This window comes from Heterodontus francisci, chromosome 28 (assembly GCF_036365525.1).
Source record: "Heterodontus francisci isolate sHetFra1 chromosome 28, sHetFra1.hap1, whole genome shotgun sequence".
Lineage (NCBI taxonomy): Eukaryota > Metazoa > Chordata > Chondrichthyes > Heterodontiformes > Heterodontidae > Heterodontus > Heterodontus francisci.
In genome coordinates, this window is record NC_090398.1 from 40,032,981 (window position 1) to 40,105,069 (window position 72,089).

Sequence of the window (72,089 nt, forward strand, 5' to 3'; positions counted from 1 at the left end):
CTGGAACATGGAGCGTGAGTGTGTGAGGGACACAGTGTGTACAGTTACTGGAACATGGAGAGTGCGTATGTGGAGGACACCGTGTATATAATTACTGGAACATGGAGAGTGACATTGTGAGGGACACAGTGTGTACTAAGACTGAGACATGGAGAGTGAGAGTGTGAGGGACACAGTGTGTACAATTACTGGAACATGGAGTGTGAGTGTGTGTGGGACACTGTGTGTACTAATTACTGGAACATGGAGCGTGAGAGTGTGAGGGACACAGTGTGTTCAATTACTGGAACAAGGAGCGTGAGAGTGTGCGGGACACAGTTTGTACTAATACTGAGACATGGAGACTGAGAGTGTGAGGGACACAGTGTTATACAATTACTGGAACGTGGAGAGTGAGTGTGTGAGGGACACAGTGTGTACAATTACTGGAATGTGGAGAGTGAGCGTGTGAGGGACACAGTATGTACAATTACTAGAACATGGAGAGTGATTGTGTTAGGGTTACAATGTGTACAATTACTGGAACATGAAGTGTGTGTTTGTGAGGGACACAGTGTGTACAATTACTGGAACATGGAGAGTGAGAGTGTGAGGGACACAGTGTGTACAATTACTCGAGCATGGCGAGCGAGAGTGTGGGGACACAGTGTGTACAATTACTGGAACATGGAGTGCGAGTGTGTGAGGGACACAGTGTGTACAATTACTAGAACATGGATTGAGAGTGACAATGTGAGGGACACAGTGTGTACTAATTACTGGAACATGGAGCGTGAGTGTGTGAGGGACACAGTGTGTACAGTTACTGGAACATGGACAGTGCGTGTGTGAGGGACACCGTGCATATAAATACTGGAACATGGAGAGTGACAGTGTGAGGGACACAGTGTGTATAATTACTGGAGCATGGAGAGGCCTGTGTGAGGGACACCGTTTATACAATTACTGGAACATGGAGACTGAGAGTGTGAGGGAGACAGAGTGTGCAATTACTGGAACATGCAGAATGGGTGTGTGAGGGCCACAGTGTGTACAATTACTGGAACATGGAGAGTGAGTGTGTGAGGGACACAGTGTGTATAATTACTGGAACATGCAGAGTGAGCATGTAAGGGCCACAGTGTGTACATTTACCAGAACATGGAGAGGGAGTGTGTGAGGGACACAGTGTGTATAATTACTGGAACATGCAGAGTGAGCGTGTGAGGGGCACAGTGTGTACATTTACTAGAACATGGAGAGTGAGTGTGTGAGGCGCAGTGTGTACACTTAGTGGAACATGGAGAGTGAGTGTGTGAGAGACACAGTGTGTACGAATACTGAGACATGGAGAGTGAGAGTGTGAGGGACACAGTGCGTACTAATACTGAGACAGGGAAACTGAGAGTGTGAGGGAGACAGTGTGTACAATTACTGGAACATGGAGAGTGAGTGTGTGAGGGACACAATGTGTATAATTACTGGAACATGGCGAGTGAGTGTGTGAGAGGCACAGTGTGTACAATTACTAGAACATGGAGAGTGAGTGTGTGAAGGTCACTGTGTGTACAATTACTGTAAGATGGAACGTGAGAGTGTGAGGGACACAGTGTGTACTAATACTGAGACATGGAAACTGAGAGTGTGAGGGAGACAGTGTGTAAAATTACTGGAACATTGAGAGTGCGTATGTGAGGCACACACTGTGTACAATTGCTGCAACATGAAGAGTGAGAGTGTGAGGGACACAGTGTGTACAATTACTGGAACATGGAGAGTGAGAGTTTGAGGGGCACAGTGTGTACAATTACTGGAACATCGAGTGTGAGTGTGTGAGGGACACAGTGTATACATAACTAGAACATGGAGAGTGACAGTTTGAGGGTCACAGTGTGCACAATTACTAGAACATAGCGAGTGAGAGTGTGGGGACTCAGTGTTTACAATTACTGGAACATGGAGTGTGAGTGTGTGAGGGACACAGTGTGCACAGTTACTGGAACATGGACAGTGCGTGTGTGAGGGACACCGTGTATATAATTACTGGTACATGGAGAGTGACAGTGTGAGGGACACAGTGTGTAATAATACTGAGACATGGAGAGTGAGAGTGTGAGGGACACAGTGTGTAGACTTACTGGAACATGGAGATTGAGATGGTGAGGGGCACAGTATGTACAATTACTGGAACATGGAAAGTGAGAGTGTGAGGGACACAGTGTGTACTAAGACTGAGACAGGGAAACTGAGAGTGTGAGGGAGACAGTGTGTATAATTACTGGAACATTGAGAGTGCGTATGTGAGGGACACACTGTGGACAATTGTTGGAACATGAAGAGTGAGAGTGTGAGGGACACAGTGTGTACAATTACTGGAACATGGAGAGTGAGAGTTTGAGGAGCACAGTGTGTACAATTACTGGAACATGGAGAGTGAGAGTGTGAGTGACACATTGTGGATTAATACTGCAACACGGAGACTGACAGTGTGACGGACACAGTGTGTACAATTACTGGAACATGGAGAGTGAGAGTTTGAGGGGCACAGTGCGTACAATTACTGGAACATGGCGAGTGAGTGTGTGAGGGACACATTGTGTACAATTACTGGAACATGGAGACTGAGAGTGTGAGGAACACAGTGTGTACTAATACTGCGACAGGGAAACTGAGAGTTTGAGGGAGACAGTGTGTACAATTACTGGAACATGGTGAGTGAGTGTGTGAGGGGCACAGTGTGTACAATTACTAGAACATGGAGAGTGAGTGTGTGAGGGTCACAGTGTGTACAATTAATGGAAGATGGAATGTGAGAGTGTGAGGGACACAACGTGCATTAATACTGTGACAGGGAAACTGAGAGTGTGAGGGACAAAGTGTGTGCTCAAACTGAGACAGGGAAACTGAAAGTGTGAGGGAGACAGTGTGTACAATTACTGGAACATGGATAGTGAGTGTGTTAGGGATACAGTGTGTACAGTTACTGGAACATGGATAGTGCCTGTGTGAGGGACACCGTGTATATAATGACTGGAACATGGATAGTGACAGTGTGAGGGACACAGTGTGTACACTTACTGGAACATGGAGATTGAGAGTGTGAGGGGCACAGTATGTACAATTACTGGAAAATGGAGAGTGAGAGTGTGAGGGACACCGTGTGTGCTGATACTGAGACAGGGAAACTGAGTGTGTGAGGAGACAGTGAGTCGAATTACTGGAACACGGAATGTGAGAGTGTGAGGGACACAGTGTGCACTAATACTGTGACAGGGAAACTGAGAGTGTGAGGGTCACAGTGTGTACAATTACTGGAACATGGAGACTGAGAGTTTGAGGGGCACAGTGTGCACTAATACTTCAACACGGAGACTGAGAGTGTGAGGGACACAGTGTGTACAATTACTGGAACATGGAGAGTGAGAGTGCGAGGGACACAGTGTGCACTAATACTTCAACACGGAAACTGAGAGTGTGTGGGAGACAGTGTGTAGAATTACTGGAACACGGTGAGTGAGTGTGTGAGGGACCCAATGTGTATAATTCCTGGAACATGGTGAGTGAGTGTGTGAGGGGCACACTGTGTACAATTACTAGAACATGGAGAGTGTGTGTGTGAGGGTCACAGTGTGTGCAATTACTGGAAGATGGAATGTGCGAGTGTGAGGGACACAGTGTGTACTAATACTGAGACAGGGAAACTGAGAGTGTGAGGGAGACAGTGTGTACAATTACTGGAACATGGAGAGTGAGAGTGTGAGGGGCACACTGTGTACAATTGCTGGAACATGAAGAGTGAGAGTGTGAGGGACACAGTGTGTACAATTACCGGAACATGGAGAGTGAGAGTGTGAGTTACACAGTGTGCACTAATACTGCAACGCGGAGACTGAGAGTGTGAGGGACACAATGTGTACAATTACTGGAACATGGAGAGTGAGAGTGTGAGGGGCACAGTCTGTACAATTACTGCAACATGGAGAGTGAGATTGCGAGGGACACAGTGTGCACTAATACTTCAACACGGAGACTGAGAGTGTGAGGGACACAGTGTGTACAATTACTGGAACATGGAGAGTGAGAGTGTGAGGGGGACATTGTGTACAATTACTGGAACATGGAGAGTGAGAGTGTGAGGGGCACACTGTGTACAATTGCTGGAACATGAAGAGTGAGAGTGTGAGGGACACAGTGTGTACAATTACCGGAACATGGAGAGTGAGAGTGTGAGTTACACAGTGTGCACTAATACTGCAACGCGGAGACTGAGAGTGTGAGGGACACAGTGTGTACAATTACTGGAACATGGAGAGTGAGAGTGTGAGGGGCACAGTCTGTACAATTACTGCAACATGGAGAGTGAGATTGCGAGGGACACAGTATGCACTAATACTTCAACACGGAGACTGAGAGTGTGAGGGACACAGTGTGTACAATTACTGGAACATGGAGAGTGAGAGTGTGAGGGGCACAGTATGTACAATTACTGGATGTTGGAATGTGAGAGTGAAAGGGACACAGTGTGTGCTCAAACTGAGACAGGGAATCTGAGAGTGTGAGGGAGACAGTGTGTACAATTACTGCAACATGGATAGTGAGTGTGTTAGGGATACAGTGTGTACAGTTACTGGAACATGGATAGTGCGTGCGTGAGGGACACCGTGTATATAATGACTGGAACATGGATAGTGACAGTGTGAGGGACACAGTGTGTACTAATACTGAGACATGGAGAGTGAGAGTGTGAGGGACACAGTGTGTCCACTTACTGGAACATGGAGATTGAGAGTGTGAGGGGCACAGTATGTACAATTACTGGAACATGGAAAGTGAGAGTGTGAGGGACACCGTGTGTGCTAATACTGAGACAGGGAAACTGAGTGTGTGAGGGAGACAGTGTGTAGAATTACTGGAACACGGTGAGTGAGTGTGTGAGGGACCCAGTGTGCATAATTCCTGGAACATGGTGAGTGAGTGTGTGAGGGGCACAGTGTGTACAATTACTAGAACATGGAGAGTGAGTGTGTGAGAGTCACAGTGTGTGCAATTAATGGAAGATGGAATGTGAGAGTGTGAGGGACACAGTGTGTACTAATACTGTGACAGGGAAACTGAGAGTCTGAGGGACACAGTGTGTACAATTCTTGGAACATGCAGACTGAGAGTGCGAGGGACACAGTGTGCACTAATACTTCAACACGGAGACTGAGAGTGTGAGGGACACAGTGTGTACAATTACTGGAACATGGAGAGTGAGAGTGTGAGGGGCACAGTATGTACAATTACTGGATGTTGGAATGTGAGAGTGTGAGGGACACAGTGTGTGCTCAAACTGAGACAGGGAAACTGAGAGCGTGAGGGAGACAGTGTGTACAATTACTGGAACATGGAGAGTGAGAGTGTGAGTTACACAGTGTGCACTTATACTGCAACGCAGAGACTGAGAGTGTGAGGGACACAGTGTGTACAATTACTGGAACATGGAGAGTGAGAGTGTGAGGGGCACAGTCTGTACAATTACTGGAACATGGAGAGTGTGAGTGTGAGGGTCACATTGTGTACTAATACTGGGATATGGAGACTGAGAGTGTGAGGGACACAGTGTCTACTAATACTGAGACAGGGAAACTGAGAGTGTGAGGGAGACAGTGTGTATAATTACTGGAACATGGAGAGTGAGTGTGTGAGGGACATAATGTGTATAATTACTGGAACATGGTGAGTGAGTGTTTGAGGGGCACAGTGTGTACAATTACTGGAAGATGGAATGTGAGAGTGTGAGGGACACAGTGTGTACTAATACTGAGACAGGGAAAATGAGAGTGTGAGGGAGACAGTGTGCACAATTACTGGAACATGGAGAGTAAGAGTATGAGGGACACATTGTGTACAATTACTTGAACATGGAGAGTGAGAGTGTGAGGGACACAGTGTGTGCTGATACTGGGACAAGGAGACAGAGAATGTGAGGGACACAGTGTGTACAATCACTGGAACATGGAGAGAGAGAGTGTAAGGGGCACAGTATGTACAATCACTGGAACATGAGGAGGCAGGGTCTTTCTGACACCTTCTGTAGAATTGCCGAATTGATGTTTCCACGAAGTTGTGACATTTTTGTCAGTGTCATTCCTGCTATGTTTCCTTTCAGCATTCGGTGTTTGCGCAATTAGTGGCGGAGTTAGCTGCCACTTGCCCCGCGGCTGACCAGCAGCGGTTATAATTTGCTGAGTTATCAGGAAGGATGTTACACTGTGCATATCAACTTAATCCGAGAGTTAGAAAACCATCCAGTGATATCACTGCTGCTGATCACATTAAAATCTCAGAACATCGACAACATCGCAGTCAGGATGAACAAGATTATCCTGCATGAAATGATACAATTCGTTGGCGAAGCAAAGGTTACCTGACATTGGTTCTGCGCTCTTCTCCCTGAAAGTGGAAGGCAAACACTGGGTCGCTTACCCAGCAAAAACTACACCAGAGACTTCACAGTTCATGGTGCAGGAGATCATGCAAATTTTGGTGAATTGGATAAAAAAATTCAATCATTGCACCTGGTGAAGGAAAATTTACAAAACCCAGAGATCAATTTATACAAAGACATCAATTGTCAAGCTGTCAGCCGTAGCCATCACATCACTGAAACCATTAGCGATCTGAGTGTTATTGAGTTCAATAATCAGTCCTCATCCCATGTGGTGAAATGTGGTCTGCGGGTTCTGTACCAGGAGGTGAATTTTAATGAGGCGCGCAAGCTCCTCTTTCAGGGTGAAAACTGGCCTGATTACAGCATTTTTGGAGGAGGATAATAAGCTGTCTTGTGTCAGAGACTTACAGAACAGTGATCACAAAGTGTGAAAATTCAGCTGGAGAAGAGTTTGAACTGGTCGATGTCCAGGCTGATCCACTCTGAATGCTTCGTGCCCTCTGCTGATAGACTGCCCCGAGACATTGTCTCACAAGACTGGTCTCATAAAACTGATTCTGCTTCAAAATTTGAGTAGGCTTCAGTGCTGCAGTCTGTAAAATTATAATCAAACTACCTCCAACAGATCCGAGTAGAGGGCAGAAAGGAAGACTGTTTCCACAAGAGCACAGGAAGCTGAGAGGTGATTTAATACAACTTTTTAAAACAGCAAGGCCATTGTTCAATGAAGAGGGAAAGATTGGGTTCGTGAGTTCCTGATAAGGGGTCATCAATATAACATTTTCTTCCTGAATGAAGAGGGATATTGGGAGCATTATCCACACCACCTTCACTAATTTATTATTTTTATTCATGGGATGTGGGCATCACTGGCAAGGCCAGCATTTGTTACCCAACCCGAATTACTCTTGATAACTGTCACAGTGCGGCACAGTGGCGCAGTGGTTAGCACCATAGCCTCACAGCTCCAGCGACCCGGGTTCAATTCTGGGTACTGCCTGTGTGGAGTTTGCAAGTTCTCCCTGTGTCTGCGTGGGTTTCCTCCAGGTGCTCCGGTTTCCTCCCACATGCCAAAGACTTGCAGGTTGATAGGTAAATTGGCCATTAGCAATTGCCCCCAGTATAGGTAGGTCGTAGGGAAATATAGGGACAGGTGGGGATGTGGTAGGAATATGGAATTAGTGTAGGATTAGTATGAATGGGTGGTTGATGGTCGGCACAGACTCGGTGGGCCGAAGGGCCTGTTTCAGTGCTGTATCTCTAAAAAAAACTGAGTGGACATTTCAAATGTCATTTAACAATCAACCACTTTGCTGTGGGTCTGGAGTCACATGTAAACCAGACCAGATAATGACGGCAGATTTCCTTTCGTAAAGGAAGCAGAGTGAAGCAGATGCGGGTTTTACAACAGTCAGTGATAGTTTCATAACACCATTACTGAGACTAGCTTTCAATTCCAGATTTTTATGAATTAATTGAATTGATATTCCACCAGCTGCCGTGGTAGGAAATGAACCCGTGTCCCCAGGCTATCAGCCTGGACCTCTGGATTAGTAATTCAGTGACATTACCACACTACCACCGTCTCACCTCCAACAGTAAGTGTGAGGAGCTCATGAACTTCCTCACTAAGATTCAGACCATGTGATCAGCTGCCTCTGCTGCTTCCCTCCCTTCCCCTCTCCCACCGGGGTAAGCTACTTCTAAGACACCCCACCCACCTCCCCGACCTGGATCTGAACGTGTATCCTTCTCTAGCTTCTCTCCTATCTCCCCCTGTGCCCTTTCTCAGCTCATCTTGTACATAAGACCGACCTCCTGCTCTCTCACCCACTATTCCCACTAAACTGCTCACCACCCAACTTCCCCAAGTGGTCGCCATGTGAGCAGGGGTCGGCAAAGCGTCCGTACACGGACACCAGTATCGGTGGTAAAAGTGTTGCGGTCTTAGACTGTTAATCTCAGAAATGAGAAATTTCCCATTGTCTTCTGCTTTCCCACCAGAGCGGCTTTGAAAAAAAAATGCACCTGTCCGTTTTACAGCTGAATTGGAATTTCTAAGCTCAGATCTTTATCTACTGTTCATTAACAATCCTTTCCAAATTCACAGCTGAGAGCAGGAACAGCAGCTTCCAAACTCCTGGCGGATTTAGGGCTTTCTGGCAGGTTCTGATTTTTTTTTAAAGCCGTCTGGAAAAACATGAATCTATCTGAAGTTCAGAAACTGCTGCTCCTGCTCTCAGCAACAGCCAGAGAGAGAAGAGGGGATGGTGAAGAGAGAGAGAGAGGCCAGAGAGTGAGGAAAGAATGGGGGGGGGGGGAGGGTGGGGGTTTGTGTTGGGGTGAGTGAGGGAGAGACAGAGAGAGAGAGGCTGCAACTAGAAAAGAGGGGACAGTGAGAGTGTCAGGGAGGGGAACAGAAAGATAGGGACTGAGAGAGGAGGGAAAGGGAGAGAGAGGAAACAGTGAAAAAGAGGGACAGAGAGAGAGAGTAGCCGAGACAGCGGGTGGCAGAGGGAGAGTTGTCAGATTGGAAGGGCGAAAGAAGCAGACACAGAGAAAGAGAGGGGGACACAGCCAGCGAGGGGCAGAGAGAGGGGAGGGAAACAGAGAGAATGGGTAAAGAGAAATATGGAGCAGGGTGATAGAGAGGTGCTGAGTGATAGAGGTGCAGAGTGAGAGGGGGATAGAGACGGAGGTGACAGAGAGGGGGAATGATATGGGGGATGACACAGAGTGAGGAACAACACAGAGAGGTGGTGCAACAGAGAAGGGTGAACAGAGAGAGGGTTAACAGCTTGGGAGCGGGAGATAGACAGACAGAGAGGAAGAGAGGGGGACACCAGAAGATGGGGATGGTGAGAGCAGGGCAGTAACTGCAGTTTGACAGGGACACCTACAGAGGGAGATACTGAGCCATTGCTGATGGAAGATTCTGTGTCATGAAGAGTTTGAAATTTTCCACAAGTTTGAGGAATTTCCTTTACATAAACTTGAGATGTGTAATCAGACAATTTCAATACAATTTGTGTTAAAAGCTATTTTCCTGCAATGTAAACACTTGTAGCATTAAACTGTTTCCTGTTTGGATAATGATTCTGAGTGATTAAAGGCAATGCATAAATAAAACAACTGCCTCAAATAAAACTCAAAGCAATCATTTACAAATAAAAACTCTCCGAATACGTTGTGTTGAGTTCTTCATCACAAAAGTTATGACATATCTCTCTTGCACTTCTCTTTCTGTGCTGATATCCAATTGTCTTTTGAAAATTAATATTGAATCTGCTCTCAGAAACCTGTTAGAGTGAATTCCAGATCATAACAACTCCCTGCCTATCTGTTTCTCTCCTCTGCTAGTGTAAACAGTCTCTCCTCATGTAACCAATCTGAGGGGAAGATTTTGAATGCAATTTATTTCTCCAGGACAGCAGCTGCAGAGGAACTGGAACCTCCTGAATGTGGACAAGCGATAAACAAAACTCTCTCTCTCTGAATCCCACGAGAGCCGAGGAAAGATACAGTCAGGAAGCAAAGGAAAGCAAGTGACTGTTCATTGCAGCAGCAACAACTCTTTGTCAGAATGTGGAGGTCTTTATCGCTAAGCTTTATATAAACTGGAGATGAAAAGTGGAAGATCTTGAATACAATTTGTGTTAAATGGCCTTTTTCCAGCTTTATAAACCCTTGTAATATTAAAGTGGTCAATGTTAAGAAAGTTTTTTTCCCGATGATTACACTGACCAACGCAAGCAAATGGACCGCTGGGTGCATCACGACCGAGAACTGTACTCCAAGGAAAACGTTGTCACTGATACCGCCCTCAATGCAACCCAGTCTCTGCCAGTCGTGGATGAGCTAGACGAACAGCCAAAAAAATCGGAACTCAGTGATGCCATTGATTCTCTAGCCAGTGGAAAAACCCCTGGGAAGGACGGCATTACACCTGGAATAATCAAGAGTACCAAGTCTGCTATGCTCTCAGCACTCTACAAACTGCTTTGCCTGTGTTGGGATGAGGGAGCATCTCTGGAAGTGCTTCAAGAGTTCACCTACCTAGGCTCAACTATCACCAGTAACCTGTCTCTCGATGCAGAAATCAACAAGCGCATGAGAAAGGCATCCGCTGCTATGTCCAGACTGGCCAAGAAGGTGTGGGAAAATGGCGCACTGACAAAGAACACAAAAGTCCGAGTGTTTCAAGCCTGTGTCCTCAGCACCTTGCTCTCCGGCAGTGAGGCCTGGAAAACATATGTCAGCCAAGAGTGACGTCTCAACTCATTCCATCTTCGCTGCCTCTGGGGAATCCTTGGCATCAGGTTGCAGGATTGTATCTACAACACAGAATTCCTCGGGGCACCCACATCCCCAGCATATACACCCAAATGACCCAATGGCGATTGGGATGGCTTGGTCATGTGAGCCGCATGGAAGATGACAGGATCTCCACGGATTCATTGTACACAGAGCTCGTCACTGGTATCAGACCCACCGGCCGTCCATGTCTCCACTTTAAAATCATCTGCAAATGCGACATGAAGTCCTGTTACATTGATCACAAGTCGTGGGAGTCATTTGCTAGTAATCGCCAGAGCTGACGGACAGCCATAAAGGCGGGGCTAAAGTGTGGTGAGTGGAAGAGACTGAGCAGTTGGCCAGAAAAATGGCAGAAACGCAAGGAGAGAGCAAGCTGTGTAACAGCCCCGATAACCAGTTTTATCGGCAGCGCCTGTGGAAGAGTCTGTCATTCTAGAATTGGCCTTTTTAGCCACTCCAGGCGCTGCTTCACAAACCACTGACCACCTCTAGGCGCTTACCCATTGTCTGTCAAGGCATGGAGGCCAAAAAAGAAGATGAAGAGGATTCATTGACAAATATAACTTTAAATATGGGTCGGAATTGTTGTGAAATGTCAGCAGCCTTCTCCTGGCTGCATCATTAACCTGGCTCTAGTTTCAGGCTTTGTCACACAAGTGGAATTGAAAATCCAAATGAAAACTGTCTATTCCTCAAACTGCAGTCAAACAGGCGTCTGAAGAAATAAAAAAACTACGTGCCAGAATTTCAAGGTCGTGCTTTTCAGAACTTTCTACAAACTGGTGGTTGAATAGTGAAAGACATTTAATGCAATTTGTGTTAAATGGCCATTATCCAAACCGGCTGCTCCAGGTTTTAAATTGCAGTGTTTTTTCTGCTCTGTTAATAAGGTTTTTGCGGAGGGAGAGAGACACAAACATACAGACAGGTTTCTGGAATGATCCATTTGAATATTGGCTAGAATATACCTGCCTCTCCCATTTCCTGTTTACACAGAGACTCACCTTGGGCAGGCCCATACCTGGGAGGGAGTGGCCAGCTTTCGACTGAATTATGTTTTATTTATCTGTCACATTAGATAGAGGGTAAAGCGCCCTCGACACTATCCCTTTAAACTTGAGGGTGGAATGTGCTGAGCAGATGAGGTACAGATCAAACTACCAATTAAGACTGGTACATTAAACATTCCCAGGGCAGGTACAGACTGTCAGAACACTATCTGTCCAGCATTTCCAGGGCGGCCATGGCATGATTTTGGGGCAGAATATTTGCTTTTCAATTTTCTTGTACTGTGATGCCTCCAGCGTTTAACAATCAGTGAATATAATGTGACAAGTGATTGGGATTGAATATGTTTAATTGAGCTGAGTGTGAGTTTGGAGAATCTATTAAATTATATTCTGTGACCTAAGAAATGTTGCTGGGGAATTGCGTAAAATTATTGTTCTTAACTTACTGTAACTAATAAAAAGCAGAGATGTATTTTCCAACTGAGTAATATCAATTCCAGTCATTAAGCAGCAGCATGAACCCTTTATAATCTAGCTATTTTTAAATGCTTGTATATTTTAAACCAGGTATTGGACAGATGTAAATTAATAACCACACAAACAGTTGCATATAATCATTTGAATGGCTATTAGAAATAACAGCTGAAACCAATCTTTTAATCCGACAAGAACAATGTGAAGTGGGAACTGATTTCTTTACAGATTTTGAATTATTTCCATGATCTGATGTAATGTTTTCATTCTCGGGGATAGAATTTAAATCCACTTCTCAGGATTAAGCTCAGGACTCACACATGGGCACTGACCCAATTAACAGGTCAGATCCGAATACGTATTTGACAAGGGGAAATCAGACATTTCTATTGCTTTAACATCATGGTTCCTTCCCAGGATCTTTGGAATAATCTGAAACATGTTCTATGCTCAGTATTTAATTAAAGTAATGGTCAGCACAGATAAATTTACTGAACATTTTAACTGTCCCTCTATTGTACAACACTACGTCTGATCAGCGAGCTCATGGTCGTGGGAACATGAACATCTGCATGTACCCCTCCAAACCACACACCATCCTGACCTGGAACTAAATCGCTGTTCCTTCCCTGTCACTGGGTCAAAGTCCTGGAACTCCCTTCCCAACAGCACTGTGAGTATACCTACCCCTCATGGACTGCAGTTCTCACCATCACGTTCTCAAGGGAAATTAGATATGGGCAATAATTGCAGGTCCAGCCAGCGGCGATCACATTCAGTGAAAGAATAAAAATAATTAAGGTACACTGAGATAGAGTATTTTTTTTTCTGAGGCAGCGACGACATACAACATGCACCAGTGTTGCACCGGGATGGCTAATGACAGTACAAACGAGGAAGTTGATACACCTGGCTGGGTATTAACTGTAAATTTAAGTCAGTGATATAACTGGAAGGGTAGTGGCAATACGTTTGATGCTTGGCTGCATCTGGATGATTAATAACAGTATAAAAGCGATGCATCATATATCTGTCCGACCAGAAGCGGAAAAAGTGAGATCAGTGATATAGCTCGTTGGGTATTTACTGTAAAAGTGAGGTCACAGGAAAACCTGGATGTATAGTTACAGTACAAGTGAAATCCGTCATATATCTGATGGGTATTTACAGTTGAAGTGAGGTCAGTGATATATCTGGATGGGAGGTAGCAGTAAAAATGTGTCCAATGATATGTATGGAACGGTATTTACAATAAAACGGAGGTCCATGGTATGTATGAATGGGCATTTGCATTATAAGTCAGGTTTGTGATCTATCAGGATAGGTACTTACAGTAAAGGTGAGGTTGCTGATACATCTAGATTGGTATTTAAGTAAAAATGAGGTCAGTAAAATATCAACATTTTATTTACAATACATTTGTCACCAGTGATATATCTGTATGGTATTTACAGTAAATGTGAGGTCAATGATATATCTGGATGGTATTTACAATACAAGTGAGGTCAACGATATATCTGGATGGTATTTACAGTAAATGTGAGGTCAATGATATATCTGGATGGTAATCGCAATACAAGTGAGGTTAATGATATATCTGGATGGTATTTACAAGTGAGGTCAATGATATATCTGAAAGGTAATTACAATAAAAGAGAGGTGAGTGATATATTTGGATTGGTATAGAGTACTGAAGCAAGGATGTCATGCTGGACCTGTACAGCACGCTGGCTAGGACACAGCTGGAGTATTACGTGCAGTTCTGGTCACCACATTGCAGAAGGGACATAATTGCTCTGGACAGAGAACAGAGGAGATTTAAAAGAATGTTTCCAGGCCTTTAAAGTTACAGCTATGAGGAAAGATTGGATAGGCCAGGATTGTTTTCCCTGGAAATGAGGAAGCTGAGGGACGAATTGATTGAGGTATAAAAAATTATGAAGGGCCTAGATAGAGTGTAAAGGAAGGACATGTTTCCCCTGGCGGGGAGCTCAGTTACCAGGAAACACAGATTTAAGGTGATTGGCAGAAGGATTAGAGAGGACAAGAGGTGAGGCTTTTTCACCCAGATGGTGGTGAGTGTCTGAAATTCACTGCCAGGAACGGTGGTGGAGGAAAATGCCCTCAACTCGTTTAAAAGGTATCTGGACATGTATCTGAAGTGCTGTAACCTGCAGGGCTATGGACCATGAGCTGGAACGTGAGATGAGTTTGTGTGGCTAGTTTATTCAGTCCATGCGGATACGATGGGCTGAATGGCTTCCTGTGCAGCACTTTTTCTATGGTTCTATGTATCCATGTTTATTACAGAGTGAATCTATTTCAATGACAACATTAAGGAGCAGAATTCAGCTCAATTCAATTTGCACAAAGATCAGTTCTTGAACAATCCACTTCTGCCAATATAACTTGATCATTGGATCATACTGTTCCAGAAAGTTTAATTGAGTCCTAACCTGCTGCCTGGTCCAGGGACCCTGTCTTCAGTGTGAATTGATCTGTGCAAATTCAATAGACATTCACTGACATGACAATTTACAACTGAAATGATCTGAAATCGGTAACTGAAGAGTTGTTCCCAATTCCTAGCAGTGCTATCAAACTGCAGGTCGCATATTATCTGTCCTTCAAAAGAGTTAAAGAAATAATTGTCAGCTGTCTGGGAAACTCACTTTAAAGAATCGAAATATCTATCAAATGTTAGATTTTATAAAAATATACATATACACTTTCTATTCTACATGTATAGTTCCTGAGTAAAATGAGTCAATTTCAGTTGTTAAATGACTGTAATTAACACCAGTCTCCTTGGGAACTAATTGTCTGTTTGGTGTCAATTCCAGTCATTTGAGCACGGAAAATTCACACAGTATTATTTCTAGTAAAATTATAATGGAATATATTCCAAGTATTTTACAGGCCTGGATTTGCTCCCATCAATTCATAGCATGTTATGATTAAATGCTCAGCACAAAACAAAAAGATGTTCATCTCACCCAGTGAAGTTTAACTTTAGGAATCAGTTCACTGTGTTGGATTGAAAGCACAGTTTTTTGGGTGGAAAGTGCTAGTTTAATATCAGGGCTGAAAAAATACGCTAACATAGACTCACAATTGTAAGCAGCATCTTTCACGTATTCTGAATTCCTCTCTTTAACTGTTACTCTGTGCAGAATCATTGTGTAAATGCCCAGCCGTCCGAATAAGGGGCAAGCCATACAATATGGATGGTCCCACATTGGGGTGGAGAGGGTAGGTGAGGCAATCTGACAATCTGGTACACATTTTTTTCTTGTTCCTAATTTACTGATACTGAGCTGACACTGTCCAACACAACATCCCTTCGAAATTTCCCCCAGAGGAGTGAAGCTACAGGACAGGTTACATTCCCAGCCATGGTTAAATCTCTCACATTATAAAATTAGTAAATATAAAGATTGAATTGGTAGGTATTAAATTGCTGAATTGAGCCTGTATTAGTTTAAAAAATATGGTAAAATATATTCTGTGACATAAGAAATGTTAATGGCGGAATTGTGTACATCTGTTGTCATTATCTTACTGTAAGTAATAAGAAGCAGGGAGATTTGGTTTCCAGCTGAGTAAAATTAGTACCAGTCACTGAACAGCAGCATTAACACATTACAATCTAAGTCTTCTTAGACAACAATATATATAAAACCAGATATTGGAGAGATCATGAAATCTTTGCCGATTGTTGTAAAAACCCATCTGGTTCACTAATGTCCTTCAGGGAAGGGAATTTTCAGTCCTTATCCAGTCTGACCTACATGTGACTCCAGACCCACAGCAATGTAGTTGACTCTAAAATGCCCTCTGAAATGGCCTAGCAAGGCACTCAGCTGTTTCACACCGTTACGAGGACTGCAGTGGTTCAAGATGGCAGCTCATCACTACCTTCTCAAGGGCAATGACGGATTGACAATAAATGCAGGCCTTGTCAGCGATGCCCACATCTCCGAAAGAAGAATAAAAAACGTGAATATGATCATTTAAATATCTTTGGGGAATAACAGCTGACACGAATCTCTTTATCTAACAAGACTGAAATGAAGTAGCGGCTGATTCATTTACTGATTTCAAATTACTTTTGTGATCCTGTGCTAGTCTTTAATTGCACAGAATTTCTACCCACTTTTCAGGGCTGGACTCAGTCTTCACACATGGAAACTGAACCAATTAACTGGACAGATTCTATAAAATATCAAACATACCTTCTGCAAGATGCACTGCAAAATCTCGCCAAGTTTCCTTCGACAGCACCTTTCAAACCCATGACCTCCACTGCCAAAGACAAAGACAGCACATGCTTGGGAACACCACCAGCTGTAAATTCCTCTTCAAGGCGCTCACCATCCTGACTTGGGACTATAGCGCTGTTCCTTCATGTCAGGTCCAAAACATGAAAATCTCTTCCTAACTGCACTTTTGCTTTACCTGCACCACATGGACTGCAGCAGTTCAAGAAGGCAGCTCACCAACATCCCACCAAACCACCCCCCAATCCCTCCTCCCACCACCGTCAACTCCCCGCCCCCCACTATCCCCTAACCCCCCAGGGCAATTTGAAAGGGCAGAAAGTTCTGTCCTTGCCAGTGACGTCCATATTCCATGAGAGATTGAAACAAAAACTAAATGATATGCATTGTAATTACAGGCCAGTCAGTTTAATATCAGTGGCAGGATCTTTCATTAAGGAACCATATTGTGGGACGAAAGTAACAGTTGCATGGATAAATGTGGGTTAATTAAGAATTAAAACTGAACATAGATTTGGTAATGGCAAATCATGTTTAACTAATTTTGTGAGTTAACGGAGAACATTGTTGAGGATAATTCAGTTGATGTGGTGTACACGGACGTCCAAAAGAGGTTTGATAAAGTGCTGCATAACAGCCTTGTCAGCAAATTTGAAGCTTAGGGAATAAAACGGACATTGGCAGCATGAGTGTGGATAAGATGGGTAAGAGTCACAGAGTCATCGAGTTATAGAGCACAGAAACAGGCCTGTCCGCCCATCGTGTTTGTGCTGGCCATCAAGCACCCATCTATCTTAATCCCATTTTCCAGCACTTGGCCCATAGCCTTGTATGTTATGGGGTATCAAATTCTCATCTAAATACATCTTAAATGTTGTGAGGGTTCCTGCCTCTACCAGCCCTGCAGGTAGTGTTTTCTAGATTCCAACCACCCTCCGGTGGAAAAGGTTTTCCTCAAATCCCCTCTAAATCTCCTGCCCCTTACCTTAAATCTATGCCCTCTGGTTATGGATCCCTCCGCTAAAGGAAAAAGTTGCTTCCTCTCTATCCTACCAATGCCCCACATAATTTTATATACCTCTATCAGGTCCACCCTCAGCCTTCTGTGTTCTAAGGAAAACAATCCTAGCCTATCCAATTTCTTTTCATTGCTGAAATGCTCCATCCCAGGCAACATTCTGTTGAATCTCCTCTGCACCATCTCCAGTGCAATCACAACCGTCCGATAGTGTGGTGACCAGCACTGTACACAGTACTCCAGCTGTGGCCTAACTAGCGTTTTATACAGCTCCATCATAACCACCCTGTTCTTATATGCTATGCCTCGTCTAGTAAAGGTAAGTATCCCATATGCCTTCCTAACAAACTTATCTACCTGTGCTGCTGCCTTCAGATCTATGGACAAGTACATCAAGGTCCCTCTGACCCTCTGTACTTCCTAGGGTCCGACCATCCATCCTTGCCTTGTTACTCCTCCCAAAATGCATCACCTCACACTTCTCAGGATTTAATTCCATTTGCCACTGCTCCGTCCATCTTACCAACCCATCTATATCGTCCAGTAATGTAAGACTTTCCACCTCACTATTTATGACACCACCAATTTTCGTGCCATCTGTGAACTTACTGATCATACTTCCTGCATTCACGTCTAACTCATTAATTTGCACTACAAACAGTAAGGGTCCCAGCACTAATCCCTGCGGTACACCACTCGTCACAGGCTGCCACTCACAAAAACAACCATCGACCATCACCATCTGCCTCCTGCCACTAAACCAATTTTAGATCCAATTTGACAAATTGCCCTGAATCCCATGGACTCCTACCTTCTTAACCAATCTTCCATGAGGGACCTTATCAAAAACCTTCCTGCATTCCATGTAGACTACATCAACTGCCTTACCCTCATCTACACATCAAGCCACGTCCTCGAAAAATTCAATTAAATTAATTGAAAGGAGATGGAGAGTAGTGGTGAAGAACAGTTGTTTTGCACTGGAAGGATTTGTATAGTGGGGTTTACCAGGGGTCAGTACAAGGACTACAGATTTCCTGGTCTATATTACTGACCTGGACTTGTGAAGTACACAATTTTACCGTTTGAAAATGACACAACATTGTAATGAAGATAGTGATAGACTTCTATAGGACATAGAAAGATTGATGGAATAGGGAGACACGCAGCAGATTAAATTTAATGCAATGAAATGTTTGGTGATGCAGTTTAGTGGGAAGAACGAGGAAACATAACATAAAATAAAGGATTCAATTCTAAAGGTGATGTAGGAGCCGGGTACCTTTGTGTATAAAAGCAAAATACTGCGGATGCTGGAAATCTGAAATAAAAACAAGAAATGCTGGAAATACTCAGCAGGTCTGGCAGCATCTGTGGAAAGAGAAGCGGAGTTAACGTTTCGGGTTAGTGGCCCTTCTTTGGAACTGATCAATGTTACCTTTGTGTATATCTGCATAAATAATTGAAGGTGACAGGGCAGATTGAGAAAGCAGTTAATAAGCAATAGAGGTGTTATGGATCGGAAGCATAGAGTAAAAAGCGACACATAATGAAGAACCTTTTCCTCTCTCACGTTCTCTTTATTTCTTTCTCACACTCTGGCTTTCTCATTCTCTGTCCGTTGGCTCTTTCTCTTTCTTCTCCGGCTCTCTCTTTGACTCTTTTTCTCTGTCTCTCTTTCTGCGGCTTTCTTTCTTTCTTTCTCTAGCTTTCTCTCTCTTTCTCTGGCTCTTCCTCTTTAACTTTCTCTCTCTCACTATCTTGGCTCTCTGTCTTTGACTCTCGCTCTCTGGCTTTGTCGATCGATTACTCTCTAGCTTTCTCTTTCTCGCTCTCTCAGGCTTTCTCTTTCTCTCTCTCTGGCTCTTTCTCTTTTGCTTTCTCTCTCTTTCTTTTCTTCTTTCTGTTTGACTCTCTCTAGCTTTGCCTTTCTCTCTCTCTCTCTGGCTTTGCTTTCTGTCTCTCTCCATGGCTTTTTCTTCAGCTGTTTCTCGAACATTTTTGCCTGGCTTTCTTTCTCTTTCTTTTGCTTTTTCACACTCTCACTCTCTCTGGCGCTCTTTCTTTCGATCTCTCTCTGTGGCTTTTTCTCTCTTTCTGGATTTCTTTCGCCCCCACCAATAAATTTTGGTGCTTCTGTGCAAATTCTCCCCCCACCCCGCCTCCACCCCTTCCCCAAAACTACCCCCCCTCGCAGATTTTTCCGCTGCACATGTTGTCCCCCCCACCAATTTTTCCCCCCCACCAGTATTTCCAATGTAAATTCCACCCTCTGCAGATTTCCCTCCCGACAACAGCAACCTGCCCCATCTATTATCCCTGTCCCCTGAACAGCCCCCTGTAAATTCCTTTTCTCTATTTCTCAGTCAGCTATTTCTCAGCATGGGGGAGGTGGTGGTATAGTGGTATTAGCACGGGACTAGTAACCCAGAGACCCAGTGTTTTTCTCTGGGGACATGGGTTAGAATACCACCACAGGAGAATTTGGAATTTGAAATTAATTAATAAATCTGGAATTAAAACCTAGAGAGAAACCATTGTCGATTGTTGTAAAAACCCGTCTGGTTCCTTTAGGGAAGGAAATCTGCTGCCCTTACCCGATCTGGCCTACATGTGACTCCAGACCCACAGCGACGTGGTTAACTCTTACATGCCCTCTGAAATGGCCTAGCAAGCCACTCGGTTGTTTCTAACCACTACGAAGCCAATAAAAAGGAATGAAACCGGACGGACCACCCGGCATCGTCCTAGGCACTGGAAACGACAACGGCAAACACAGCCCTGTCGACCATGCAAAGTCCTTCTTACTAACATCTGGGGGCTTGTGCCAAAGTTGGACTGCTGTCGCACAGACTAGTCAAGCAACAGCCTGACATAGTCATACTCACGGAATCATACCTTACAGACAATGTCCCAGACACTTCCATCACCTTCCTCGGGGATGTCCTGACCCACCGGCAGGACAGATCCAGCAGAGGTGGCGGGACAGTGGTATACAGTAGAGAGGGAGTTGCCTTGTGAGCCCTCAACATTGATTCTTGACCCCAAGAAGTCTCATGGCATCAGGTCAAACATGGGCAAGGTAACTTCCTACTGATTACCACATACCGCCCTCCCTCAGCTGATGACTCACTACTCCTCCATGTTGAAAAGTACTTGGAGAAGCACTGAGGGTGGGAAGGACACAAAATGTACTCTGGGTGGGGGATTTCAATGTCCATCACCAAGAGTGGCTGGGTAGCACCACGACGGACCGAGCTGTCCGAGTCCAAAGGACATAGCTGCTAGACTGGGTCTGCGGCAGGTGGTGGGGGATCAAACACGAGTGAAAAACATACTTGACCTCATCCTCACCAGTCTGACTGCTTCAGATGCTTCTGTCCATGACTGTATTGGTAGGAGTTATCACCGCACAGTCCTTGTGGAGACGAAGTCCCGCCTTCACATCGAGGATACCCTCCACTGTGTTGTGCGGCACTATCACTGTGCTAAATGGGATAGATTTCGAACAGATCCAGCAATGTAAAACAGGGCATCCATGAGGCGCTGTGGGCCATCAGCAGCAGCAGAATTGCACTCAACAACAATATGAAACCTCATGGCCCAGCATATCCCCCACTCCACCATTACCATCAAGCGAGGAGACCAACCCTGGTTCAATGAAGAGTGCAGGAGCGCATGCCAGGAGCAGCACCAGGCATACCTCAAAATGAGGTGACATCCTGGTGAAGCTACAACGCAGGACTATCTGCGTGACAAACTGCATAAGCTGAATGTGATAGACAGAGCTAAGCGATCCCATAACCAACGGATCAGATCTAAGCTCTGCAGTCCTGCCACATCCAGCCATGAATGGTGGTGGACAATTAAACAACTAACTGGAGGAGTTGGCTCCACAAATATCCCCATCCTCAATGATGGGGGAGCCCAGCACATCAGTGTGAAAGATAAGGCTGAAGCATTTGCAACAAACTTCAGCCAGAAGTGCCGAGTTGATTATCCATCTTGGCTTCCTCCTGAAGTCCCCAGCATCACAGATGCCAGACTTCAGCCAATTCGATTCACTCCGTGTGATATCAAGAAACGACTGAAGGCACTGGATACTGCAAAGGCTATGGGTCCTGACAATATTCCGGCAATAGTACTGAAGACCTGTGAACCAGAAATTGCTGAGACCCTTGTCAAGCTGTTCCAGTGCAGCTACAACACTGGCATCTACCCTGCAATGTGCAAAATTGCCCAGGTATGTCCTGTACACAAAAAGCAGGACAAATCCAACCCGACCAATTACCACTGCATCGGCCTACTCTCAATCATCAGTAAAGTGATGGAAGGTGTCATCAACAGTGCCGTCAAGCAGCACTTGCGTAGCAATAACGTGCTCAGTGACGCTCAGTTTGGGTTCCGCCAGGGCCATTCAGCTCCTGACCTCATTACAGCCTTGGTTCAAACATGGACAAAAGAGCTGAACATAAGAGGTGAGGTGAGAATGACAGCCCTTGATATCAAGGCAGCATTTGACTGCGTATGGCATCAAGGAGCCCAAGCAAAACTGAGGTCAATGGGAATCAGGGGGAAAACCCTCCGCTGGCTGGAGTCATACCTAGAGCAAAGGAAGATGGTTGTTGTTCTTGGAGGTCAATCATCTGAGCTCCAGGACATCACTGCAGGAGTTCCTTAGGGTAGTGTCCTGGGCCCAACCATCTTCAGCTGCTTCATCAATGACCTTCCTTCAATCATAAGGTCAGAAGTGGGGATGTTCGCTGATGGTTGCACAATGTTCAGCATCATTCATGTATCCTCTGATACTGAAGCAGTCCGTGTAGAAATGCAGCAATACCTGGACAATATCCAGGCTTGGGCTGATAAGCGGCAAATAACATTCCCATCACACAAGTGCCAGGCAATCACCATCTCCAACAACAGAGAATCTAACCATCTCCACTCAGCATTCAATAGCATTACCATCGCTGAATCCCCCACTATCAACATCCTAGGGGCTACCATTGACCTGAAACACAACTGGAGTAGCCATATAAATACCGTGGCTACAAGAGCAAGTCAGAGGCTAGGAATCCGGAAGCGAGTAACTCACCTCCTGACTCCCCAAAGCTTGTCCACCATGTACAAGGCACAAGTCAGGAGTGTGATGGAATACTCTCCAATTGCCTGGAGGAGTGCAGCTGCAACAACACTCAAGAAGCTGGACATCATCCAGGACAAAGCAGCCCGCTTGATTGGCACCCCATCTACAAACATTCACTCCCTTCACCACTGACACACAATGGCAGCAATGTGTACCATCTACAAGATGCACTGCAGCAATGCACCAAGGCTCCTTATACAGCACCTTCCAAACCCGCGCCCTCTAGCAACTGGAAGGACAAGGGCAGCACATGGGAACACCACCACCTGCAAGTTCCCCTCCAAGTCACACAACATCCTGACTTGGAACTATATCGCCGTTCCTTCACTGTCGCTGGGTCAAAATCCAGGAACTCCCTTCCTAACAGCACAGTGGGTGTACGTACCCCACATGGACTGCAGCGTTTCAAGAAGCCAGCTCACCACCACCTTCTCAAGGGCAATCAGGGATGGGCAATAAATGCTGGCCTGGCCAGCGTCGCCCATATCCCACGAATGAATTAAAAAAAGTCTGCATCTCTCTCTCTCTTTGCCCTCTCACCCCCTTGCCCTCTCTTGCTCGCTGACCCTTTGCATTAATACGCACTCATCCACATCCCCTCCCATTTTAAACCTGGAGAAATGACACCCCCTTCCATTTTAAACATTATATAATTCCCTCTGTGAATATCCACTGGCTTCCGCCACCCGCCCCCCCACAACACCGCCCCCCCCAGCGCACACCACATAAACACACACACACACACACACATTCTCTCCTCCATTAATACCCCCCAACTTTGATTAAAACTTCGTCCAATTTTCACCCAGTGACCAGACCCCCAAATAATTTCCCCCGTGACCAGATCCCAGCTAATTAGATAAGAGACCCTGTCAAATTGCCCAACACTGCGTGCAAATACCCCTATCTAATCAATAAAAAGACCCCATCAAATTGCCCCCTCCTGTGAAAATAAACCATACAGTTACACCCATCCGTGAACAGACCCAATCAAATGACCTCCCCCGCACCCCGGAAAATACCCTATTTACTTTGACCCCCGAAAGAACAGATCCCATCCAATTACCCTCCACCCCACCTCGGTTAACAGACCCCATCAAATTACCGCCCGCCTACCATGAACAGACCCCATCAAATCACTCCCAATGAAGAGATAGAGAGATACAGCACAGAAACAGGCTCTGTGGCACACCAAATCTGTGCCAACCAACAACCATCCTTTTATACTAATCCTGCATTAATCCCATATTCCCTACCATGTCCCCACCATTTTCCTATCACCTACCTGCACTAGGGTCAATTTACAATGGTCAGATTACCTATCAACCTGCAAGCCTCTGGCTGTGGGATGAAACCGGAGCACCCGGTTGAAACCCATGTGGTCACAGGGAGAACTTGCAGGTTCCACGCAGGCAGTACCCAGGACCAAACCCGGGTCACTGCAACTGTAAGGCTGCAGTGCTAACCACTGCGTCACCCCAAATTCTCCCAGATCTTCAATTAATTACTCCCCCATGAGCAGACCCCAACAAATTACACCCCCCAACCTGTGAACAGCACCCATCAAATTAAACACCTGTGAACAGGTATCCATCAAAGACCACTCAACTCCCCACCACCCCGCACCCCCCGACCAGCCCTCTATCTAATCTCGCCCGTGAAGGCCCCTTCAAATTATGCCTCCTCCCTTGAACAAACCCCCATCTTATTACCCTCCCACCCAACCTATTTAGAAATATGAGGATAGAGCAGATGAATGCATGGCTGAGGAGATAGTGCAAGAGGGAGGGCTTTATTTTCCTGGATCACTTGGTCTGCTTCTGGCAAAGGTGGGACCTGCAAAATTTGAACGGGTTGCACCGGAACCGAAATGTGACCAACATCCTTGCTGGGAGGTTTGCTAGTGCTGTTGGGGGAGGGAGTGTTAAACTAATTTGGCAGGGGGGTGGGATGCACAGTGGAGGTAGGAGGTGATGCACAGTCAAATATAAAGCAGAAAGGGAGTCTGTCCGGAAGGCAGAGCAAATAGACCTGTTAAGGCACAAGTGAAAAATGCAAGGCTGGATTGCATCCATTTCAATGCAAGGAGTCTTACTAGTAAGGCAGATAAATTGAGTGCGTTAATTAGCAAATGGGATTATGATATTATTGCTATCACAGGGACATGGTTGAGGGAGGGGCAGGTCTGACTGCTCATTATGCCAGGGTATAGAATCTTCAGGCACGCCAGGGGAGGGGGTAAAAGGGGAGGGAGCATTGTACTGTTGATTAAGGTGTCAACTACTGTGGTACGGAGGGATGATATCTTAGAAGGTTCCTCAAATGAGGCCATTCAAGTCGATCTTAAAAACAGAAAAGGGGGAAATCACTTGGCTGGGAGTGTACTACAGGCCTCCAAACAGTCAGGAAGAGAAGGAGGAGAAGATAGGTAGGCAAATCTCAGAGAGGTGTAAAAATAATAGGGTAATAATAGTAGGGGATTTCAGCTTCCCCAATAATAACTGGGATAGTCTTAGTGCAATAGGCCTAAAGGGGGCAGAATTCATAAAGTGCATACAGGAGAGTTTTTTGAGCCAGTACTTAGTAAGTCCAACAAGACGAGGGGCAGTACTTGACCTAATTCTAGGGAATGAAGCCGGACATTTTGTAGAAATGTCAGTGGGGGAGCATTTCGGGGATAGTGACCATAACTCTGTAAGCTTTAAGATAGTTATGGAAAAGTACAAAGATTGACCAGCAATTAAGATACTGAATTAGGGAAGGCCGATTTCAATATGATTAAACAGAATCTGGCCAAAGTGGACTGGGAACAGCAACTTGTTGGCAGGTCTCCATCACATTAGTGGGAGTCATTCAAAGAGGAAATTGTGAGAGTTCCGTGCCAACATGTATCCGTTAAGGTGAAGGATAGGACCAACAGGCACAGGGAACCCTGGATGTCAAGGGATATAGAGGATTGGATCAAGAACAAAAAGGAGGCTTATGGCAGATTCCAAGTGCTGAAAACAGCAGAGGCACTGGAGGACTATAGACAGTGTAGGGTGGTACTTTAAAAAGTAATTAGAAGAGCAAAGACGGGACGTGAAAAAACACTGGTGGTCAAGGTAAAGGATAATCGTAAGGCGTTTTATAAGTATATTAACTGTAAGAGGATCACCAGGGAAAGAGTAGGGACAATCTCTCTGCATCGCAATCCCCGACCAGGACGGTTTGAGGGCTCTTCCTTGAACAGAGGCCCAACCAGTCCCCATCCACAGCCACCCTTCTCTGCCTGGCTGAGCTTGTTCTCACATTGAATAACTTCTCCTTCAACTCCACTCACATCCTTCAAGTAAAAGGTGTTGCTATGGGTACCCGCATGGGTCCTAGTTATGACAGTGTTTTTGTGAGATATGTCGAACATTCCTTGTTCCAGTCCTACTCAGGCCCCCTCCCCCAACTCCCTTCCGGTACATTGATGACTGTATCGGTGCCGTTTCCTGCTCCCGCCCCGAACTGGAAAACTTTATGAACTTTGCTTCCAGTTTCCACCCTTCTCTCACCTTTACATAGTCCATCTCCGGCACTTCCCTTCCCTTCCTCGATGTCTCTATCTCTGGAGATAGGCTGTCTACTAATATCCATTTTCAGCCCACCGACTCCCACAGCTACCTCGACTACACGTCTTCACAACCTGCCTCCTGTAAGGACTCCATTCCATTCTCCCAGTTTCTCCGTCTCCGACGCATCTGCTCTGATGTTGCTACCTTCCATGTGCTTGTGTGATTATGCCTGTTTTATCTGCAGGTTTATGTGTGTGTGTCTGTGTGTGTGTCTGTGTATGTGTAAGAGATTCTCAGAGTCACTGGTTCCATAATGTAATCCCAGTGTCCCCTCACACCCTGTCTCCCCTTCTGTAGGAACATAGGAGTAGGAGTAGGCCATTCAGCCCATCGAGCCTGCCCCGCCATTCAATACGATCATGTCTGATCATCCATTTCAATGCCTTTTTCCACATTATCCCCATATCCCTTTATATCATTTGTATTTAGACATCTGTCAATCTCTGTTTTAAACATACTCAATGGCTGATCTTCCACAGCACTCTGAGGTAGAAAATTCCAAAGATTCACAACCCACTGAGAAACGAATTTTCTCCTCATCTCGGTCCTAACTGGTTTTCTCCTTATTTTGAAATTGCATTCCCAGGTTCTAGACTACCGAACCAGGGGAAACATATTACCTGCATCTACCCAATCTTTCCCTTTAGGTATTTTGTAAGTTTCAATGAGATCACCTCTCATTCTTCGCATCTCTACAGAATACTGGCCCAGTTTCCCAAATATCTTTTCAGAGGGCAGTCCCACCATCCCGGAAACAAGTCTGGTGATCCTTCGTTGTACTCCCTCTATGGCAATAATATCCTTCCTCAGGTAAGGGGATGAAAACTGCACACAGTCCTCCAGGTGTTGTCTAACCAAGATTCTGTACAATTGAAGGAAGACTCTCTACTCCTGTACTCAAATCCTCCTGTGATAAAGGCTAACATACCATTAGCCTTCTTATTGCTTGTTGCATCCGCATGTTAGCTTTCAGTGATATATTGACGAGGACACCCATGTCCCCTTGTACATCTACATCTTTCCCCTGCTGCTAAAGTGTCTCAGGGTCTCCCAGCACTTTTGCACTTCCCACTGACAACATTTAAAGAACGAGAGTTAAACAGAATTTCAATTTCTCCTCTATTATTTACACTCCCTGGTGTGCAGCAAGGTTAGACTCAAACCAAAAAAGCTGAATCACTCCAAGCAGAAGGACCGCGTGCACATCAACACTGTCAGAATTTCTCATCCACAGCTGTTACATAAGTTTCTAAATTCACTTGAAAAAGCCCTTCAAAACACTCCCACAGGGGATGCAGAGACCAAGTGGGCCCACATCAGAGACGCCATCGATGGCTCAGCAATGACCACCTATGGCAAACGTGAGAATCAGAATGCAGACTGGTTTCAATCTCACTTTGAAGAGCTGGAACCTGTCATAGCCGCTAAGCGCATTGCACTGCTGAAAGACAAGAAAGCCCCCAGCGAGTTAACATCCATAGCACTTAAAACAGCCAGAAGCGCTGCACAAAGAACTGCCAGGCGCTGCACAAATGACTGCTGGCAACACCAGTCATATTCAGCTGGCCTCTGACTCCGGAAATATCAGAGGAATGTATGATGGCATTAAGAGAGCTTCTGGGCCAACCATCAAGAAGATCGCCCCCCTCAAATCTAAATCAGGGGACACAATCGCTGACCAATGCAAACAAATGGACAGCTGGGTTGAGCACCAGCTAGAACTGTACTCCAGGGAAAATGTTGTCACTGAGACCGCCCTCAATGTAGCCCAGTCTCTGCCAGTCATGGATGAGCTGGACGTCCAGCCAACTAAATCGGAACTCAGTGATGTCATTGATTCTCTAGCCAGTGGAAAACCCCCTGGGAAGGACGGCATTACCCCTGAAATAATCAAGAGTGACAAGCCTGCTATACTTTCAGCACTGTACGAACTGTTTTGCCTGTGCTGGGACGAGGGAGCAGTATCACAGGACATGCGCGATGCCAATATCATCACCCTCTATAAGAACAAGGGTGACCGCGGCGACTGCACCAACTACCGTGGAATCTCCCTGCTCAGCATAGTGGGGAAAGTCTTCACTCGAGTCGCTTTAAACAGCCAGAACCTGGCTGAGCGGGTCTAACCTGAGGCACTGTGTGGCTTTCGAGCAGAGCATGAAATAGCTTGGCCATATGAGCAACATGGAAGATGGCAGGATCCCCAAGGACACATTGTACAGCGAGCTCGTCACTGGTATCAGCCTACCGGCCGTCCATGTCTCAGCTTTAAACACGTCTGCAGACGCGACATGAAGTCCTGTGACATTGATCACAAGTCGTGGGAGTCAGTTGCCAGCGATCGCCAGAGCTGGTGGACAGACATAAAGGCGGGGATAAAGTGTGGTGAGTCAAAGAGACTTAACAATTGGCAGGAAAAAATACAAAAGCGCAAGGGGAGAGCCAACTGTGTAACAGTCCCGACAACCAATTTTATCTGTAGCACCTGTGGAAGAGTCTGCCACTCTAGAATTGGTCTTTATAGCCACTCCAGGAGCTGCTTCATAAACCACTGACCATCTCCAGGTGCTTACTCAATGTGTCTCGAGTCAAGGAGGCCAAAGAAGAAGAAAAGAAGATAGACATGACAAGGGACTTCTCTCCTCCTGATAACTCAGGGACAAGATTACTACCCACTGAGCAACATTTGGCTTCAATATTTCCTTTCAGATTGCATTGTTGAGTGCAGCCAGTTGTTTTCAGTGTGGAGGCCCAGGTAATTTTTATGAAAATTTGTTTTCAACATTATGAGCTGAAAATGTTTCTCCTACAACTCTCCCTCTCTCTCTCTCTGCTTCTCCCTCTGTCTTTCTCCCACTGTCTCTGTCTCTGTCCCTGTCCATCTGTCTCTGTTTCTCTCCCTCTCCCTGTGTCTCTGTTTCTGTCCCTCTGTCACTCTCTCTCTCTCTCCCTGTTTCTCTCCCTCTCTCCATGGGGAATAGGAGGAGGTAGCAGTAAGTGTAGATCTGGGGGAGACAGGGACACCAGCAGATGGAGATGGTGAGAGTCGGCAGTAACTGCAGTGAGAAAAGGGACACCAGCAGATGGAGATGGTGAGAGGGCGGCAGTAACAATAGTGAGACAGGGACACCAGCAGATGGAGATGGTGAGAGTGGGCAGTAACTACAGTGAGGCAGAGACACCAGCAGATGGAGATGGTGAGATGGCGGCAGTAACTGCAGTGACACAGGGGCACCAGCAGCTGGAGATGGTGAGAGGGGCAGTTACTTCAGTGAGACAGGGACACCGGCAGATGGAGATTGTGAGAGGGGGCACTAACTGCAGTGAGACAGGGACACCAGCAGATGGGGATGGTGAGAGGGGCATTAACTGCAGTGAGACAGGGACACCAGCAGATGGACATGGTGAGAGAGGGGCAGAGCAAGTCCCACCTCAGTAGATCAGATTCTGAATGAAATATAATATCAGAAACAGATTTAAAATCATTTCAGGGCTCTGTGCTGTGAATATAAAATGTGCTTTGTGTCCTGTCGGGAGTGAGGTGAATGGAATATGAAATAGGATTTAGTTCCAGTGTTTGTCTCTTTCTATGATTTCACTAATTTAACAATGAGATTGAAAGGGTCTTTCACCACCCTCTTCAGCTCCTCTCTGAATTTAGTTTGGGTCACAGTGTAAATACACGTGTTGGTGCAGGAACTGAGAAGCTGCAGTATCTTTGATGTATGATCTGTGATAAAGTGAGGGTCAGTGTCGGAGTAATAATGCTGAATATCTGCAATTCTCCTATAAATGATAAACGCAACCTGGGTCATCCACAACAATATAAAACTCCCGGATATAGTGAACAGTAAAATAATTGATTTTATCCGATTATCCATCTCTGCATCTTTGTGATTCACTCCACTGCTGTGGCCCCGGAATCCCGTGCGGACTTTATTGGAGAATAAAATACGTCTGACCGTCAGAACATTGAGCAGCAAAATCAGAAAGAACGGGACATAAGGGGTTAAAATGTAATTAAATAATTCAAATGCCCCCCATATGGGGGAAGTGAAATAGCTCTGTTTAGTGGAACAACCCATGGGAACATTATCAATAATGTAATCTTCTTCCTGTGTGAAGTACCAGGGGAGAGACTCGAAGCAGCCCAGCACACTCACTGTTCCTACAATCACAGCCGCCGTTTTCTCGCTGCAATATTTTGTTTTCAGCTTCTCACAACAAATGGCCACAAACCGATCAAAGGTGAAAGTGACTGTGAGCCAGACAGAAATAACTGTAGCTGCAGAATTCAGAACGGTAATGAGAGAACACACGGGAGTAATGTTCAGGAATGAATGTGGGAAATAAATTAAAACAATCATGTACAATATGGGATCAGTGATAACGACCAGGAGATCAGACACTGCCATTCCCACCAGGTAGACACTGATACATTTGGAGAGACCGCACTTTCCTCGGGACAGGATCACAATCGCCATCAAGTTAACTGGAAGAGAGAGAAAAGGAAGCAGAGAAATTACTGATCAGACCTGCAGGCAAAGCAGCAGTTTGACAGGATCTGGGCTGAAATTTCCAGCTTTGTTGTTGCATCGAACAGTGAAAGCTGATTCATTGACCTGGGCAGTGCAGTGAAATGTTTGAGACACAATTATTAATAATTAATTTGGAGATCGATGCAGTAAGTGAATCTGGTCAACATCAGATTTACTGGAAGTAATGTGTGAGGATGCAGTGCAGGTGGCGAAATGAGAAGGGGTTTTACAGAGATGGAATCCAATGGGTTAAATGGGAATTTATCTCCAGACTATTGGTCAGGAAGGTTTGGGGACTGCGGAAGGTGCAGCTGGTTTGTTGCTGTGAGTTCAGAGAGCCGACAAGGGCTGGTACAAAATGGGAAAAGGCTGAAAGCTGCTGCGGTGAGTTTGAGGGTTGGGATATATTTGGAAGAGGCAGCTGGAGGTGGAGCCAGTGAGCAATATTGGGAGGGAGCGAAGGAAAAGGACATGTTGGAGCTGGAGGGGAGACAAGATCAGATGGTTTGGGAAAGTGGATAAACTGAAGCAATGAATGAGGAGACAGAGGATTCAGTACAGTGAGAGGAGAGGCTGAGATTCACAGGGAGAGACTGCAGCAGAATGTTCGAGCAAATCTAATCTATAGATCCCAGTAACACAACTCAATTAATACATTCAAATAATAATTCATGTGGTTATTGGTGTTGGAGAACAGTTCATTGTTCATACAATATAGCCATTATATTTAGTTTGCACAGTCAATTAAGTATAAATTTAAATATATTTCTGATATCAGCCTCGCTCTTATTGAATTCATCAGTCACAGAGATTTTAAAGTGCAGTATTTAAATAATGAGTTCCCATCAGTGAAGAACTGATTCTTTGATGTTTATTCAGTCAGTAAGGAGTCAACAGGAAATTTCTACAAAACAAAATGAGGACCTGAGAGAAATATACACAGAGGATCAAGTCCAACAATAAAATTAACACAATCTGACAACAGACAACTTCAACTCAGTTTCTCTCACTACGTTTTCTGGATATTTCAGCACTTTGTGATAATTCATTATTTACACCGCTGCTTCTTTCTCTTTCTGTTTCCTTCTGGTTATTTTTTTCCATCGGTTTCGTTCTCCCTGCCCCTTTTCTCCTTCCTTCTCTCAGTCACCTTCCCTATCTCTCTGGAGCACTCACACCCTGAAAACTGGTAGTTAATGCAGCTTTTCACTTATGATTTATTCCTAACGTTCTGTGCTGTGTTCTGTTCACCAGGTTGCTGTTCGATGATTCGATTCTCAGAGTCATTTTGTTCAATGTTGAAACCTCTGTGAATAATTTACTCTGACCGCAGAACACACAAGTCTCCACCTATTCATCAACACTCTTCACTTCATCTACAATGCATGGAATAAACAGAACCGAAAGCTTCTTCCAGACAAACCTCACAATCATTGAAATTCCTTCTCCTGGAATTATAAAGTACGCCGTTAGAATGTGGGATTGTTTAACTAATAAAACACCAACATCAGCGATGCAGCTAATAATCTACAGATAAATGGAAAGGCTCTTGATTCCAACTGATAGAGTGCAAACCAATAAAACATCACATCAATATTTTCTACTTTACAATGCTGTCCAGTGACAGTGAAGGCTCCACAGTGAATCTGAGAAGGAGATCTGAAAGAAGCAGCAGCAAACTCAGTTCAGAGCTGCGTCAGACACACACAGCATCAAATAATACTTTATAACAGTGACAACCAATAAATACATTGAAATCCCAGATAAATTATACCATTTTATTGTGGATGGAGGACATTGTGCTGTTGCCTTGTAACTCTGAGACTGTGAGATGTCTTATTATCAATAAGGGAAAGAAACTATCATTAAAAATATTCCAGGACCAGTTACTTGCACATCGTGAAACTATGAAAATCTCCTGACTGTCTGATTCTTGATCCTAACTGAGACATCCGATTCAAATACATTCAATACACAGAATAATCCAGCAGAAATGCCAGGGTTACTTAAGCCAATACAATTGAATACAGCTCCTGCAAGACTGAAAGAGTAGACAATGAGGAGATTCCATCAGCAAATTGCTGGACAATAACAGGCGCTTGTGCACCACACACAGTGAGAAATCATATTGAGTACAGCAGCACAGTTAATATAGATTTACACCATTAACAGCTGAGATACAGGCTTACCTGGAACTCCAGTTGCTGCAAGTACAGGATAATAAATGTCTTCTATCTGATACATTAATGGATATCCCATTTCTGTGAGAAGCAGAGACTTCTGTTTGTCAGGAATCCACAGCTCCAGCAGGCACTCTGAGCTGCTCCATTCCAGTTGGTCCTGATTTATACAGGGGATACGTCTCTACTTAGACGGTTATACCGCTGATCATTGCTATCAGTTACACTCACCTGAACAAACACATTACATCAGCAGCTTTGACTCTAGTAAATAACGTGGTGGATTAAACACAATAATTTCAATGGTAAAGACTTTTTGTCAGTAAGACCTCTCTCGGGAATAAACCTGAAATCTGTACTCATACTGGACGGATGCTGCAATTATGAATGGCGTCATTTACATTTTGCATATTGTTGTATTGAACTTGTTCACTCTTGGCGTTTCTATTGTAAATGTAACTGATCTGACAGCAGTGGACACTGAATCCAGGGGAAAATGCAATCATGTTTCACTCTTTCCCTGCCTTTTCCCAGTTAAATGTGAACTTTGAGTCTCTCGTTTGAGACCACATTCAGGGTTGCAGCCTAGAAACTGCTGTGGGTGATATTAGGGACAGACACTGTACACTTCCATTGGGGAGGAAGTCACGGAGTGACAGTAACACTGGGCTAGAAATCCAGAGGTCCAACCTAATGGCCTGGGGACAGGGATCCAAATCCTACCATGGCTGCTGCAATTTAAGACCAATTAATTAACAAAAGTCTGCAATTGAAAGCTAGTCCGTGTAATGGTGCCATGAGACTATCATCGATTGCTGTAAAATCCCATTTGATTCGGTAATTACTCTCAGGGAAGGAAATCTGCCATCTTTACCTGGTCTGGCCTACATGTGGCTACAGATCCAGAACAATTACTCTTTTATGCCCTCTGAAATTGCCCAGCAAGCTGTCAAGGGCAACAAATACTGACCTTACCAGCGGAGCTCACATCACATGAATGAATAAAAGAGAATCTTCGCTCAGTTATTTCACTGCAGATATTTCCCTGTTTATTCTAGAGTGGTTAATGCTTACAGTAAAATTAGAACTGTGCCAACTCCTGACACCTTTCCTGCAATTCACTGCTGACCAGACACCCAAATTCCACCTTCCCTCATTATCAACAGCTCCAAATCCCTGTTTCCATGACCAATCCTAGCCAAGTCCATTTCACCCAACTCCTTCAGCCTACCTTTGTTGCATTGGATCCCAGTCCTCTAAGTACTACAATTTATAATTCTTATCATTGGGTTAAAATTCGTCCCTGTCCTCACCACTCCTGATCTGCATCCACTCCTCCAAACCCGCAGTAAACCCATCCATGATCTCCCCATACCTCTGATATTGGTATCTTTCAGTGGGACTGCCCCGCCTGGTTCCAATATTACTGATCTGATTGGTCCCTCCTCTTCCTCATCTACACACTGCCCGCTGACGACATCACCTACAGATATGCGGTGAGCTTCCACATGTGTGCTGACAACACCCAGCTCCAGCTCTCCATCATCTCTCTCGACCCTCCACTGCCGCTGTGTTATCAGACTGTTAATGTCTGTTTCCCATGAGCTGCTATTCCCTCCAATTTAACATAGTGCATAACGAAGCCTCCACCTTTGGTTCCACCACAAATTCCATACCTTTGTCATTGATTCCATCACCATTCCTAGCTGTTGTATCAGACTAAATATGATGTTGTGTACAATATTCTCCCTATTCATCCCTAACATGAGCTTCTGACCTGATATCGTCTCCATCAGAAATGACACCTCCTTCCACCTCCATAATTCCTCTGGCCTCTGTCCCTACCTCAGCACATCAGGCACTGAAAAGGCTCAATCCCTCATCTGTGTAAGATTATTAGGTTACTAAAATTTACTAGCCAGTTTACTAACTGTTAAAATCTAGTTATTATATATTAAAATTTGACTGATAATTACAAAGTAAGTACCCTTCTTTGTAGTATGGTAAAGTGGGGAAACTTAGGAAATAGGCACAGTATAGACAAGATGTCAACGTAGAGGGATTCTGGGAGTTCTTTGTCAAAAAGGAAGAGACTTTGAGCGCAAACAGTGAAAACAGCTTCGGTGTAGATTTGTCTCGAAATGAGATAAAGAACCTCGAAATGTAAAAGCGTTGAGACAAAGTAGTCAACACAAAGGGATACTAATTGCACAAATACGAAAGGTTAGTAACCATCACAAAATTATTCCTGGTTGGCTCAGAAAGGCATCCTTTAATACAAGACTAATCACTGATTGGGAGAGGAGAAAGTTAACTGGAAAGCTGCCAGGATAAAATAAGTCATGTGCTGTATGGCAGAGAATTTTCGAACAACAAAGTAACAAAGTGATAAGAGAGTGAGACCGACCAATAACTTGAAGAGCAAAAATTGCAAGAGAATGAGTTCTGCGCTCTGCTGTCCAGTCTCAAACACGGGTACGAGAACTAGGGGTCACGATTTAAAAATAAGGGGTCGCCCATTTAAGACAGAGATGAGGAGAATGTTTTCCTCTCAGAGGGTCGTGAGTCTTTGGAATTCTCTTCCTCAAAAGGTCGTGGAAGCAGAGTCTTTGAACATGTTTAAGGCAGAGATAGATATGTTCTTGATAAGCAAGGGGTTGGAAGGTTATCGGGGGTAGGTGGAAATGTGGAGTAATCAGTTCAGCCATGAACTTATTGAATGGTGGAGCAGGCTCGAAGGGCCGACTGGCCTACTCCTGCTCCTAATTCGCATGTTCGTATGCAGTATCTGTGTTAGACTGTTTCCTGCCGAAGCTTGTGACTATGGCTTATCTGAAAACTGAACAAAGTGTCTTTCCCTTTATCTCAATAAAGCTGTTTCACAACATGCTTTGTGCTGCCAAGTCTGTTATCACTTTAGAAGAAGGTATAAACTACCCCTATCTTATTGAATCTTACATTCTGACACCCCAGATGGGACTTGGCACTTCGTGAATAGAAAATAGACGACATGTTTAGAGAGAGGATCTGGATCGGCGCAGGCTTGGAGGGCCGAAGGGCCTGTTCCTGTGCTGTAATTATCTTTGTTCTTTGTTTGTTCTTTGAATGCTTTTTGAGAGAAAAGACGGATCTCGAGTTAGAGAGACCGGCCAACAGGCGTCTTGGGAGGGAAACCCCTTTGGCGAATTTGGAGAAATTAACGGACCCACCAGTGATCAAAGGCACTTATACGAAAATATATAAAAATAATAAATGAATTCATGTTATTAAAGACGTTGAAACAGTCTTCCATGAAATATACAAGGAAGTTATAAAGTTCATTCAAGATAAGGGAGGACAGAAGAAGTTTTTCAGTCGAGATTTTTTTTCAATGAAGTTACATAAAGTAACTGAGAATGTTTTGCTCTGCCCCCTTTGGGAACAAGCAAAAAATTAGCCCCGCTGCAGCTGCTGTTTTCATTTAATTCACCACACAACATTTGCATTGCTGAGAGTAAAATTTATATATTAGACATGATTAGACTTTCAATTTCTAAATTGACAAATTAAATGGAAAACATTAACTCATTGGGTTTTGGAGCAGAGCTACAATGTGTTTGTGTTTTTATTTAAACAGGTGACACGATTTACCAGGGTCACGTGAGAGCAGATACCACAGCAAGAGATCCAGCAGCTTTAAGAATTACAGAACCTATCTGCAGACATCTAATGTCACAGCATTGTCACAATTTGGTTTAAAGGCTTCGCCTCCTCAAAAACTTTGGTCATTTGTTATCTTCAGAGACAAAATGCTTGAGGAGGAGAGACAGTTGCAGCATTTCTGTCATTAATGTAAAACTCCACGCAGTACCACCAAGTCTAGGCATAAGAAATAGGAATCTGTTAGCAAAATTAAATTCATATGAGTACGTATTTCAAGCAATCATCAGAGAATTCATTTGATGTTCAAGTAGATCCACAGAAACCTGGTGAATTATAGAGAAGCAGTGCGAGAGAAGCAGATTTAAAAGGCACAACAACCTGATGAATAAGAGAGAAGCAGCGGGTGAGGAGTGGATTTAAAAAGCACCAAAACCTGGTGAATAAGAGAGGAGCAGTTGGAGAGGAGCGGATTTGAAAAGCACCAAAACCTGGTGAACAAGAAAGGAGCAGTGGGAGAGGAGCGGATTTAAAGAGCATCAAAACCTGGTGAATAAGAGTTTCAGTGGGAGAGGAGCGGATTTAAAAAGCATCAAAACCTGGTGAATAAGAGAGGAGCAGCGGGAGAGGATTGGATTTAAAAAGCACCAAAACCTGGTGAATAAGAGTGGAGCAGCAGGAGAGGAGCGGTTTTGAAAAACACCACAACCTGATGAAAAGATAGGATGCTGACAGGAAGTCAGAATTTTTGCTAGGAGGAAAGTTTGGACAGGCTGCAATTGTTTTCTTTAGAATATAGGAGGCTGAAGGGGAGAATTAATGGATGTGTATAAAAGGAGTTCCGAAGAAGGGTCACTGACCCGAAACGTTAACTCTGCTTCTCTTTCCACAGATGCTGCCAGTCCAGCTGAGCGGTTCCAGCATTTCTTGTTTTTATCTCAGATTTCCAGCATCCGCAATATTTTGCTTTTATTTTAGAGTATTAAATGATGATGGGCCTAGATAGACTGGATAGGAAGGACCCATTTTCCTCAGCACAGTGGTCAACAAGCAGGAGGGATAGATATAAAGTGATTGTTCGAAGGATTAGGAAGCGAGCTGAGGAGTAATTTTTTCACTCATGTAAGGACGGGAACTCGCAGCCTGAAAGGATGGTAGAGAAAGAATCCCTCATCATATTTTAAAAACACTTGACTATCCACTTGAAGGAATAACTTCTCCATGTCTACTCTGTCCCATCGAACACACTCAGAGAAGGTACAGCACGTGTTAGCTGCAGAGTAAAGCTCCATTTAAACTGTCCCTGGAGTATTGGTTTAACACGGGTCACTCACCTGCCTCAGGCACTGAGACGCTCCTGTATCACTTGCCTTAATGTAAGCAGATGCTGGGTTTGGGATCAGGAAAGGAACCCAGGATTAGGACGACTGCTCATGTGGAGGATAAGCACCAGGAATCTCTCAGAGAATCAGAATAGACCAGCGAGAATCAAAAAAAAAGGAACTTGTGTTAAATTTGTGAGCCTCGCTTTCTGGAATGCTTTAGTATTTAGCGAGTATGTTGAGACAGTGAAATTTTGCCTCTGTACGATGAATTGATACTATATGAACTTATTGCAACAGTAAGGTACCGTGTGTACTGTAAATATCGACCTAAATGACTGAACTGAAAATGTAAATGATCAATTGTCAGCTGAATAGTATGACTACTGTTATACCTGCTATCATGTGAGAATGTACACAACACACGATTGGATGAAGTCAAAGTGGCCACTGTTGAATTTGCTAGCTTGATTTTTGTGGGAACACAAGGGTTAAGTAAGTTTAAAGTATTAAAGGGTCAATTCGCTTGTACAAGTAAACACTTAACAGACTATGGAATGTCCCGTGTGCTGCATTCTTACGACAGGATATTGACAGTAAATGACCAAAGGCCTGGAATTACAAGGCAGGATATGGGTAATAAAATGGAGTCTTAATTACAAGAAATTAGGTACGGGTGAGGCTTGGAATGTTGAAGAAAATGCAATTTGTATGTGGGGTCATGTGCAGCGGGATGGGGGTATAGCTAAGTATATTGATCATACACAGTGATTGATCATGCAGGCAAAGACCCTAACACTGAACCCAGTGGCATGGCGCACGAGGGGTGAGTGAGGGTCAGTTCTGGATACAAGGGACTCTCTTTCCTGTATCTGGCACTGCAGTCAGGATAGCTGGGCCAGCTATTGGAAGAAGATCCCTCCTGATTGACTGATCATCGATCAATGGGAACTTGGTGAAATTAAGACTCGGTCGGAGTCTGTGGGCATCATTTGCAGAATAGATCTTTCCAGTAATATTGACTGGGATTTTAGTGCTATTTTACTGGAATTCTATGTAACCTAAGCAACGATTAATCTTTAATCTTGCAATGCATGTGTAATGTTTAATTTTTGAAAGCCATACAGAATAAAGATGATGGTACTCCAACAATATGTAGTTAAGTAGGACTAGACTTGTGAATAATTGTTTTTTTAAGTTGTCTTTACTACAGAACTAGTTTAAATCGATGTGCAGCATTCCATCATATAATATACTTTGTTGTGTAAGTGGTATCAACACAGATATAAAATAGCCACAAATTGTGCTATATATGCCGCGGCAGACGGGTGAAGTGTTTATTTTGCCTGTGATTTAACTCTACCCCTAATGATAACCAACATGGCGGGAGCGAGTGATAGGCAGAGGGAGAGGGACAGAGGTCGAGTAACAGAAAGATAGGGAGAGATAGAAACGGAGAGATAACAGAAAGATAGTGAGGGATAGAGACAGAAGCAAAGAGATATGAAGTGCCAGGAGACCCTGAGACACTTTTGAAGCTGGGGGCCAGGGAGACAGGATGTGTGGGAACGCTGGGATAACGTTATGGGAACAGTGACAGTGACACACACTGTTCCTGTCTACATGTAAAGTGAAGGGAACTCCCTCTACGTATAAAATGGTGGGAACTCTCTCTGTGTGTATAAATTGGAGGGAGCTCACCTTCGATATATAAAATGCACGGGTAGCCCACAGACAGCTCACCCATTTTAAATAACCTTTGATCAATCTTTATACCAGAGGCAGAGCGAGCACAATATAAACAGTCCTGTCTTCACTGCTTCGTTGATAACTGAGACTGGTGTTTAAGGTATTGAGGATGCAGAGGTATAAAGTACGAAAGTCAGGAAGTGATGCTGAACTTAATAAAATAATAGTTTGTCCTCGGCTGGAGTATTGCGTTCAACTCTGGACACAACACTTTAGGAAGGACATGGAGGTTTTGGTGAATGTACAGAAGAGATCTACTAGAAGGGTTCCAGGGATGAGATTATTACAGTTACGCTGATTGACTGGAGAAGCTGGGGTTGTTGTCTTTCGAGCAGAGAAGCTTTAAAAGAGATTTAATCGAGGTGTTTCAAATCATGAGCGATTTAGATAACGTAAACAAAAAGAAACTGTTTCCAATGGCTGAAGGTGATTTACAAAATAAACAGAGGAACATGAAGGAAAACCATTTCTTTTTAAAAACACTTGCTTCGGATTTGACATGCACTGTCTGGCAGGGCAGTGGATATTGATTCAATAGTAGCGTTCAATAGAATTGGATAAATAATTGGGGGTAACAGCGGGAGTGTGCAACTCTTCAAAAGAACCAACACAGATTCCATGGGTCGAATCGCCTCCGAATGTGTTGTACTACTCTATGATTCTACAGAGAGAGAGAGAGGAAGAGAGAGAGTGAGGGAGAGAGAGAGATGGTGTGAGGGAAAGCGAGAGAGAGATAGAGAGAAGACATGCTGATAGAGAGAGAGAGAGAGAGAAAGAGAGAGAGAGAGAGAGAGAGGGTAAGGGAGAGGGTGAGGCATAAAATGTCCCAAAGGGATGGGAGCGGCTCTCTGGGCCCAACGGCCTCGTCCTTTCTTCCGAAGGGTTGTATTAATATTACCTGTATTTATCAATTTATGAATATCCTGTAATAAACAAGGTCGTGACGATCATTTTGAACAAATGAAACTGAATTAATTAACAACAGGTTCTCCTTTAAAATTATTAATCTGAATTCACTGAATAAATGAATATTGAAAGATTCAATGTCATTATTTCCCATCCCTGAACCCAAAGACAAGAACAGGAAAGCTATAATTCTCCTGATCGCTGTGAAATCAGATTGGCAACAAATGGAAACCCCGAGAGTGAAATACAAAGAAGAAATGAGAGTTTATAATGTTTGTAAAAACATTATTTTCACAGATGGAAGTGTCTGTGTTTAACTTTCTAATTTGGTCAATCTGAATATATGCGTCGCTGTGTGGGTTTCTCTCTCTCTCGGTCAGTGGGAATGGAAGTGCCTGGGTGTGGATTTCTATCGTGTGTGTGTGGTCTTCAGAGAGACAAAGAGAGAGATGGGGGAGAGACGGGGAGAAAGAGGGAAGGAGAGACCGGGAGAGACAGGAAGATTGTAGGAGAAATTTTACATCTAACAACATTAAAAATATCAAAACTTTAAAGAGACTTTGCACTGAAAATGATGGCCACACCCAACAACTAACGTCACACACTATCCTGACTTGGAACTATATTGCACTTCCTTCACTGTCACTGGGTCAAAATCCTGGATCTCCCTTCCAAACGGCACTGTGAGTGTACCTACCCCACATGGACTGCAGTGGTTTCAGAACATGGCTCACCACCACCCTCTAAAATTGCAATTAGGGACAGACACGCACGTCACTCGAATCAATTAAGAAAAATAAAAATTCGGCACCGAGCCACTTAAGGAGATATTAGGCTAGGTGACTAAAATACGAGTCAAAGAGGTTGGATTTAGGGAGCGTCTTCAAAGAGGAAAAGGAATAACTGTGACGGAGAGGTTTCGGAATGGTATTCCGGAGTTAGGGCCTTGGCAGCCTGAAGGCACGGCCACCATTGGTGGAACGATACAAATTGGGGATGCGCGAAAGGCCAGAATTAAAGGATCGCAGATATTGGAGGATCGTGGAGCTGGAGGAGATTGCAGAGATAGGGAGGGGTCATTTGTGGGAGACAATTCCAAACTTCTACCACCCTTTGTGTGTAGAAATATTTCTTAATTTCACTCTTGAAAGAGTTTTAGAGTAATGTTCGATTTTTAGACTGCACCGCTCATCCAAGACTCCCCCAACCAGTGAGAAGTGTTTCTCTCTATCTGCCCCATCAGCATCCATTATCATCTTTTAAACTTTCATCAAATCACTCCTTAACCTTCCTAATTCCGGGGATACAGAGTAAAGCTCCGACTGCACTGTCCCATGAAATGGTGCCAAGACGAGTACAGCCTGGAGTCAGCGACAGAGTAAACCTCTGTCTTCTCTTTTCCATCAAACACTCCCAGGGCAGGTACAGTGTGGGGTTAGATAAAGATTAATGCTGCCTCTATATACGACTCTGTTTTTCCTCCTACATCCAGATTGAGACAGTAACACTGAGAAAGACAGGTTTAGATATGGAGAGAGAGTAGGGATAGGTATGTGTTTCCGCCGGGTGCTCCGGTTTCCTTCCACAGCCAAAGACTTGTGGGTTGATAGGTAAATTGGCCATTGTAAATTTCCCCCGTGTCGGTAGGTGGTAGGAGAATTGAGGGAAGGTGAGGATGTGGTAGGGAATATGGGATTAATGTAGGATTAGTATAAATGGGTGGTTGATGGTCGGCACAGACTCGGTGGGCCAAAGGGCCTGTTTCAGTGCTCTATCTCTCTATGACTCTAATAACTGAGAGAGGGAAGGGTAGCACTTGGGAGAGAGCACCAGAGCGAAAGAGGAAGAGATTCGGATGGAGATGTCAGTCAATGTTCCCGCAAAACTGCGTGCGGGAGCCTGGAAGGTACCATGCAGATCCTGTTCCATGATAAATTACACAAGTCTGCAAAGAATCTGCAAATATTTCAAGGGACTGCTTATGAAAAAAAAACTGGCCACGAACAACAACTACATTTTCACGGGAACATTGGAGCCAGCTGCGGATTCAGGTTTCTTACCAGCCTGCATAAGGAAGTGCACCCGCTGAACTTGTGACATCACCAAAAGTAGCCGACTTAAAATGGCAAACAGATGTATGTGTAATTTTACTGAGGTTCTGAGGGGAGGGAGAAACAGGCACACACACAGTAACCACACACAGACGCACAGAAACACACACACACACAGAAACCGACACACACACAGAAACACACACACACACAGACAGACACACACATAAACACAGATGCACAGAAACATAGTGACTAAGGGACAGAGAGCGATAGAAGTATATTTCAGTTTCCAAAGGCATTCGATGAAGTCAAACTTTGGTTTAAAAATTAAAAATTAATTTAGCATCACTGTACCTTTGTAGAAGTCAGTTCCAAACTAATCCCACCTTTTGCGTGTAGAAGTGTTTCCTAACTTCGCTTCTGAACGGACTGCCTCTAATTTATGGACTATGCTCACTCGTCTAAGCTTCCTCAAGCTGCCAAAATAGTTAATTCCAGATTTATGATTTATTACTATAGAAAAAACAAATTCAAGGAGGAGGAGTTTGAAATATTGGATGGGATAAACAAATTGAGAGGAAATATTAAGGTGTTGAGCATCTTTGAAAGCGGCGAATTCACCAGGCTCAGATGGTTAAGAGGTGCAAGGGAGGCAGATGGAATTTAATACAGGGAAATGTGAGGTGATGTATTTTGGCAGAAGGGGTAGGGAGAGGAAATATTGACTTAATGGCCCAGTTCTAGCGAGTGTGCGGGGACAGAGGGACCTTGGGGTACATGTTCATTCATCTTTGAAGGTGGCAGGACATATTGAGAGAGTAGTCAGCAAAGCATATGGGATCTTGGGCTTCATAAATAGAGGTTTTGAGTATAAAAGTATGAAAGTTATGCTGAACCTTTATAAAGCTCTGGTTAGGCCACGACCAGAATATTGCGTCCAATTATGGTGACCACACTTTATGAAGGATGTGAAGGTCTGTTGGACGGAGCAGAGGGTATGATAGTTCCAGGGATGGGGGATTTTAGCAAAGTGGACTGGAAACAGCTACTTGAAAGGCAATCAGTGTCAGAGCAGTGAGAGTTACTGAGGGTTGGAAACAAATATGTTCACACAAAGACAAACAGGGTGGGAATCCCAAATCTGGAACCACTTGGCTGTCAAGGATCAAACCAAGTAGGATAAGGCTTAAGAGGGAAGCTTATGTCAGATACCGAGAGCTCAATACCACAGAAAGCCGAGAGGAGTGAAGAAAGTGCAGAGGTGAAATTAAAAAGAAAATTAGGAAAGCAAAGAGGTTGCCAGAAAATAATCTTACCATTAAAAGCAAATAAAACACTAAGATGTTTTATAAATACATTAAGGGCAAGAGGAAAACTACAGATAGAGCATTAGGGACCAAAAAGGGAATGTGTGTTTGGAGGTGGGAGATGTGGGCATGGTTCTTAATGAATACCTTGTATCTGTCTTCATGCAAGAGGGAGAAAGATGCATACATTGTAGTTAAAGAGGAGGTGTTTCATATATTAGATGAGATAAACAGAGTGAGAGGGAAATATTAATGTGCTTGGCATCTTGAATGTGAATAAATGGTCAAGCCTAGAGGCACTGGAATCAGTTCAGAGAGGGTTCACTCGGCATATTCCTGGGATGAAGCGTTACGAGGAATGGTTGAGCAGGGTGTGTCTGTTCTCATTGGAGTTCAGAAGAATGAGAGGGGATCTTATTGAAATATACAAGATTCTGAGAGGACTTGACTGGGTGGGTGCTGAGAGGATGTTCTCCTTCTGGGGGAGTCTAGAATGAGGGGCACAGTTGAGAAATAAAAGATGTCCGATTTAAGGCTGAGCTAAGGAGCATTTATTTTCTCTCAGCGAGTGTTTTGACTCTGGAATTATCTTCCCCAGGGAGCTGTGGTGCTTGGGTCATTGAATATATTCAAGGCTGAGTTAGACAGATATGCGACCAACAAGGGAATCTTGGGTTATGGGGGCAGACAGGAAAGTGGAGCTAACGCCACAATCAGAGCAGACATGATGGTTTTGAATGGCAGAGCAGGGTTGAGGGGTTGAATAGCCTACTCCTGCTCCTAGTTCTTCTCATCTTGTTTAGAAAATGGAGGGTTTTCTCGACACTTTTTAAGCCATTTGTTTATAGCAGGGACAGGGCTATGTGTATTATAAACAGAAACAGGGTCTAGTGCAGGCCTAACTAGTGCATTGATAACTGAGACTACAGTAAAAGGTATCAAGGATGCAGAATTCTAAATATACATTCAGGGGAACTTTTTTAGGCCAGTACGTGGCAAGGCCAACAAGAGATGGGTCAGTTTTACACTTAGTTTTAGGGAATGAAGCTGGGCCGATGGAAGGTGATTTAGGAAAGGTGGACTAGAGAAAGTTACTTGAAGGTAAATCAGTGTCAGAGAAGTGAGAGTGAATCATTTCATCCTGGAGGATTTATTATTCCAGATATATTTTTTTTATTCAGAGAAATTAAAATTCACAAGAGCCCAATGCGGGATTTGAACTCCTGCTTTTCCAATCATTAGCTCAGGCCTTCAGGTTACAAACTGCAAAAGACATTCAGCTACCTTTTGTTTTTGCCTGACTGTCTCAGCTTTTGTATGTTGTCCCCAGTCTTGTTCTTTCGTGTGTCTAAAAACTTTGATGTTAGTCAGACATTGGTAAACCACTTGATTCTCCCTGGACATTTGCTTTAAAGACCTTCAGGGACGGATTCCACGATCTAATTCACACCCTATTCAACCCACCAATATCTTCAACTTCATTCAAACACCCCGATATCCTGTCTCTGCACAGATAACTGACAGTTCCACAATGCAGGAATGTCCGAATGGAAACAGCTTCTAACACATTTCCCATTACAATTGTTGACACTTTTCATGGTGAGAAATGACATTTACCTGACAGAATCCAAACTCCAAATTGAATCATTAAGATATAGAAAATACCACAGGTATGTGACTTGTTCCTTTAAACAGGGAGACTGAAATATTACACGGAACGATTCAACCAAGAAGAATTCAGAGAAAAGTCAGGATTGGTATTGGAAGAGAAAGAGAGTGAGTGAAATAGGGAAGAGAGAGAGAGGGTGTGGGGTGTGTACAGAGAGAGAGAGAAACTGTCAGCTCCTGTATGTGTAAGGTACTGTGGGTAGAACCTCAGGTCTCGCTGCTCCTGCACCCATTTAAACATTGTACCATTTAGTTTAGATTGCCTCTCCCACAGTCATCCTTCCAAAATCCATCACTTCACATTTCTCAGCATTGAAGTTAACCTGCCATGTGTCTGGCCAATTCACCAGACTGCCAATAGTCTCCTGAAGTCTGCTACTATTCTCCTCCCGCTTTAGAACATGTCCAAAGTATTGTGTCATCTGCAAACTTTGAAGTTCTGCCCCCGTAAATCCAAGTCAGGTCATTAATACATATCAAATAGAGCATTGGTCCCAATACCAACCTCTGGGGGACGCCACACTATACATCCCTCTAATACTCTGTGTTCTGTCTCTTACCCAATGTCGTAACCCCTCTGTCACTGCCCCTTTAATCACAGGAGGAACAATTTTGTTAAATAGTCATAAAAGTGGGGAATGATGTAGACATTGTGTTTAAGGAGGAGTATGAAATATTGGATGGTACGAACAGAGGTGAATGATAACTGGACTCCAACGGTTAAGCTAAAAGAGATAATCACAAACCAGAGGAAACAGTTTTTAAATCAGCTCTAGGACAGTTCGCTGTGAACTCACCGAATCACAACATGTTCCAGCACAGCAAGAGGCCAGTCACCCATCGTACCCGTGTGGGACCGATGATGTTCTCCCTGGTGTCCTGACCAATATTTATCACTCAATCAAAATCACTAAAACAAGGTTCTGCTCATTATCACATTGATGCTTGTGGGAGCTTGCTGTGCACAATTGGATATACTGCTGCACATCGCTACACAGTCTGAGAAACAACCAATCACAACTATTCTCTGCTTTCTGTGTATTTTCCAATGTTAGATACAGAGAAAAGTTCAATCTACACTGTACCCATCAAACACTCCCAGGGCAAGTACAGCACATGTTGGAGGCAGAGTAAAGATCCATCTACTAATGCCAGCCTCACTCTTCCTCTGTCTCTTTCTCATCGTCTCCCACTACCCGCGACACCCTTTCTCTGCTCTCTTTATCCCTCTTCCTATCCTGAGAGCAAGAGGGAGAGACTGAGATAGTGTACAGAGGGGGACAGAGATAGAGAGAGAAAAGGGACTTGGATTGTGAGTAACAGAGAGAAGAAATAAGGTTTCCAAGAGTAGATGAGAGAGGAAGAGAGAGATAAAGATGGAGACAGATTATGAGTAACAGAGATCACCAGAGATTACCTCTCTGTACGTGCCTCTCACCCCTTTCCTGTTTGTTACCCTCTCCATCTATTTTTCTCCCTCTACCCCAATGTTTCACACTCCATGCCTCTCTCTCCTCTGTCTGTGTATTCTGGAGTGAAGGATTACATCAAGTTATTATGTCTTATATTTGCTCTTTCAATATAATCTAATGATCTCTCTTTCTGGGAACAGAGTGACCTTGAAGCGAATGTCCACTGATTCGTGAGGATAACAGGACAGGTAGATTAGGTGTTTAAGAGGGCATACGGAATACTGTCCTTTATTGGTTGATGGATAGAATGTAAGAGCTGAGACGTTATGCTGGAACTATATAAATCACTAGTTAGACCACAGCTAGAGTACTGTGTACAGTTCTGGTCACCAATTTACAGGAAGGATGTAATCACATGAGAGAGGGTACTGAGGAGGTTTACAGAGGATGTTGTTGAGACAGGAGAATTTTAGCTATGAGGAAAGATTGGATAGGATGGAATTGTTTTCTTTGGTAAAGCGGAGCCGGAAGGGTAGATTTAATTGCGGTGTATAAAATAATGATGGACCTAGATAGAGTGACTAGGGAGGACCCATTTCCCTTAGCAAAGGGGTCAATAACCGGGGGCAGAGATTTCATGATTTCCGCACCAATATCATGAGACTGTGATGGCTCCCATGGTGGAATTGCTTGCTGGATGTTTACAATGTAGCGTTTTCCTTCTGGATCATCAACACTGCTTGTGCACAGGTGTGATGGGTTATATCAAATTAATATATCTTACATTCCCCCTTTCAATCCAGCCCAACAATATCTCTCTTTCCAACCTTGTCCCTCTCGACAGCCCTCTCTCTCTCTGTCTGCATCCCTAACCATCTCTCCCTCTCCCTCCTAGTGTCAGAGATAGCAGGAGGGAGAGAGAGAGAGAGAGGAGGACAGAGAGAGACACATAGAGGACAACCCCAGCTTCTCCAATTTATTCACGTAACTGAAGTCCTTCATCCCTAGAACCATTCTCGTGAATATTTTCTGCACCCTCTCGAATGCCTCCTCATCCTTGCTAAAATGTGGTGTCCAGAATTGGACAATACTCCAGTTGAGCTGAAACCAGAGTTTTGCAAAGATCCATCATATCTTCTTTGCTTTTGCATTCTATACCTCTATATATAAATTGCAGAAAACGTTATGCCTTTTAACCACTTTCTCATCCTGCCCTGCCATCTTCATTGATTGGTTCACAAATAGCCCCCAGATATGTCTGATCCTGCACCCCTGTTAGAAATGTATCCGTTCGTTTATATCACCTCTCCTCCTTCTTCCTGTCGGTGGAGGTGGATGATGTGGACATGGTTCTTAATGAATACATTGCATCTGTCTTCATAAAAGGGGGGCGTGGGGGGTGGGGTGGGGACGAAACAGACATTGTAGTCAAGGAGAAGGAGTTTGTAATATTCGATGGGATAGACATAGTGAGACAGGAAATATTAAGGGGTTTAGCATCTTTGAAAGCTGTTAATTCACCAGGCTCAGACTCTTAAGATGAACAAGGGAGGAAATAGCTTTGCTCTCCATCTATATCTTTCCCTCTATCCTGAAGTTTCAAACTCTAAGCCTATTTCTTGTACGTCTGTGTACACAGGATTACATCAAAGTATGATTATATTTGACATTTGTCCTTTCAATCTAACCTAACAACGTGATTGTCTCCAACAATATCACTCAGTCTGTGAACAGAGGGACCTTGGAGTGAATGTTCATTGATTCCTGAGGCTGACAGGACTGCTGGATAAAGTGGTTAGGAAGGGTTAAGGGATACTTTCCTTTATTGGCCGATGTATAGAATAGAAGAACGGCGGGGGGAGTAGGTAGGGGGGGGGGAGGGCAGTGGGGGCAGGGGTTATGCTAGAAACACTGGAAATACTCAGCCAGTCTGGCAGTATCTGTGGACATAGAAATAGAGTTAATGTATTAGGTTAATCATCCCATTCTGATGAGAAAGACAGAGAGAGAGGGAGGGAGGGACAGAGAGAGGGAGGGTGAGAGGCAGGGAGATGGAGGGGGAGAAAGAGACGGAAAGACAGACAGAGAGGGAGAGACAGAGGGAGAGATTGAAAGACCGAGAGAGAAGGAGTGGCAGAGAGAGAGAGAGAGGGAGAGACAGGGAGAAGACACAAGAAGACAAGAAATAGGAACAGGAGTAGACCATATGACCCATCGAGCCTGTTCCGCCATTCAACACAATCATGGCTGATCTTTGGATTCAACTCCACTTTCCCACCCGCTCTCCATATCCCTTGATTTCCTGAAAGACCAAAACTCTGTCTATCCCAGCATTAAATGTATTGAACAATGGAGCATCCCCCACTCTCTGGGGTAGAGAATTCCAAAGATTTACAATGCTTTAAGTGAACTATTTTCTATTCATCTCAGTCCTAAATGATCAGCCCCTTATCCCGAGTCTGTGTCTCAGTGTTTTAGATTCCACGACCAGTGGAATTAATCTTTCCGTTTCTACCCTATCCAATCCCTTCAGAATCTTAGATGTTTCAATGAGATCTGCTCTCATTCTTCTAAACTCCAGAGAATACAGGCCTAGACTATTTAATCTCTCTCCTTCCCTCAGACCTGTTTGTTTCTGCACCCCCTTTCAAATGTTATCCTTTACTTTAGATTGCCTCTCCTCATTATTCTTACCTGTGGAGGTGGATGATGTGGCCATGGTTCTTAATGAATACAAAGGTCTTTTATAACTTCCTTGCTTTTGTACCCTATGTCTCTATTTGTAAATACCAGGACCCCTTATGCCTTTTAACCTCTTTCTCAACCTGTCCTGCCACATTCAGTGATGTGTGTACAAATACCCGCCAGATCTGTCTGTTCCTGCACCTCCTTTAGAATTGTTTCCTTTAGTTTATATCACCTCTCCTCATTCTTCCGACCTGTGGAGGCGGAAGATGTGGATATGGTTCTGAATGAATACATCACATCTGTCTTCACTAAAGAGGGGATGAATCAGACATTGCAGTTGAGGAGGAGGTGTTTGAAATATTGGATGGGATTATCAGAGAGAGATGAAATTAGAAGGTGGCTTAGAATCTTTGAAAGCTGATAATTCACCAGGCTCATAAGATAAGAGACACTGTCAAATTACCCCACACCGCGTGGAAATACCCCCATCTAATTATTTAACAGACCCCATCAAATTTCCCCCCTCCCGTGAAAATACCCCATTAAATTACACCCCCTCCGTGAACAGACCCCATTAAATTAGCCTCCAGAGAACAGATCCCATCCAAATGCCACCACCGCACCCCCTCTTCGCGGTGACCAGATCCCATCAAATTAACCACCTGTGAATAGCTATCCATCTAATACCCCTCCCCACCCCCTACCCAGATCTCTATCTAATATCCCCCGTGAAGAACCCTTCAAATTATGCCGCCCCCTTGAACAGACCCCCATATTCTTACCCTCCCATCCAGCCACCCCCATGTGCAGTCACCCATTTAATCGCCCCACGAATAGACTGGAGAATCCCACCTCCCATTTGAAACCTGGAGTAGACCCCGTCCCATTTCAAACCTGGCGTAGACACCCCCACCTCCCGTTTTAAACCTGGAGAAGACCCCCTCCCATTTTATACCCGGGAAAGACGCCCTCCTATTTTATACCTGGGAAAGACGCCCTTTCCACCACAAATCTCCACCCAAAATTCGCCAGCAAAATCCCCCTGCAAAGTTATCACCCGTTAATTTCCCCCCCCCCGCTAATATCCCTCCCCCGCAAATCTCCCTCCCCCGTGAACTGATCCCCATCTAATATCCTCACTATGACCAAACACCCCTCTAATACCCCCCATGAATAGACCCCCATCTTAATAACCCCACCCCATGACAGGCCTCCATCTAAATAACCCCCAGAAACAGATCCCCATCTTATTCCCCCCTGTTAACAGACCTCCTCCCATCTCACACCATCTGGGAACAGACGCCATCCTAACTACTCTCCCCAAACACCCCCCATCCAATTAGACCCTTGTTAACAGGCCCCCATATAATTACACCCCCCCCCCACCCCCGTGAAAAGCCCCACATCTAACACCCCATGAACAGACAGGAGAATTCCCCACCCCCAAACATATTATACCTGGAGGATCTTTCCCCTCTCATTTTAAACCTGGAGAATCCACCCTCCTCCCATTTTAACATAACTAATTCCCTCCCTGATTATCGCCCTCTGATTCCCCCCTGCCCCCACTTTGTAAATACCCCCTGCCCTGTAAAAGACCGCTTCTACTATTCCCCACTTTGTGTCATCCCGCCTGTGAACAGCCCCCTCCCCCCTCCCCGTGCAAATCCCGTCCCAATGAACAGCCCCTGAGTAATTCCATCCTCCATCACTTTCCTGGCAGTGGCTTTGTCTCCCAAGGAGAGGCAGGGAGTCAGAAACCAGTAAGAGAAACTAAGAGCAGAGAGCAGGAAAACCAAGAAAGGCAGAAAGAGAGGGACAGTATGAGAGAGAGACAAAGATGGAGAAATATGCAGAGAGAGCTGGAGGTGTAGAGAGAGAATGCAGCAGCGATCTGGATATTGATAAAGATCCCAGACAAAGAGAGAGATGCACAGAGAGAAAGAGGTAGAGGGGCAGATATACGATGTAAGATGTAGATTAAGAATAGGGAGGGTTGTCACGAGGAGGGGGTGGGAGATGGGAGATGCAGAGATAATCTTGCAGGAAAGGAAATGGGGGAATGAGAGAGAGAAATGGACTGAGCGACAGATAAAGATGCAGAGAGTCGCAGAAAGAGAATGAAAAGGGAAACTTCTTAGACTCTAGAGAGAGGCAGAGATATAAAGGATGTTGAGAGATACAGAGATAGGGATTTCAAGATGTGAAGAAACAGATCTCGGAACATTGGGGGAAGGGGCAGAGAACAAATTGCAGCATGAGATGGAGAAAGGGAAATCTACAGGATTACATCGACTGTTCTGGAGTAGCTCATCCCAAACTATTTGCTTCTGAGGCCCCTCAGGCCCCTCCCTTGTGGTAAAAAGCACCCCCACCACCCCCCGAGCCCCCCGCCACGCCTCCCCCCAACAGACGATCAAAATACTGCAGATGCTGGAGAACTGAAATAAAAACCCTGCTCGAAATACAAAGCATATCCAGCACTTTGATTTAGATCAGCCCTGAAAACACATAGTCTTCTTTTCTGTACCTAACAATGAATTAGACAATAACACCTGTTTTAATTATTATTTTCCTTTCTTTTTAAAGCTCTTTTCTGAAAATTCCACGTGCCCAAAGATTCGCCCTCTGCATTATCAAATCTGCAACTTTCAAAAAGATTCTCCTCGGGAATAAGAGAAGTAAAATTGATTAAAACAAAGTATTTTTGAACATAAAACAAACACAGCAAGAGCCCAGGGCTCTTTCTCTCACTCACTGATATAAAACAAACTCACAGTGACTCCCCATCTTACAAATACATCCCCCAATACAGAGCCAGAGAATGGGAAGTGATTGGAGATGTGAGACAGGGCTCCAGGAGCTGAGTACCTGCCCATTGTCCTATTAATCCAGGTAACAGAGCCAGTTCTGAGCAGAGATATAACAAGGAGCTGTTTCCTGATGACTTGAAAACTTTTCACTCCAAATCCCATTGTGGCCAACATCGCTGCAATTTACAGACAAACATCTGCAGCAGTCAGTTCCATTGTGTTCTAAATACCCCCCTGGGAACATTTTCCCATCAAAACACCGGCCAGGAACAGAATCCCATCTAAATACCCACCAGGAACAGGTTCCCATCTAAATACCCAGCAGGAACAGACTCCCATCTAAATACCTCCCAGAATAGACTCCCACCTAACTACACCTCCGGAACAGACACCCATCTAAATACCCGCCAGGAACAGACTCCCATCTAAATACCCGCAAGGAACAGGCCCTCATCCAAATATCGCCCAGAACAGACCCCCAAATAAATACACCTCCGAAACAGACACCCATCTAAATAGCCCTCAAGAACAGACATCCATCTAAATACCACTCCCCAACCCACACCCCGAACAGACTCCCATTTAAATACCTCCCCCACCCCCACACCATCCCCCGATCAGACTCCCATTTAAATACCTCCCCCACCCCCACACCACCCCAGAACAGTCTCCCATTTAAATACACCCCCACCCCCACACCACCCACAGAAAAGACTCCCATTGATATACCCCCCACACCACCCACAGAACAGAATCCCATTTAAATACCTGCCCCCCGCAACACCACCCCCAGAACAGACTCCCATTTAAATACCTCCCCCACCCCCACACCACCCCAGAACAAACTCCCATCTAAATAGCCCTGAGGAACAAACACCCATCTAAATAGCCCTCCGGAACAGACTCCATTCTAAATAACTCCCTAAACAGACTCCCATGTAAATACCCCTCCGGAAAAGACACCCATCTAAATACCACTCCCCAACCCTCACCCCGAACAGACTCCCATTTAAATACATGTCCCCCACACCCACAGCACCCCCAGAACAGACTACCATTTAAATATCTCCCCCACCCCCACACGACCCATCAAACAGACTCCCATTTAAATACCACCCCACACCACTGGCAGAACAGACTCCCATTTAAATACCTCCCCCATCCCCACACCACCCCCAGAACAGACTCCCATTTAAATACCTCCCCCACCCCCACACCACCCCCCCCGAACAGACTCCCATTTAAGTACCTCCCCCACCCCCACACCACCCCCGAACTGACTCCTATTTAAATACCCCCCCACCCCCACACCACCCCAGAACAGAATCCCATTGAAATACCTCCCCCACACCACCCCAGAACAGACTCCCAGTTAAATACCTGTCCCCCACCCCCACACCACCGGCAGAACAGACTCCCATTTAAATAGCTCCCCCACCCCCACACCACCCCCAGAACAGACTCCCATTTAAATACCTCCCCCACCCCCACACCACCCCCCCGAACAGACTCCCATTTAAGTACCTCCCCCACCCCCATACCACCCCGAACTGACTCCTATTTAAATACCCCCCACCCCCACACCACCCCAGAACAGAATCCCATTGAAATACCTCCCCCACACCACCCCAGAACAGACTCCCAGTTAAATACCTGTCCCCCACCCCCACACCACCCCCAGAACGGACTACCATTTAAATATCTCCCCCACCCCCACACCCCCCCCCGAACAGACTCCCATTTAAATACCACCCCCACCCCCACACCACCGCCAGAACAGACTCCCATTTAAGTACCTCCCCCACCCACACATCACCCCCGAACTGTCTCCTATTTAAATTCCCCCCACCCCCACACCACCCCCAGAACAGAATCACATTTAAATAACTCCCCCCCCACACCACCCCCAGAACAGACTCCCATTTAAATACCTGTCCCCCGCAACAGCACCCCCAGAACAGACTCCCATTTAAATACCTCCCTCACCCACACACCACCCCCAGAACAAACTCCCATCTAAATAGCCCTCCGGAACAAACATCCATCTAAATAGCCCTCCGGAACAGACTTCCATCTAAATAACTTGCTAAACAGACTCCCATCTAAATACCCCTCCGGAACAGACACCCTTCTAAATACCACTCCCCAACCCTCACCCCGAACAGACTCCCATTTAAATACCTCCCCCACCCCAACACCACCCCTCGAACAGACTCCCGTTAAAATACCTCCCCCACCCCCACACCACCCCAGAACAGACTACCATTTAAATATCTCCCCCACCCCCACACCACCTCCCGAACAGATTCCCATTTAAATACCACCCCCACACCACCCCAGAACAGACTCCCATTTAGATACCTCCCCCACCCCGACACCACCCCCAGAACAGACTCCCATTTAAATACCTCCCCACCCCCGCACCACCCCCAGAACAGACTCCCATTTCAATAACTACCCCACCCGCACACCACCCCAGAACAGACTCCCATTTAAATACCTCTCCCACCCCCGCACCACCCCCAGAACAGAATCACATTTAAATAACTCCCCCCCAAAACCACCCCCAGAACAGACTCCCATTTAAATACCTGTCCCCCGCAACAGCACCCCCAGAACAGACTCCCATTTAAATACCTCCCTCACCCCCACACCACCCCCAGAACAAACACCCATCTAAATAGCCCTCCGGAACAAACATCCATCTAAATAGCCCTCCGGAACAGACTCCCATCTAAATAACTCCCTAAACAGACTCCCATCTAAATACCCCTCCGGAACAGACACCCTTCTAAATACCACTCCCCAACCCTCACCCCGAACAGATTCCCATTTAAATACCACCCCCACACCACCCCCAGAACAGACTCCCATTTAGATACCTCCCCCACCCCCACACCACCCCTCGAACAGACTCCCGTTAAAATACCTACCCCACCCCCACACCACCCCCAGAACAGACTACCATTTAAATATCTCCCCCACCCCCACACCACCCCCCGAACAGATTCCCATTTAAATACCACCCCCACCCCCACACCACCCCCAGAACAGACTCCCATTTAGATACCTCCCCCACCCCGACACCACCCCCAGAACAGACTCCCATTTAAATACCTCCCCACCGCCGCACCACCCCCAGAACAGACTCCCATTTCAATACCTACCCCACCCCCACACCACCCCCAGAACAGACTCCCATTTAAATACCTCTCCCACCCCCGCACCACCCCAGAACAGACTCCCATTTAAATACCTCCCACACCCCCACACCACGCCCAGAACAGACACCCATTTCAATGCCTACCCCACTCCCACACCACCCCCAGAACAGACTCCTATTTAAATACCTCCCCCCAACAACACTCACGGAAAAGACTCCCATTTAAATACCTGACCCCACACCAACCCCAGAGCAGACTCACATTTAAATACCTGCCACCCCCCAACATCAGCCCCAGAACAGACTCCCATTTAAATACCTCCCCCACCCCCACACCACTCCCAGAACAGACACCCATCTAAATACCCACCAGGAACAGTCTCCCATCTAAATTCCCACCAGGAACAGGCCCTCATGTAAATACCTCCCAGAACAGACTCCCATCTAAAAAGCCCTCCGGAACAAACTCCCACCTAAATAGCCCTCCGGAACAGACACCCATCTACATACCACTCCCCAACCCTCACCCCGAACAGACTCCCATTTAAATACCTCCCCGAAACCCACACCACCCAATAACAGACTCCCATTTAAATACCGCCCCCACCCCCACACCACCCCCAGAACAGACTACCATTTAAATATCTCCGCCACCCCCACACCACCCCCCGAACAGACTCCCATTTAAATACCTCCCACCCCCACATCACCCCCAGAACAGACTCCCATTTAAATACCTCCCCCACCCCCACACCACACCCAGAACAGACTCCCATTTAAATACCTCCCACCCCCACACCACCCACAGAACATACTCCCATTTAAATACCTGTCCCCTCCAACCACCCCAGAACACACACCCATTTAAATACCTGCCCCACTTCCCACACTACCCCCAGAACAGACTCCCATTTAAATACCTCCCCCACCCCAACACCACCCCCAGAACAGACACCCATCTAAATACCCACCAGGAACAGACTCCCATCCAAATACCCACCAGGAACAGGCCCTCATCTAAATACCTCCCAGAACAGACTCCCATCTAAATAGCCCTCCGGAACAAACTCCCATCTAAATAACTCCCTAAACAGACTCCCATCTAAATACCCCTCCGGAACAGACACCCATCTAAATACCACTCCCCAACCCTCACCCCGAACAGACTCACAATTAAATACCTCCCCCACCCCCACACCACCCCAGAACAGACTCCCATTTAAATACCTCCCCCACCCCCACACCACCCCAGAACAGACTCCCATTTAAATACCTCCCCCACCCCCACACCACCCCAGAACAGACTCCCATTTAAATACCTCCCCACCCCCGCACCACCCCCAGAACAGACTCCCATTTCAATACCTACCCCAACCCCACACAACACCCAGAACAGACTCCCATTTAAATACCACCCCCACACCACCCCAGAAAAGACTCCCATTTCAATACCTCCCCTACCCCCACACCACCCCCAGAACAGACTCCCATTTAAATACCACCCCCACCCCCACACCACCCCCAGAACAGACTCCCATTTAAATACCTCCCCACCCCCGCACCACCCCCAGAACAGACTCACATTTCAATACCCACCCCACCCCCACACAACCCCCAGAACAGACTCCCATTTAAATACCTCTCCCACCCCCAAAAAACCCCCAGAACAGACTCCCATTTCAATACCTACCCCACTCCTACACCACCCCAGAACAGACTCCCTTTTAAATACCTCCCCCCACACCACCCACAGAACAGACTCCCATTTAAATACCTGCCCCCCCCAACATCAGCCCCAGAACAGACTCCCATTTAAATACCTCCCCCACCCCCACACCACTCCCAGAACAGACACCCATCTAAATACCCACGAGGAACAGACTCCCATCTAAATGCCCACCAGGAACAGGCCCTCACGTAAATGCCTCCCAGAACAGACTCCCATCTAAATAGGCCTCCGGAACAAACTCCCATCCAAATAGTCCTTCGGAACCGACTCCCATCCAAATAGCTCCCAGAACAGACTCCCATCTAAATACCCCTCCGGAACAGACACACATCTACATACCACTCCCCAACACTCACCGCGAACAGACTCCCATTTAAATACCTCCCTCACCCCCACACCACCCCCCTAACAGACTCCCATTTAACTACCTCCCTCACCCCCACACCTTTCCCAGAACAGACACCCATTTAAATACCTCCCCCTCCCCGACACCACCCCCAGAACGGACTCCCATTTAAATACCTCCCCCACCCCCACACCACCAACGGAACAGACTCCCATTTAAATACCTCCCCCACCCTCACACCACACCCAGAACAGGCTCCAATTTAAATACCTCCCACCCCCACACCACCCACAGAACAGACTCCCATTTAAATACCTGCCCCCTCCACACCACCCCAGAACAGACTCCCATTTAAATACCTGCCCCCTCCGACACCTCCCCCAGAAGAGACTCCCATTTAAATACCTCCCCCACCCCCACACCACCCCCAGAACAGACACCCACCTAAATACCCAAAAGGAACAGGCCCTCATCTAATTACATCCCATAACAGACTTCCATCTAAATAGCCCTCCGGAACAAACTCCCATCTAAATAGCGCTCCGGAACAGACTCCCATCTAAAGAGCCCTCCGGAACAAACTCCCATCTAAATAGCCCTCCGGATCAAACTCCCATCTAAATAGCCCTCCGGAACAGACTCCCATCTAAATATCTCCCAGAACAGACTCCCAAGTAAATACCCCTCCGGAACAGACACCCATCTAAATACCACTCCCCAACCCTCACCCCGAACAGACTCCCATTTAAATACCTCCTCCACCCCCACACCACCCCCAGAACAGACTCCCATTTAAATAACTGCCCCCTCCACACCACCCCCAGAACAGACTCCCATTTAAATACCTCCCCCACCCCTACACCACCCCCAGAACAGACACCCATCTAAATACCCACCAGGAACAGACTCCCATCTACATACCCACCAGGAACAGGCCCTCATCTAAATATCTCCCAGAACAGACTCCCATCTAAATAGCCATCCGGAACAAACTCCCATCTAAATAGCCCTCCAGAACAGACACCCATCTAAATACCACTCCCCAACCCTCACCCCGAACAGACTCCCATTTAAATAACACCCTTGGAACAGACCCCCATCTAATAAACATCTTTTCCCCCGTGAACACCCCTCTCCCATTCTTTCTCCTGCTCCCTCCACCTCATCCACATCTGTTTCTTTTCCTCTCGATCTCGGATTCATGCTGGATTAAAGTGTCTTCTGAAGTATTTCTGTCACCATTTAAAATAACCAGACGCCACATTGTGGCACCTATTGATTTAATGGTTAAAATAGAGAGAGTGCGTGGGAGAGAAAAGCAGAGGGAAGCTGAATTTTAAAGTATCCTCCTTGTTGCCATGTAGGAAATGCTGCAGAGCACTTAATGCAGAGCAAGATCCCGCAAGTAGCAATGTGATAATAAACAGATTTCCCCGCAGTCCCCCCACAAGGGCGAAACTCTCTCTTTAAACTGGGAACAAGCTGCTGATTCAGTCTCACCATTTCAAATAATGACAAATCATATTGCTGTATGTGGCTTTTCTACTTATTTATTAAAGGTTTAAATGGAGAAGGCGAGTGTGAAACAAAGACAGAGAAAGCTTGGCGGGGTGGTATGGTGGTGAGATACAGACACAGGGAAATAATGTGGTGGCAGAGAGAAAGCTAACTTCAGAACTACAGTAAAATAAATTAAAATGGGCACCGTGCATCGTATTTAACTGCAAGCTTCATAGCATTTCCCAAAACACCAGCAAACCTCACAGACAGAGCTGCAAGGCACAAGTGGCAAATGGGACTCCCTCCTGGGGCTGCTCCTTTAACCCCAGGCCTTCAACCTGTTTAAAACTCAAGGGCCCCAATCCGACAGGTACCAGTTAACCCAGGGCCTCAGAGAGGAAATTAAACATTGGGCTAATAAAGAGACACAACTGACAGGAGCCCTTTGGGTGCAGCCTGTGGACAAGGCTTCAATCCGTCCCCTCTGGAAGAAGGTCCTGTCCAAGGATTCCTCATCCCAGACTTTCCCTGTTCAACTTCACCATGCAGTTTTTAGAATGAAAATTCCTAAGGCAAGAGGGAGAGAGAGAAAATTGATTAAAAAGGCATTGTGAAACAAAATAGCCCAGCAAGAGCCCCGGAATTGCCCTTGGTTACACAGACACTCTCTCAGCAGCACCCACATACAAACAAATCACCGTTAATAAACCGAAGGACAAAAGGATTGAAACAGCAACTTCCACCTGTGTGTGTGTGTGTGTGTGTGTGTGTATCGCATTCGCCCCTGTGTGTCTCTCTCTCTTATATTTGTTTTTTCCCTCTATCTCATATGTCATTTTGACTGAAAAAAGCTAGGAAATATTTCTCTCTCTCCATTTCAAACAACAAATCAAACTACTATGTGTGTTTTTAACTATTAAAGGGGTGAATAGAGAGACAGTGGGAAAGAAAGCTGGAGAGAGACACAGAGAAAAATCTAACCGCAGAACCACAGCAAAATGAATTGAAATGAATCCGAAGCATTTGACATGCAGTGAATTGATTGTTAAATTGCTCGTCACTATTGCAATGTTGGAAACACTGCAGGCCATCTTGCACAGCAAGATCCCACTGCAGCAGTGTGGTAACAGCACCCCTCTCCCACTTTGCATAACTCCAAGTTTCCCACACTCTCCAGCATCTCTCCCTCCTGTTACTCTCATTCAGAGAGACAGATGAAGAGAGAGACAGGCAGACAAAGAAATCTTTTCTCAGAACCTCATTCTTAATTAAAATAGCTGCTGCACATTTCATTTAACCCTGAAATTCACGGCACTGCCCAAGACACCAGCATTATTTGGGAATTATATCGGCTTCAAGTACAGGACTTTAACTGCAGGCCTTCAGGAGAGCTTTACACACAATGAATTATTTCCAAAATGCAGTCACTGTTACAATGCAGCGAATTCTTTCAGCGAGCAGTGCACAGCAAGATCCCAGCAATGCTTGACACTTCAGAATTCAGTTTACCAATGTTTTGACTGTGGAATTCTTTCTGTCTGTCTCTCTCTCTGTCTTTCTCTGCGTTCCCTCCCTCACCCACACTCCGCCTCTCTCTCACTTTCTCTGTTTCTATCGCTGTTTTGTAATAACCACACATCACATTGTGGCACCTGTAGTTTAATGGTTAAAATGGAGACAGTGTAGGGGAGAGAAATGTGGAGGAAGATGGAGAGAAAACTCAGAGAAATCCACACTCAGTCCTTCAGGAAGCTGAATCTTAATGTGTCCCCATCGACATTATGTAGGAAATGCTGCAGGGCACTAGATGTATAGCAAGATCCCACAAACAGCAATGTGTTAATAGCCAGATTTCAGTCCCCCTCAAGGGAGAAACTCGCTCTTCAAATTCCTTCAATAAACATTTCTTTTTTCCACATTACATTCCCAGGATTGATTTTTGTACATCAGAACTTGTTGAAGGGTGTGACTGAGAGGATTGACTTCATAGGATGGGAGCTGGGTAGTAAATACACCCTGGACAGCTTCAGATCCTGTGTCTCTTAAAGCCACTCCCCTTCCCCCCTGCCCAAACAGAGAGGAACAATCCTGCAGTTTGACAATATAACAATGCTGGCTCCACTCACAGGCTCTGCACTAAACCTGGACAACAAGATCAGGCCCCAGTCAAACATATCAATGCCCTCCACAGCTCACACCAAACCTCACAGACAGGGCTGGAACGAGAAAGTGCCACATGGGACTCCCTCCTGGGGCTGCTTCTTTAACTCCAGGCATTCAACCTGTTTAAAACTTCAGGGCCCCAATCCGACAGGAACTTGTTAACCCAGGGCCCCAGAGAGGAAAATATACCTCAGGCTAATAAACTGACACAACTCACATTGGCCCTTTGGGTGCAGCCTGTGGACAAGACCTCATTCCGTCCCCTCTGGGGGAAGCTCCTGTCCAAGGAATCTTCATCCCAAACTTTCCCCCTTTTCATCTTCACCATGCAGTTTTCAGAATGAAAATTCGTAAGGCAAGAGGGAAAGAGATAAAATGGATTAAAAGACATTGTTAAACAAAATAGCAAGAGCACAGGAATTGCCCTCGGTGACATAGACACTCTCTCAGCAAAGCCCACATACAAACAAATCACGGTGAATAAACCAAAGGCTAAAAGGGTTCAGACAGCTCCCTCCACCAGTGTGCATCTGTGTGTCTGTCTCTTTATCTTTCTTTGTGTCTCTGTATCTCTCCGTTCCTATCTCAGTCGCCCCTGTGTCCCCCTCTCTGTCCATATCGTTTTCTCCCGTCTATTTCAGATATAATCTTTATTAAAATGAGCTATGAAATATTACCGTGTCACCATTTAAATCAACAACAAATCACTGTGTGTGTTTTTAACTATTAAATGTTTAAATAGAGAGACGGGGGAAAGAAAGCTGGAGAGAGACAAAGAGAAATCGAAACTCTGAACTTCTGTCAAATGAATTGAAATGAATCAGAAGCATTTGACACTCAGCGGGTACATTTTTTAAAGTGGTCTTCACCGTTGTAATGTTGGAAACACTGCAGGCCATTTGTGCACAGCAAGATCCCACAATCAGTAGTGTGATAACAACTGGCCGCGCCTGCTCTTCCCTTCAGATTCCCTCCATGTTTCCCTCACTCTCCTGCATCTCTCTCTCTCCTGTTTCCCTCATTCAGAGAGAAAGACGGAGACAGACAGACAGACAGAGAAATCCACTGTCAGAACCTCACTCTCAATTCAAATGGCTGCTCCACATTTAACTTCACACTCAAATTCACCAGCATTGTTCGGGAATTATAACAAGCCTTGTTAAAATAAATCAAATAAATAAACGGACAAAACTCACGTGGGCTCACTGGGTGCAGCCTGTGGACATGGCCTCAGTACGTCCCCTCTGGAGGAAGCTCCTGTCCAAGGATTCCTCATCCCAAACTTTCCCTCTTTTCATCTTCAAGATGCAGCCATCAGAATGAAAATTCCTCAGGTGGAAGAAGGAGAAAAAATTGCGTTAAAATTCAAAGAAAGGACATTTTTAAACAAAACAGCATCGCAAGAGCCCAGCATTTCCTCCATCATTTACACAGACAATCAGCCATATTAAAATACATTCAAATCACAGTTAGAAACCAGATTTAGGCAGAGGGAGCACACACACACACACACACACACACACACACACACACACACACACACACACACACACACACACACACACACACACACACACACACACACACACACACACACACACACACACACACACACACACACACACACACACACACTTAACCAGACTAGGGAAAGTGTCTACTCGAGAGAGAGAGATTGAAAGGTGGGTTTTCAAAGTGGAAGTGGAATCTTCCTAACCCAATTATATCATGAGTGCGCTGTTTGCAAACTCCCCTCCTTGAGCCTCTGTCATATTGGGCTGTTTTTCAATCTCCCACCGCAGAGGCCAGTCAATTGATATGTTAATCTCAGGACAGGACAACTTCCAGTGTTTTCCAGCCATTGGTATGCTAATCCCAGGACAGCAATGTTTTCAGCCATTTCTTGGTTAATTTTGAACCTTTAACTGTTTCCGTTGTTGTGAATGTCACTGCTGTTTGAAAATATCAAACACTGATCCAGCACTCACCCCCTAAAATCCTCGCACTAAACCCCCAATCCAGGACTGGGCAGATAATGGGGATTGTTACTGAGGTTGTGTTTGGGGATTTTTACTGACATCAATGTTGATTGTAAAGTGTCTCTCCTTCCCTCACTTCTAAAGTCTCTCAGGGTGTTGTGAGCTCACTGCTTTTTCACTGTCGAGTCCTTTTCAACGTTCAATAAAATATTTTGAAGGCAAATAAATGTAAAGTTTCTCCTACAAGCTGTTTCATCTTCCCTCTTCCCCTGTTTCTCTCTGTCTCTTTCAGGACTGGACAGACACTGGGGCTCTTTTACTGAGGTTCTGTTGGCCATTTGTACTGATATCAGTGGATTGTACAGTCTGTGTGTGTCTGTGTATCAGAGTTTCAGAGCTGCCTCTCTCCATCTGCATCTCTCCCTGTCTCTGTCTCTCCCTCTCTCTCAGTCCACCTCTCTCATAGAAACATAAAAAATAGGAGCAGGAGTAGGCCATTCGGCCCTTCGGGCCTGCTCCTCCGTTCAAACAAGATCATGACTGACTGTTTAATTCAGTACCCTGTCCCTGCTTTCTCGCCATATCGTTGATCCCTTTGGCATTAAGAAATATATCTATCTCCTTCTTGAATATATTTAATGACTTGGCCTCTACTGCCTTCTATGGTAGAGAATTCCTCAGGTTCACCACCATCTGAGTGAAGAAATTTCTCCTTATCTCGGTTCTAAATGGCACATCCCGTATCCTGAAACTGTGACCTCTGGTTCTGGACTGTCCCACAATTGGGAACAGCCTCCCTGAATCTATCCTGTCTAGTCCTGTTCGAATTTTTAGGTTTCTATGAGATCCCCTCTCATCCATCCAAACTCTAGTGAATATAGGCCTAGTCGACCAAATCTCTCCTCACAGATCAATCCTGCCATCCCAGGAATAAGCATAGTAAATCGTCTTTGCAATCCCTTCATGGCAGGAACATCCACCCTCAGATAAGGAGACGAAAACTGCACACAATATTCCAGATGTGGTCTCAAGAAGGCCCTGTATAACTGCAGTAAGACATCCTTGCTCCTGTACCCAAATCCTCTCGCAATGAAGGCCAACATGCCATTCGACTTCCTAACCGCTCGCTGCACCTGAATGCTTACTTTCAGTGACTGGTGCATAAGGACACCCAGGTCCCGTTGCACCTTCCCCTTTCCCAGTCTATCACCTTTCAGATAATCTGCCAAAGTCGATAACCACACACTTATCCACGTTAAACTGCAACTGCCATGCATTTGCCCACGCACCCAACTTGTCCAAATCACATTGTACCCTCTTTGCATCCCTCTCCCAGCTCACGGCAACACCAACCCCCACCTCTCACCCTCACACCCCCACCCCCCCCCCCCACCCCCGCACGTTTGTGCTGTCTGAAATCTTGGAAATGTTGCATTTCGTTCCCTCGCTTAGGTCGTTAACATATATTGTGAGTAGCTGGGGCCAAAGCACTGATCCGTGCGGTACTCCACTAGTCAATGCCTGCCACCGGGAAAAAGACCCGTTTATTTATCCTGTCCCTCTTTCTCTCTCTCCCAAACCTTGTCTGCCTTTCTCTCTCTCTCTCCCTCACCCTGTCTCTCTCTCTCTCCCACACCCTGTATGTCTGTCTCTCTCCTTCCCCCTTACCCTGTATCTCCCTCTCTCTCTCTTCCTCACCCTGTCTCTCTCTTTCTTTTCTGTCCAATCTTTGTCTCACTTTATCTCTCTCTCCCCCTCACACTGCCGCTCCCTCCCTCTCCATCACTCTGTCTCTCTCTGTGTGCCTCCCACACACTGTTTCGCTCTTTCTGTCTCATCTCTCCCTCACCCTCTCTCTTTCTCTCTCCCTCACGACTTTCGCTCTCTCTCTCCCTCACCCTATCTCTCTCTTTTTCTTTCTCGCTCTCTCTCCATCACCCCACTCTCTCTCGTTTTATCACTGTCTGCTTCACCCTGTCTCTACCTCTCCGCATCCCTCACCCTTATTCTCTCTCTCCCTCACCCTCTCTCTTTCTCTCTCTCCCTCAACCTGTCTCTCCCTCTCTATCTCTCACTCCATCATCCCTCTCTCTCTCATTCTCTCCCTCCCTCCCTCTCCCTGTCTCTCTCTCTCTATCTATCTCCCTCACCCTGTTTCTCTCTCTCTCTCCCCCTCAGCCTCTCTCTTACTCTCTCTCTCACCCTGTCTCTCCCTCTCTATCTCTCGCTGCATCACCGTCTCTCTCTCTCTCTCTTTCTCCCTCACCCTGTCTCTTCTCTCTATCTCCGTCACCCTGTCTCTCACTCTCTCCTTCTCCCTCACACTGTCTCTCTTTCTCTCTCTCCCTCAACCAGTCTCTCTCTCTCTCTCTATCTCCATCACCCTGTCTCTCTCTCTCTCTCTATCTCTCTCCGTCACCCTGTATCTGTTTCCCTCTCTCTCTCCCTCTCCTTCTCACCCTGTCCCACTCTCTCTCCCACACCCTGTCTGTCTCTATCTCTACTTCTCCCTTACCCTGTCTCTCCCTCTCTCTCTCCCTCACCATGTCTCTCTCTTTCTTTTTCTCTCCACCTTTCTCTCTGGTCTTCACTCTTTCTCCACTCTGTTTCTCTTGCTCTCACCCTGCACCCTGTCGCTCTCTTTGTCCCTCACCCTCTCTCTCTCTCTCTTCTCTTTCTCCCTCACCCGCCTCATTTTCTACTCTTTCAACCTTGCAGAAGTTGCATTATGTTTTAATTGCATTGGATTAAGTAACCCTAGCATTGCTGCTGGATTATTCTGTGTATTGATTGAATTTGAATCAGATGTCTCAGTTATAATCAGGAATCAGACCATCAGGAGCTTTTAACGGTTTCATGATATGGAACGAACCTGTCCTGGAATATTTTTATGAATGTGTGCCCACTGATTGATAATGAGACATCTCACGGACTCAGTATTACAAGGGGACATCACAATGTCCTCGCTCTCCAATGACACGGTTCAATTTAACTGGGAGTTCAATGCATTTACTCGTTATCACGGTTATAAAGTATTATTTCATTCTGTGTGTGTCTGACGCTCCTTCAGAGGTCGGGCTACTGAATTGTGTTTGCTACTGTATCTTTCACATCTGCTTCACTGTGGAGCTTTGATTGTCACTGGACTACGTTGGAAACTAGTAAGTATTGATGTGATCTTTTTTTGATTAGCAATTTACCAGTTGAAATCAGGGGTTTTTCCATTTATCTGTAGATTATCAGCTGCAGCGCTGATGTTGGTGTTCTCTGACTTAAACAATGCCACATTCTCATGGTGTACTTTATAAACCAAGGCGTGGGAACCTCAATGATTGTGAGGTTTGTCTTGAAGAAGATTTCGATCCTGTTTATTCCATGCATTGCAGATTAAGTGAAGTGTGTAGATAAACAGGTGGAGAATTGGGTGTTCTGTTGACTCATTAAATTATTCACAGAGGTTTCACCATTGAACAAATTGACTCTGAGAATAGAGTCATTGAATTCGGGGCTGGTGAACAGAACACAGGTGCAGCATGTTAGGAATAAATCGTATGTGAAAAGCAGCATAAGTAACAGTTTGCAGGGTGTTAGTCCTCCAGAGAGATTGTGAGGGTGACTGAGAGAGGGAAGGAGAAAATGAGCAGGGAGAACAAAGCTGAGGGTAAGAGATAAGCAGCAGGAAAGAGAAAGAAGCAGCGGTGAAAATAATTCAGTCACAAACTGCTGAAATATCCAGAGCAATTATTGAGAGAAAGTGTGAGTTGAAGTTGTCTGTTGTCAGATTGTGTTAATTTGACTGTTGGACTTGATCCCTCTGTGTTTATTTCTGTCAGGTCCTCATTTTGTTTTGTAGAAAGCCCCTATTTCTTTCTTACTGACTGAAAAACCAGAATTAAATCAGTACTTCACTGACGGTAATTCATTATTTAAATGCAGCACTTTAAAATCTCTGTGACTGCTGATTTCAAGAAAGAATGAGTCTGGTATCAGAAATATATTGAAGGTTATATTTAATTGCCTGTACAAACTAAATGTGTTGACTATATTGTATAACCAATGAACTGTTCTCCAAAACCAATAACCTTAGGTATTAATGTTAGAATTTATAAATTGACTTGTTTCACTGGAATCTATGGATTAGATTTGCTCTAACACTCTGCTGCAGTCTCTCCCTGCGAATCTCAGCCTCTCATCTCACTGTATTGAATCATCTGTCTCCTCATCCATTGCTTCCGATTATCCACTTTCTCAAATCATCTGCTTCTGTCTCCCCTCCAGCTCCAACATGACTTTTTCCTTCTCTCCCTCCCATCTCATTCATTGGCTTCACCTCCAAATAAATCCCAACCCTCAAACTCTGTACCGCAGTTTTCAGCCTTTCCCATTTTATACCAGACCCTGGCGGCTCTCTGAACCCACTGCAACCAACCATCTGTACATCCAGCTGTCCCCAAACCTTCCCGACCAACCGTCTGGATACAAATTCCCACTTAACCCATTGGATTCCATCTCTGTAAAACCACTTCTCATATTCCCACTGGCACTGCATCCTCACTCAGTACTTTCAGTAGATCTGGTGCTGACTTTATTCACTTTCTGTATCAATTTCCCAATTCATTATAAATAATTGTGTTTCAAACATTTCACGGTGGCAAAGCACTGCCCAGGTCAATGACTATGTTTTCACTGTTTGATGCAGCAACAAAGCTGGAAATTTCAGGCCAGATACTATCAAGCTGCTGCTTTGTCTCCAGGTCTGATCAGTAATTTATTTGATTCCTTTTCTCTCTTTTCCAGTGAACTTGGTGGAAAGTGTGATTCTGTCCCGAGGAAAGTGCAGTACCTCCATATGTATCACTGTCTGCCTGCTGGGAATGGCAGTGGCTGATCGCCTGATCGTTAACATTAATCCCATATTGAGTTGGATTGTTCCATTTTATTTACTATATTCATTCCTGAGACCTACTCCCATGTGTAGTCACATTCCCGTTCTGATTTCTGCATCCATTGGTGTTTCTGTCTGGCTCTCAGTCACTTTCACCTTTGATCGATTTGTGGCCATTTGTTGTGAGAAACTGAAAACAAAATATTACACTGAGAAAACGGCGGCTGTGGTTGTAGGAACATTGAGTGTGCTGGGCTGTTTACAGTCTGTCCCCTGGTAAATTACATTTAAACCAAGGTACATTATTGATAATGTTCCCACGGGTTGTGTCTATAAACCGAGCTTCTTCACTTCCCCACATGGGTCACATTTGAATTGTTCCACCTCATTTTGATCCCTTGTGTCCCGGTATTTCTGGTTTTGCTGTTCATTGTTCTGATGGTCAGACGTGTTTTATTCTCCAGTAAAGTCCGCAGGTGATTCCGGTGCCACAGCATTGGAGAGAATCACAAGGACCCAGTGATGGCGAATCAGCAAAAATCAATTATTTTACTCTTCAGTATATCTGGCAGTTTTATACTGTTATGGATGACCTGGGTTTTGTTTAACATTTATAAGCGAATTGTAGATATTCAGTATGACTTCTCCTACACTGAGCCTCACTTTATCACAGAAAAAACATCAATAACGTCTAAGATTCTCAGTTCCTACACCAATACGTGTAGGAACGTTGTGACCGACACAAAAGTCAGACAGGAGCTGAAGAAAGTGGTGAAATACCCTTTCGATCGCATTGTTACATTCGTGAAATCATAGAATCAGGTAAAAACTCGAACTAATTCCCATTTCATATTCCATTCCCTACAATCCCCACAGGACAGAAAGTGCATTTTATATTCACAGCAGAGAGGAGTAAAATTATTATAAATCTGATTCTGAGATTATATTTTATATAGAATTTTGACATATTGAGGTGGGACTTTATCTCCATCTGCTGGTGTCCCTGTCTCAATGCAGATGCTGCCCCCTCTCACCATCCCCAACTGCTGGTGTCCCAGTCTCACTGCAGTTTGTGCGCCCTCTCACCATCTCCATCCGGAACAGTAGCGACATTTAAGAGGCATCTGGACAGGTACTTGAATGAGCAAGGCATAGAAGGATATGGAATTAATTCAGGCAAGTGGGATTAGTATAGATAGGCATTATGGTTGGCATGGACGCGGTGGGCCGAAGGGCTTGTTTCTATGCTGTACGACTCTATGACACTTTATGCTGGTGTCCCTGTCTCACTGCTGTTTCCCAACTCCTCTCACCATCACCATCTGCTTGTGTCCCAGCCTCACTACAATTACTGTACCCCTCCTACCATCTGCATCTGCTGGTGTTCCTAGCTCACTGCCATTAATTTCGCTCTCAACATCACCAACTGCTGCTGTTCCTGTCTCACTATAGTTGTTGCCCGCTCTCACCATTTCCATCTGCTGGTGTAGCTCTTTCACTGCTGTTACTGGCCGCTCTCACCATCTCCATCTGCTGGTGTCCCTGTCTCATTGTCGTTACTGCCCTCTCTCCCACCATTGCCAACGGCTGGTGGGTCGTTGTCTCACTGTAGTCACTGCCTCCCTCACCATCAACATCTGCTGGTGTCCGTGTCTCACTGCAGTTACTGCCCCCCTCACCATCACCATTTGCTGTTGTCCTGTCTCACTACAGTTGTAGCCATCTCTCTCATCATTTTCATCTGCTGGTGTGCCGGTGTCACAGCCGTTATTGCCCCCCTCACCATCTCTATCTGCTGGTCTCCCTGTCTCACTGCAGTTCCTGTCCCCCTGTAAAAAAAATTCCATCTGCTGGTGTTCCTGTTTCACTGCAATTTCTGACCCACTTTCACCATCGCCATCTGCTGGTGACGCTGCCTCACTGCAGTTACTGCCCTCTCTCACCATCTCCATCCGTTGGTGTTCCAGATTTTCTGCAGCTACAGTCCTTCTCTCACCATCTCCATCTGCTGGTGTGCCTGTCTGAATGCAGTTATTGCCCTCTCTCAACACTTCCATCTGCTGGTGTCCCTGTCTCACTCCAGTTTCGGCCACTTTCACCGTCTCCTTCTGTTGGCATCCTCGTTTGACTGAAGTTACTGTCCATCTTATCATCTCCATCTGCAGGTGGCCCTGTAAACACTGCAGCTACTGCCACGCTCCCACCATATCCATCGCCGGTGTCCCTGTCTCACTGCAGTTACTGTCCCTCTTTCCATATGCATCTGCTGGTGTCCCTGCCACACTGCAGATACTGTCCCCTCTCAGCAGCCCCATTGGCTGGTGCATCTGTCTCACTGTAGTTACTGCGCCATCTCACCATCGCCATCTGCTGGTGTTCCAGATTTTCTGCAGCTACAGTCCTTCTCTCACCATCTCAGTCTGCTGATGTCCCTCTCTCACTGATGTCTCTGATCCCCCGCTCACCCTCACCATCTGCTGGTGACGCTCTCTCACTGCAGTTAGTGCCCCCTGTCAACATCTTCATCTGCTGCTGTCCCTGTCCGAATGCAGTTACTGCCCTCTCTCACCATTTTCATCTCCTGGTGTCCCCGTCTCACTGCAGTTACTGATGCCCGTCTCACCATCTCCAACTGCTGGTGTCCCTGTCACATTGCAGTTACTGCCCGCTCTCACCATCTCCATCTGCTGGTGTCCCTCTCTCACTGCAGTTAGTGCCCCGTCTTACCATCTCTATCTGCTGGTGTCCCTCTCTCACTGCAGTTACTGCCCGCTCTCACCATCTCCATCGGCTGGTGTCGTTGTCACATTGCAGTTACTGCCTCCTGTCATTAGCTCCATCTGCTGCTATCCCTGTCTTTCCAACAGTACTTTCCCCTCTCACCATCTCAACCTACTGGTGTCCCTGTCCCACTTCACTTTCTGAACTTCTCTCAGCGTCTCCATCTGCTGGTGTCCCTGTCTCACATCCGTTACTGCACCTCTCAACATCTCCATCTGCTGGTGTCCCTCTCTCACTTCAGGTACTGTCCCTCGCGTCATCACCATCTGCTGGTGTCCCTGTCTGAATGCAGTTACTGCCCTCTCACACCATTTCCATCTCCCGGTGTCCCCGTCTCACTGCAATTACTAACGCCCTCCCCCCCTCACCATCTCCATCTGCTGATGTCCCTGTCACACTTCAGGTACTAGCGCTCTCACCATACCATCTGCTGGTGTGCCTTTCTCACTGCAGTTACTGCCCAGTCTCACCCTCCCCATCTGCTGGTGTTCCTGTCTCATTCGAATTACTGCCCTCTCTTTCACCATTTCCACCGGTTGGAGTCCCTGTCTCACGACAGTTTCTGCCCCCTCTTATGATCTCCATCTACTGGTATCCCTGTCTCATTGCAGTTCCTTCCCCCCCCCCCACCTCACCATTCCCATCTGATGGTGTCTCTGTCTCACTGCCATTTCCATACTCCTCTCAACATCTGCATCTGCTGGTGTCCCTGCCTCACTGCAGTTAATGCCACTCTCACCATCACCATCTGCTGGTGTCCCCTTCTCACTTCATTTAGCGCCCCCCTCGCCCCGCTCCATCTCCATCTGCTGGCGTCCCTGTCTCACATCCGTTACTGTTCCTCTCAATGCCTCCATCTTCTGGTGTCCCAGTCTCGCTGCAGTTATTGCCACGCTCACCATCTCCTTCTGCTGGTGCCCCTGTCTCATTGCATTTACTGTCCCCTCTCACCGTCTCCATCTGATAGTCCACCATAACTGAGATTAGTGTAAAAGGTATAGAGGATGCAGA

General features: G+C 45.4%; 1 protein-coding gene across 1 annotated transcript; it reads right to left on the reverse strand.

The window, feature by feature from the left end:
- Positions 1-28,151: 28,151 nt before the first annotated feature.
- LOC137345327 (probable G-protein coupled receptor 139) lies at positions 28,152-33,053 on the reverse strand (the record flags this gene model as incomplete). Its single annotated transcript, XM_068008824.1, has 3 exons — positions 32,984-33,053; positions 29,856-30,748; positions 28,152-28,172 (listed from the first exon to the last, which is right to left on the reverse strand). Coding segments are annotated over exons 1-3 (984 nt in total), but the record flags the coding sequence as incomplete, so codon positions are not given.
- Between the last annotated feature and the right edge of the window lie 39,036 nt (positions 33,054-72,089).